Source organism: Pelophylax lessonae (assembly GCF_965119305.1).
Source record: "Pelophylax lessonae genome assembly, chromosome: 1".
Lineage (NCBI taxonomy): Eukaryota > Metazoa > Chordata > Amphibia > Anura > Ranidae > Pelophylax > Pelophylax lessonae.
Genome location: NC_138768.1, coordinates 857749317 through 857821405, shown reverse-complemented (window position 1 = coordinate 857821405; position 72089 = coordinate 857749317). Strand labels below are relative to the sequence as shown.

Below are 72089 nucleotides of genomic sequence, written 5' to 3'. Positions count from 1 at the left end.
ATACATATATCAGCTAGTGCAGTATATATACATATATCAGCTATTGCTGGATATATCAGATAGTGCAGTATTTATATATTTATCAGCTATTGCAGGATATATGAGCTTGTGCAGTATATAAATATATCAGCTATTGCAGAATATATATCAGCTGGTGCAGTATATATACATATTATTATTATTATACAGGATTTATATAGCGCCGACAGTTTGCGCAGCGCTTCACAATATATCAGCTATTGCAGGATATATCAGATAGTGCAGTATATATATATATTGATCCGCTATTGCAGGATATATATCAACAAGTGCAGTATATACAGTATATCAGCCAAGTCCAGTGGATATATTCACCAGTGCAGAATATATATATATATATATATATATATATATATATATATATATATATATATATATATTTATTTATTTATGTATACAGTATATATATATATCAGCCATTGCAGTGTAGTGTAGGGCTGATTCTTATATTACACAGTGTGCTTCAGTCAGTTTAGTGCTGTACTGTGATTGTAGTGGGGCCACTGAAGTGTATTGTATACAACACGTCTGTGTCACCCCACTTATCCCCTTTTTTATTTCATTGATACATATATATATTTATTTTTCAATTTTTTTAGCATCATGGTCTGTTGCTGCAATATTAGTACCCCCCTTCTTTGTCGCTGGTGCTAGTGCATCCTTCTGCATCATCAGCAATTGTTTTTTTTTTTTTGTGCAGCAGCACTAATAGTATGAAGGGCATAATTGATGCCCCCCTTGTGCATCTCAGGCGCTATTCCTTCTGCCTCAGCAGGGGTTTTCTTTTTTTTTTTTTGGCTTTATTAATTTTTTCTTTATTAATAAAAAAATATATAATAAAACGGTTTATAGTGCACCAAGCACAAAGTATTGCACCCAAGCACCATATTCCCTTTCCACACTCTATACTAAAAAGTTATAAAAATCCCCCACCAAAAAAAAAACACAATAATAAAACAGTTTATAGTGCACCAAGCATAAAATATTTGCACCCAAGCATCATATTTCCATCCCACATTCTATAATAAACATTTATAAACTGCACCCCCCCAAAAAAAAAACAAAAAAATCCACATCATGTCTGAAAGGCCAACAAGGAAAGGCAGATGCTCACAGGCCACTAAAAGAGGGCAAGCAGCCTCTGTGTCCATAATGAAAAGTGGAGGTCACGGACATGGTGCATTCTCTGCAGGCACAGCACGCTTGTCCTTTCTTTTCCGGTGCTGGCCGTGTTATTGAGCCACAACATGAATAAGAGTTGGTGGAGTGGATAACTAAGCCGTCCTCATCCTCCTCGTCCTCTGTCACACAGGCTCATACGAGATTGGGTGCAAGTATCTGTGGCACTCATTGCTATACCATCCTCCCTCTCAGTGCAGGTTTTCGAGAAGACATGAGGTATAGTAGGGGGTTAAGATCCCAGATGAGGAGCAAGGTTAAGTATGCTTTTTATGCTTTCAAGTGCTGTTGCCAATGGACTGCATGGCAGGTCATCATATGTCTTGTCAAGCATGTGGTGCTCAAGCGGCTGGTGATCTGGCCACGCTTAATCCACTTCAGACAGAGATTGCAAACAGCAATGCGTCTACTGCACGTGTTGAAAAAAGTCCACACCAATGAACTTTGGAAGTCAGCAGTGAGTTAGCAGTGCCCTGCACCTGTGGAGTTCTGTGGTGTGATGCAATAGGGTGGCTTCCCTTAAGGCAGCCCCTGGAGTACATCCTGCCTCGTTGGAGATGTGCTACCTCCTCCTTCTCCTCACTTTCCTCCTCTATTCTCCCAGGCACCCAAGTACAGTCCATGACTTCATCATCCCCTCCCTCCTTGTCACTAGAGCAAACTTGGCAATATGCTGTAGCTGTTGCAACATGACTGCTAATTTCTTGTCCGTCATTGTCACCCCTCTCACTAGGCTCACGTTATTCCCTTCCCTAACCTGGGAACCAACATTGGAGCATTCAAATTGCTGCGCATCCTCCAGCATCATGTAACTGACACTATGATCAAATAATTCAGGTGACTCCTTCGTGCATGATGGTGAGGCTACAGAAGGAGTAGCTGTAGACAAGGAGCCTGTGGAACAGGCCAGAAAAGTCTGTGGCTATTTCCGGCGGTCATACAATGCCAGTGCCCAGCTATCTGACATTAACGAGAATTCAGCCTTCCCACCAACCGCCTCATTTGTGACATGCCCACCAAGTGGAACTCAACATTGGCAACATTGGCAATGCTGCAGTGGCTGCACACGCAGCAGAGGGCCATCAATGAGTACCTGTGTGAGTATTGCATAAGGACAGGCTCAGGGGAGCTTGGCTTCTTTTTGCCATGCCAGTGGCTGCTGATAAAGGATGCATGCACTGTCCTGTCACCATTTGAGGAGCCACTAGGATGGTGAGCCGTGACAATAAATGCATCAGTGACACTGTCCCTCTAGTCTTCCTGCTGGAGCATATGCTTTGTGGAATAATGAACAGGGCATTAGAGGCAGAACAGTGGGAGGAAGAGGAGGACTTCCTTTCTTCACAAGGCCCCCTTTATGCCGATAAACATTCCTGCGGGGCCACAAAATGCACAGGAGGTAGAGGAGGAGGAGGATTGTGGCAGCATGGATGTAGAGGATAACATGCTCACTGTCACTGGGAGCGAAAGACAGATATGTAATGGTTTGGATTGCTTCAAGTGGGACAATAATATTTGTCAGCAATATCTTCATATAGATATATGAAGATCTTATCCCACTTTACACTGGGAGACTTAGACTGTTGTAGACCATTGCCATGAAGTTTATAACTCCTAAATAATGTGTGTATTACATGTTCCTCAATGTCAGACAGGCTTTCCCTATTGTTTGTGTGAGATAATGTGTATTCCATGTACTGGAGTGTAGGAGATAGACAGACTGATACAGTGGTCCCTTCCTATTGTCTATCTATTGATCTGGAATGTGGATTGTGCCTGTCCCTTTTTTTAAATGTTAATGGCCTCACATTGTTCTCTCCAGATGGCTAGATAATTAGTTTAGGTTAATTCTGTTCCTGTATACACTTTCATCTGCATATGACACTGTAATCAGGCAGAGGGAAGGGGTTGTGTACACTGTATGGGAGTGTAAAACCCTGTTTTCATTGGATTGTGAATTTCAGGGCCTGTTTCCCACATGGTCCACCTGGGCAGTAACCTTGTGGGGGAAAACTGTATAAAAGAGCAGCTGTACCATTAAAGTTTGAGTTATACTTCACGCTCAATCTAGAGTTCCGTCTCTTATTGGGGGAATCTGCTACAAGGGATTGCTATGCTCTTCATACTCCCTTGAATAATCACTAAGCTCTTGTAAGTGCTTGTTCCTGCTTCAATCTCTGGGGAGGGAGAGGTTCACCCACTGGAATCTGGAGCCTTGTGGTAGGTCCAGGGTGAGTAGGAGGCGGCGAGACCCCAACCAAGCTGTGGTGGTTTGTGGGGTCTGAGGTGGCTATGGTGTCTGGCGGAGTGCTTGGAGCCCTCGGGAAGCACTAGGAACATCCGTCAACGGAGGTACCCAGTCGGGGGGCCAGTTGATCCATTACAGAGGGTTTTCATTCCCCAGAAACCCCAGGAGTTATACGTGGCTGGGGGGAGGTTGCTCCTGACAATGTCATCCTTAGTAACCCAGAGGACTCACAATCTCATGCCTCCTCATGGTATCAAGGAGAGGGATTATTTCTGGTTGGCAACCCTTCTTGATCCACATTATAAGGGTAAAGTTGCAAAGCTTATACTGCCTTTACAGAGGGAGCAGAGAATGAAACATCTTGAGGACACCTCGAAGAAAAATTTGTTTAACACCTTTCCAGACACTGGGAGGTTAACATTCTCTGGACGTGTTTCTGAGGCATCGTTCAGCCAAAGGAGGAGCGGTGGAGAAGGCAGCTGGCTGGCCAATGTCTGTAAACAATTCTTTAGTCCTCAGCACCCAGGGCTGTTAAGTTTAAACAACCATCGGCAGAGTCTCCATCATATGGTGCATGATTATCTAGGGGCAAGAGCAGACTTGGAGACCTTTCCAACTGAGCATCCACTGGGTTACTGGGTCTTGAGGATGGACCACTGACCAGGACTTGCTCAACATGCAATCGAGCTACTGGTCTGTCCTGCTTCCAGCGTGCTTTCCGAACAGGCATTCAGTGCTTCTGGAGGTTTTGTGAGAAATAAAAGAATGCATCTGTCCACAGACTCTGTTGACCAGCTGACATTTTTATAAAATTAATCAGTCCTCGATCAACAGCAGCTATCAGGCTCCTGATGCTGATTTAACGGATTGAATTTGCTAGAGGTCTGGCATACGTTGAAGACTGCATATGCTGCCTATCCTATTCCCGAATCTTGACTATGCTAGCTTCCAACAATGCTTTTTTTTTATCTGTATTGCTGGGAGCCGACAATACATTACAGCCACAATCATGTTTAAATTACATTTTTTCCTTTAGTAATGTCAGTATTGCTGCAGCAGGCTACATACATCGTACAAATGGGCCACTTTACAGTCACATTAAGGGGCCCCCCCAAGCACGATATTGAAAGGAATTTTTCATTTTTTATTGTTTCACTTTAAACATCATTAAAATCACTGCTTCTGTAAAAACGATTGTTTTAAAACATTTTTTTTTTGTATTTGTACATGTAAGTATACACTTTTTTGGGCAATAACTTGCATTTAAGTCTTTTTTTTTTTTAAAGAAATGTTTATTGGTGTTTTAACACTTTAACAACCAAGTTCAAAAGGGTATGCCGTTACAAAGAACTAGTACAACAGGCATATCACCCAACATGCAACTGTGGCAACTACATCTCTCAATAGTGACAAATGCAAAAACAATAACAGGGTAGTGAAATAGAGTGATAGGGTAGGTATGGGTGGGGTAGGGGGGGAGTAATGTGGGGGGGTCATGGAACAGAGGAAAATAACGTTGAGAATAGAGTAAAGGAAGAGGGATGAATTAGAGAAAAAACCTGGTGCAAACCATCAACAAGTATTGGAAGATGTCCTTACGGTGGACCAGGGAAGTGGGGGGGGGGGTGATATGGAGGATAGAGGAAAAAAAAAGGGGGGAGGGATAAGGGAGGGGGGGGAGGTGATCCGAGTGACATGCTACATAGATTTACAACATTAGCTAGTGCAGAGTAAACAATATACCAACAGCATTAAGTGGGATAATTGACTTGACAAAAGTAATGAATAACACTATGAAAAAAGGGAGTAAGGGGGAGGATCTCCAGAGTCAATTGGGGCAGGATAGCTTACACTCAGGCTACAGGGAAGAAGATTGATGTGTTGCAGTTCATAGTAGACAGACCATTTGTTCCAGAACCTTTGTGGGTCTGTTTTGGTGAGGAGCATGTCCAAATGTTCCTTTTGCATGAGTGTGTTCAGGTCAGACTTGACTTCTCCCACTAGCGGAGCATTTGGTGACACCCAGTGTCAGGGAATGACCCTCCTGGATATCATGAAACAGGTGGCGATCCAGGGTTTGTGGTTCCGTATAGTTGAGTTCCTTTGTTTGGTGTGGGTCCCTGGAGGAGAATTGGGAAGACCATCCAAATATCCAAAGAGTAAGGGAAAGGGGTCCTTAGCTGGCTGCAGGCCAGTAACCCTGAATGCAAGATTTTCCACCTGGTCCCAGAATTTCGAGATTAGAGGACACAACCATAACCTGTGCAGTAAGGTGGGGCAGTGAGTGAAGCACCATGAACAACCTTGGTAGGGGGAATGTAGTGGCGATGAGGAAAAGGGGGCATAAGCATGGTGAAAAATATTGAGTTGTTGCTCCCTCCAGAATGCGTTGCAGCATTTAAGTCTTTAAAATTAGGACTTTTGATTTTTCAGGTTTGAGTCCCATAGAATATATACACACATGCTTATATGTATTTATACACATACACATATATAGGTGTGATAGGAGCGGAGACATATGCCTGTTAATTATTTCATTAGCGCAAGCATAGGTTTCTGCTACTTTCACACCTATATACGTGTATGTGTATATATACATACATGTGTGTGTGTATATATACCCCTACACAGAAGTTCAGATGTCATGCCTGACTCCAAACATGTCCTCAAAAAAGCCCAATAAAACGCCTGCAACAAAAAGCCGGGTGACAGGGGCGAAGCCACCATCATGTTTTATATTAATTCTAATACAAACAAACTTTTTTTTCTGGTTCTGGACATGCTACAGAGCTGAAACTTCACAGGTAAACTTTTTAGACCCCCCAGACACTAAATCCAAAGAAATCTCTTTTTTTTTTCAATAATTTTTTCAATAATTGGCTCTCTATCAAAAATGACAATTTTTAAGAACTTTTTTTGTGTGATTAATAGTCTCTGGGGCATGACCCAGAATCCTAGGCACTTTTTAGGGGCATTTATTGGGTTTTAGCTCTTCAAAATGGTGTTTTTTGATTACCGAAGTTCGGGTCCCATTGATTTCAATGGGGTTCTGAAATCCGGGCCAAACTTTCGGCAAGTTCAGGTGTTCTGGTCGAACCAAACTTTTGAAAAGTTTGATCATCCCTAATAGGAACTTCTCTGGGAGGTATGACATTCTTGGAAGCCAATATTTTTTGAGTATCTACTTTTTTTTATGTGTTGGGGAATTTGGATGGACACTGGGGAGTCTGGGGACTATCACTGAGGTCACAGCAATCTGTTTTTTTTTTTCTTTCCTAGAAAACAGTAAACGGCATATTGAGAAGCCACCTGTGTGACTCTACAGCCACCTCCAGATTAGACAAACTGATCATCTAACAGTAGGTCACTATCTTCAATACTAATATAACACACACATTTTGTCTTTGCAGTCTACTGTGTAAGGCAAGTGGGCAACACAGACATGATTTATCTTTACTTTATTTAGACACCTTCCAAGGTTCCAAACCAATCTTTACATGCAATGCATTTCTAATTGCAGCAAATATGTTTTCCGTAATCAAAAAGTTCCAAAACATCAGCTTTCATTAACAACTATAGCTTTCCTAACCTTTGTCACATTGGCATCTGCAGCACACAAGGCAGTAGTAGGTTATGTTAAACAGTTACTGAAATTTAAGAGGGCTCGTGGCTGGTTTGGCTGTAGTTTTGAAAATTATTTAAAGTACTCCTTGATTTCAGTTTACAATTTGACACATGTGTTTTAACTTACATGGGTGTGTGTTTTAACTTACAAGCTGACCTCAATGCACTGTTTCATTGGACAACTATGTGGCAAATGAGGTTTAATGTTAATAAATGTAAAGTTTTGCACTTGGGGGCTAAGAATATGCATGCATCATACATACTAGGGGGAGTAGAACTGGGGGAATCCATAGCGGAGAAGGATCTGGGAGATCCTAAGCTTAATAATAGCATGCAATGCCAAGCTTCGGTTTCCATAGCAAGCAAAGTCCTTTCTTGTATTAACAGAGGCATGGACTCCAGAGAGAGAGATATCATTTTCCCCTGTACAAATCTTTAGTAAGACCGCATCTGCAATATGCAGTTCAGTATTGGGCACCAGTTCTTAAAAAGGATATTGGGGAACTGGAGAAAGTGCAGAGAAGGGCAACCAAACTGATAAGAGGCATGGAGGAGCTCAGTTATGAGAAAAGATTAGAGGAACTGAATTTATTCTCTCTTGAGAAGAGGAGCTGGGGGGGGGGGGGGGGGTATGATCAACATGTATAAATGCATAAGGGGTCTATATAGTGAACTTTGTGTTGAGTTATTCACTTTGAGGTCAACACAGAGGACAAGGGGGCACTCTTTACATCTAGAGGAAAACAGATTTAGTCTCCAAATACGGAAAGGTTTCTTCACCGTAAGAGCTGTGAAAATGTGGAATAGATTCCCTCCAGAGGTGGTTCTGGCTAGCTCACTAGATTGCTTTAAAAAGGTCTGGATTCTTTCCTGGATGTATGTAATGGAACCGCAACCCACACTGTGTTTGTGGGCTTCCATCAGTATATGGCTTCCTTCAGTCTTGAACATAAATATCAGATTTTCTAGCCGCCCCATACAAAGATAGCCGACAACTTAGATTCTACTGGAACCTTCTCCTTTATTGAACAATGCACACAGTTTATTTACAGCATGGACATCCTCCTCCTGATCAGATTACCACACACAGGTCAGGGGTTGTCTGATTACATTATCATTTGCAGATGAAATTGTAGACAGAAATAGAATTAACCTGAACTAATTATCTAGCCATCTGGACAGAAACAATATGTGAGTTCATTAACAATTAATAATGGGACAGACAGGCTTAACAGAATACACATCACACCTCAATAAACAAACAATAGGGAGAGCCTGTCTCTGAAATTGAAGTACACTACGCATTATCATAAGTGTAAACACAGAATCCATTTGACGCAATCCAAACCATATTGTCAGTGTCCATTAAGTATCTGTCTTTCACTTGCGGTGATTGTGAGTACTGTTACATATCTCCCCCCCAAAAGGTAGACTAACCAGGTACGAGACCTCCAATCGGTCTGTGCCTGAGTTAGTTGGGTAACAAGTCCCAAGGAGTCAGTCCATCATGGTAGCTTCCTTGACAAAGTTCCACATAGTTTGTACGTTTGTCCCGGCAGGGCACATGGAGCTCCCATAGCCGATCAGTCTGTGGAAGTCTGGTTTGGGCAGGCCAGACTGGGCTTCTTGGTCACCCTGTGTCCCTAATAGACACAGGGTGACTTACACATAAGAGGGGCCTAGGGAGCTAAGAGTGGTATTTCCCAACCTCTGTAAGGTAAGCTGTGTTCCATGGGCCCCCCAACCAAAGTGACTCCCATCACATCTCTCCCCTTTCGGAAGGAGACTAACACAGGTGGGGACCCCAAACAGGTTGACTTTGAAGGTAGTCTGTAGTTCCAGTCCCCCAATGTCTGTACCCACACAGTACCCCAAGCAAATTGTCCCGAACTGACTCACTCCCCGGACAAACTCACCCAGCCAACCTCTGAGGCCAGCTGCACTCTGCTCTGTTGCCAGATCTTCTGCTGGGTTAGTGTCATCATTCTGGGGCACCATCTGCTGGGGCACCGTCTGCCGTCTGCTGCTGGAGAGGAGTCCAGAATTAAGGCAAAAGTTCATACACGATAATCAGAGTCTCAGAGCATACAGCACACCCAGGGAGATAATCCAAACAAATGGGCACCGAGCAACAGGAAGCGCCGCCACCGATGCGCTGACCAAATTGTGCACTGTTCGCAGCCGGCAGAAGGCGGGGCCATTGAGTCCAAAGCAATGGACCAGGCCGGTAAAACACTGCAAAGACTTCAGAGCCTCCCTGCGGCACAACAGGCAAGGCTGCAGGCCGCAAAACCAGGATCCCCCCGGCCCAAGGACATCCAGGCACACAACAATCTGGTAAATTTTTATTTCAAAGGTCTGAGGAGCACCTTGGTGTGGTGAAGGCACAGAAAGACTCTGTCCAAGCACCAATCTGTTGATTTCCTCCTTCTTATCACCTGACACATTGGGACTCACTGTGAACATTCCTTTAAGAATTGTATATATATATATATATATATATATATGAACTTTTCAGGATCACCTTTGTAGTTTAATTTATAGCGCTGCCTGTGCTGTATTCGCTTTGTGCATTAATTCAGCATTTTTATTTATTTTTTTGTTATTTAAAGGTAAGGTAGCAGCTTTTATATACGTTGATGATTTTATGGTTAATATTTTTGATTATTCGTTTAAATTAATATTTTCCTTGGCACTGAGGTGGTTTTATTTTTTAGTATCACCATAGTATCCATAATAGCTGACATTGCTCTGTAATACTTATTCAGAATATAGGAATTTTCGGTTATGAAAATGTGATCGTGAATTGGTATACTCTAATCGGAATTCACTATTGCATCTAGCCATAATTCTACGTTTTAAGGTTCCCCTAGTTGAGGTCTTAATTACTCTAGATGAGAGTAGTTAAGGAGGAAGCGAGCATTTCTACTACTTGTTTTTCTTCCTTTTAGTGAAATAGTTCCAAAGTGTAATTTCTTCAGTGCTGTCACATGAAAAGATATAATAAAATAGTTAAAAAATGTGAGGGGTGTACTCAATTTTGAGAGATACTGTAAGTGCAGTACCAGGAAATCTGGGTGATGTCATTGGCCAAATATGATTTTGTGCATATTTGGATGATGATGATGAGACGTGGGATTTCAGCCAGCTTTTTTCCAAGCTGAATGGAATCTGTCATTTAATGGTGGTAGTGATACTGCCACTAAGTGCCTTCTGACTTCCTCAATCAGAGTTTGAGGAGGTGGACAATCTGGCCAAATCTGGCCATTTTATTCATCGATTTGTTAAACTGCCAAAAGGCTGTGCTCGAGTTGAACTCATATTTGACCCAAAGCTCACCTCTATTTATGAGTAAGCACATTTAGCTTAAAATATGTTACGGTCCATTGTAAATGTATTTTGCTGTTTTATGCTGTCTTAAAAATAAAGCCTATGATTGACAGTGAGTACCTGGAACCTTTTTGTTTTGTTTTTGTTTTTTTCATTGGAAGTTTGCATATAAAAATCTGGTACCTTCCTGGGTACAAGTGTTGCCTATGCATTATTGTATACAGCAACTGAATACTCCCTTATAGGGGTGAGCCTCGAGTTCATCGTTCGATCGTTCGTCGAAAGACGAAAAAATTTTGCTTTTTCACTGGAAATTCGAGATCTGTAATGTACTGTGGGCACTCTGCATTGAAAGGGGGTATGCTGTGGTCACTCTGCATTAAAAGGGGGCACGCTGTGGTCAGTCTGCATTGAAAGGGGTATGCTGTGGTCAGTCTGCATTGAAAGGGGGCACGCTGTGGTCAGTCTGCATTGAAAGGGGGCACGCTGTGGTTTCTCTGCATTGAAAGGGAGCACGCTCTGGGCACTCTGCATTGAAAGGGGGTATGCTGTGGTCACTCTGCATTGAAAGGGGGCACGCTGTGGTCACTCTGCATTGAAAGGGGGCACGCTGTGGTCACTCTGCATTGAAAGGGGGCATGCTGTGGTCAGTCTGCATTGAAAGGGGGCACACTGTGGTCAGTCTGCATTAAAATTGGGCACGCTGTGGTCAGTCTGCATTAAAAGGGGGCATGCTGTGGTCAGTCTGCATTGAAAGGGGGCACACTGTGGTCAGTCTGCATTGAAAGGGGGCACGCTGTGGTCAGTCTGCATCGAAAGGAGGCACGCTGTGGTTCCTCTTCATTGAAAGGGGGCACACTGTGGTCATTCTGCATTGAAAGGGGGCACACTCTGGGCACTCTGCATTGAAAGGGGGCATGCTGTGGTCACTCTGCATTGAAAGGGGGCTCGCTGTGGTCACTCTGCATTGAAAGGGGGGAAAGGGGGCACGGTGTGGTCACTCTGCATTGATGGGGGCATGCTGTGGTCACTCTGCATTGAAAGGGGGCACGCTGTGGTCAGTTTGAATTGAAAGGGGGCACACTATACCTTGATTACTGAAGGTATGGTAAAGTCATGCAATTTTTTACAGCGTTTTTTGCCGCAAAGCAATGCCTATTACATTTATGCATACATTTTGTATGGCCCCCGAATGATGTTACAAAAATCCAAATGGCCCTTGGCAGAAAAAAGGTTCCCCACCCCTGGTCTAGTGAATAGGAGTCACACCGGTGCAGAGATTCTGTCAGCTCTGCAGGGGCAGGCTCAGAGATGGTTAATGCCATGACAGCTTGAGCCAGGAACGGTTGTATGCAACAATGGCACCAACCTTCTCTCTGCCCTCCGACAGGCCATTTCCGCAGTTCGTTCAATGCCAGTGCTTGCTTATCTGACATTCAACAGGAATTCAAACTACCCACCAATCGCCTCAATTGTGACATGCCCACCAGGTGGAACTCAATGTTGGCAATGCTTCAGCAGCTGCACATGCAGCAGGGGACCATAAATGAGTATCTGTGTGAGTATGGCACAAGGACAGGGTCAGTGGAGCTTGGCTTTTTTTCGCCATGCCAGACGCTTTTGATAAAGGATGCATGCATCGTCCTGTCACCATTTGAGTAGGCCACAAGAATGGTGAGCCAGGACGATGCATGCATCAGTGACACTATCCCTCTAGTCTACCTGCTGGAGCAAATGCTGCGTGGAATCATGGACAGGGTGGGAGAAAGAGGAGGACTTCCTTTCCTCACAAGGCCCCCTTTATGCAGATATCATTCCTGCAGGGCCACAAAACACACATGAGGAAGAAGAGGAGGAGGAAGATTTTGTCAGCATGGATGTAGAGAAAAGCATACAGCAGTCTTCAAGGGATGGTTTTGATTACCCAGAAACCCCAGGAGTTGTACTTGGTTGGGGAGAGGTGCTCCTGCTGACAATGTCATCCTTAGTGACCCAGAGGACTCAGAAGCTCATGCCTCCTCCAACTTATGTTGCATGGGCTCCCTGATTCTGCAAAGCCTGTGAAAGGACCCGAGGATTCGTGCTATCAAGGAGAGGAATAATTACTAGTTGGCAACCCTTCTTGATCAATGTTATAAGGGTAAAGTTGCAAGCTCATCCTGTCTTCGCAGAGGGAGCAGAAGATTAAATATTTTGAGGAGGCCTTGAAAAAAAATGTGTGTACCACCTTTCCAGACACTGGGAGGTAAAAATTCTCTGCACGTGTTTCTGAGACATCGTTAAGCCAAAGGAGGAGCATTGGAGAAGGCGGCCGCCTGACCGATGCCTTTAAACAGTTCTTTAGTCCTCAGCACCCAGGGCTGTTAGGTTTAAACAACCATCGGCAGAGTCTCCATCATATGGTTCATGATTATCTAGGGGCAAGAGCAGACTTGGAGACCTTTCCAACTGAGCATCCATTGGGTTACTGGGTCTTGAGGATGAACCACTGGCCAGAACTTGCTCAATATGCAATGGAGCTACTGGCCTGTCCTGCTTCCAGCGTGCTTTCCGAACGGACGTTCAGTGCTGCTGGAGGTTTTGTGATGGACAAAAGAATGCGTCTGTCCACAGACTGACACAGTCTGTCTGTTGACCAGCTGACTTTTATCATAATGAACCAGTCCTGGATCAACAAGAGCTATCAGGCCCCTGATGATGATGTAACTGATTGAATTTGCTAGGGGTCTGCCATCCCTTGAAGACTGCATATGCTGCCTATCCTATTCCTCTACCTTGATTCTGCTAGCTTCCATCAATGTTTTTTGTTTAGATCATTACCAACCCCCAAGGCCTAATTTGTCTGCACTTGTATGACAGGTGCATACAATTTAAATGTAGTATGTAATTTTTAACAGCGGGCCATGTCCCTGTGCCCTGCTAACTTTGAGGGGTTAGGGTGTTCAGGCACCAACAACACCAAAGGCCCAATATTTTTGCACCTGTATGACAAGTATATGCAATTTCAAATGTGTATGGTATTCTTACCAGCAGGTCCTGTTCCTGCACCCAGCAATAGTAACTGCGCGGGCTTGGTTACAGTGTTCAGGCACCACCAACAGCAAAGGCCCAATTTTTGGCACCTGTATAGCACATGCAATTTCAAATGTGTGGAATTCTTACTAGCAGGTCCCATTCCTGCGCCCAGCAAGAGTAACTGTGAGGGCTTGGTTACTGTGTTCAGGCACCACCAATAACAAAGGCCCAATTTTTGGCACCTGTATAGCACATGCAATTTCAAATGTGTGGAATTCTTACCAGCAGGTCCCATTCCTGCACCCAGCAAGAGTAACTGTGAGGGCTTGGTTACTGTGTTCAGGCACCACCAATAACAAAGGCCCAATTTTTGGTACCTGTATAGCACATGCAATTTCAAATTTGTATGCAATTCTTACCAGCAGGTCCCATTCCTGCGCCCAGCAAGAGTAACTGCGAGGGCTTGGTTTGGGTGTTCAGACACCACCAACAGCAAAGGCCCAATTTTTGGCATCTGTATAGCACATGCAATTTCAAATTTGTATGCAATTCTTACCAGCAGGTCACATTCCTGCGTCCAGCAAGAGTAACAGTGAGGGTTTGGTTATGGTGTTCAGGCACCACCAACAGCAAAGGCCCAATTATGGTACCTGTATAGCAAATGCAATTTCAAACTTGTATGCAATTCTTACCAGCAGGTCCCATTCCTGCACCCAGCAAGAGTAACCCACTCCACTCCTACACAGCCCAGTACGCTGAATCTTCACAGGCACATACAGTCAGAAAACAGCCCGTAGCTTTGTTTTTTTTTTTGTTTATTAGGGGGTTAACAACATGGAAAGGGATGGGAAGTTATGGGATGCCCACTTGACTTCAGAAAACCTCAGGGACAACTTCCTATTTACAGTCTCTTCTTAACTTTCCTCCTGCCCACTCTTGGCCTCTGTTGCTCAACCTCTGCTGGTACACTCCTGCGGGAACTTTACAGTCTCCTTGTTAGTTCAGTAACAGCCCATTACAGGCAGGAACTCCCAGTCCCCTTAACAATAGCACACATTGAGTGACACAGCATGTAACTTTCAGTTCTTTTTCCTTTGTGGTCACTGAGCTCAGCACTGCCTCATCAGGCCCTGCCAGCCAATCTGGCTGCAGCTGCCTCTTTCACCAGCCCCCCTAAGTCCACCCGATTGACCCTTCACCAGCCAACATGGCTGACTCTCAGGAGATCTCTCAGGGAAGGATGAAGACTTAAGCTCACTGCTGTCTTTAAGGGAGACTGGCTACATGTGGCTGTATCCCTCTCTTGTTAGCCCCCACCAATGTTGAACTGTGTCCTCTCCTTGCTCCCGTGCCTCCAGGAAAGATTCTTCACATGTGTCTTTGGCAGGATCTCTCCCAGGCCGTGGCCTAAGGCAAGTCACCCCCCCCCCCCCCAGACTAGGGGGTACACTTTAGGGCCACTGACAGCCTCCTTAACATAGCATCTTAATCTTCCATCAGACTGCCCCTGCTGGCATGTCTTTTGTCTATTTACAAGATGAACTCTGCCAGCCCACTAATGTGGATTGGCTGGGGGCCCATAAAAATGCATGGCAGCTCCTCCCAACCCCACCCCCACATTCTAGAAGGTTCTCCAAACTTCCAGACACCAGGGGGAGGCACCAGAGAGCTGCCAGGATGAGTCACGCAGCCCTGAACTCTAATAACCCTGACCCAATTACAGACACACAAATGTACAATATTAGTATGGTTTCCCTTTTCTAGACACTACATCTAGCACACACAGGGTGTTATTAACATTTAAAATGAAGTAAACTTATTCATTTAAAAGTGAACTTACCATCATATTATGGTTCATTGATCTGGACTTTGTTCTACTGTTATATGGGTACCCTATATTAAGATTTGTTTCTCATGTTCCAACTCCTGAACACGGGACCCAACATAATAGGGCAGTTAGTTTTGCAGATGGTAATAAATACATTTGAGTTGTCATCAGACTACCGCTATTGACTTTTCAGTTCAATCCTCTCTAGAACCAATACTAACAATGTCTATCCCTTCTTGAGGGGGATACCATTACTATACTATACGTTCTCATGTCCCTTAAATGTATTCCGAAAAGTCTAAATAAGTTTCATTTTCAGCTTACTATGTATATCTCATATTGTTCCTTGTATCAACCGGCTCACATTTTTTAATTTTTAATATGGATATTGTGATACTCCTTGTTACATTAATGTCTAACATATTTATGTTCATTTCTTTAATAAAAAATGATTGCAAGTAAAAAGTGAACTTATTGTAAATATGCTCTCATCAAGCTTAATTAGTATTTAAAAAAAATAGAATACACCAGGCAAAATGCATTAATTAATATAGCCATTTACACACAATATATTTGAAACAACCCTGTCAACAATACATTACAAACAGTTTGTAAAAGAATATGTTTAATGGAAGGTTCTGAAGACAGTGAGTAAAATTGTCTCTCTTGATGCTATGGGTGGCATTAGTGTTATACTTGAGAATATTTTGGAAACTTTGGTGCCCTCTATTGACAGTGGTTCCTCCCTGCCAAGTGACTTTCTTTGTTCTATAGTAGGTCAGTGGTATGAACCTTCAAGAAAGCAAAAAATTATACTAACTGTTCATTGGAAGAGTAAGTATTAAACTTTAAACTTTAACGGTGTTCATTCTCTTCCTAATACATTCGTAAAATACTAACATTTTCCATTATATACAGTAGATATAACAATAATGTTAGCTCTATTTATAGATTATATTTTTATTTGTATATATAAATAAAAAAAAAAAGTAATTATCGTTTATTTTTAAGCAAACCTGTTTTTGTATTCAGGTCAGGTGTGAACAGAATTATATAACATTTTGGGAAAAATATACAGCCAAGAAGCCCAACACTTGATGCCATTATAGCAAAAATCTCCACAGCTACCGTATCTTTCCCTTTAGTGCTCACATAGGCTGGGATCATGGCAATCCAGACACTGCAGAACACCAGCATGCTGAAGGTGATGTACTTGGCTTCATTGAAACTGTCCGGTAATGTCCTGGCTAAAAAAGCTATTATGAAACTCACAGCTGCCAGAAGCCCCATATATCCTAGGACAGAGGAGAAGCCAATAACTGAACCCTCATTACACTGAAAGATGATCTTTCCCTGATATGAGTGAGTGTCTTGATCCTGGAAGGGGGGAGAAATAGACAACCAAAAAACACAGATTATGACTTGAACAAGTGAGAACACACAAATTATAAAATTGGGCAGTTTGGTTGCCATCCATTTCTTCCAGGGACTCCCAGGTTTAGTGGCTTTAAAAGCAATACACACCATGATACTTTTGGCAAGAAGAGAAGAGACAGCAACTGAGAAGATGACACCAAAAGAGGTTACACGCAACATGCAAGTTACATCTACTGGACGGCCGAAGAACAAGAAGACACAGGGGAAGCTCAACATGATGGAGACCAGGAGAAGATAACTCAGATTGCGGTTATTCGCTTTAACAATGGGAGTGTCCTGGTAATGTATAAATATCCCCAATATTAAACCAGTCAGAAAACAACAGAAAATGGAGACAGCTGAAAAAACTGAAACAATTGTATCATCAGTGTAGGAGAGAAATTCCACTAGTTTTGGAACACACCGATCCTTCTTCTCATTTGGCCATTCTTCATTAGGACATTTCATGCAGTTTTCACTGTCTGCAGGAAGAAAAATACAAACACAAATTTTCTATTAAAAAAATAAACCTTGGCTTTTCATCAGTGCATTGTTGGAGAGTAAAATAAAATATACCAAATATCTATTATTTTGGAGATTTATTGAGAGTGAGAGGGAGAGGGAGATAGAGACATTCAGCTGAGAGTTCCCAGAGAGGTATTTCAAGTGTCAAGTAAGTTTAAGGGCTTCCTGCCCGTGTTTATTGGTGAGTGTTAGAGCAAAAGAAGGAAATTCCCGTGCAGCAGAAAACAGAAATCAAGCAACCACCCATTTAGGCTCGGTTCATACTGGTGTGACATACACTCTGACTTTGGGAGCACAAGTCACAGGACATGTATAAATCAATAATTCCCTATGAGAGCCTTCTTAACTCTTAACTGGTCCGATACAAGTCAGCCCAACTTTGAAAAAGGTTCCTGCACTAATTTAGTCTGATTTGGGCACAATTTCAGCCCATTGATTGGAATGCAAGTCACATCATCATCTTAACCACTTAAGCCCTGGAATATTTTACCCCCTTCCTGACCAGGGAGTATTTTGCGATTCGGCACTGCGTGATTTTAACGGACAATTGCACGGTCGTGCGACACTGTACCCAAATGAAATTGACATCCTTTTTTTCCCACAAACAGAGCTTTCTTTTGGTGGTATTTGATCAACTGTGCGATTTTTTGATCATGCGCTATAAACAAAAAAAGAGCGACAATTTTGCAAAAATAACAATATTTTTCAATTTTTTTTTATATGAAATTCCCCCCCAAAAAAAATGTAAAAATCAAAATTTAACATTTTTGGCCAATTTATTTTCTGCTACATATGTTTAGTGAAAAAAATCACAATAAGCGTATTTTTATTGGTTTGCACAAAAGTTATTGCGTTTACTAACTAAAGGAAAGATTTTTGTCATTTTTTATTGTTTTTTTTTTTAACGAGTAATGGCGGTGATCTGCGATTTTTTTTGCGGGACTGAGACATTGCGGTGGACAGATCGGATCCTTGACTGACATTTTTGACACTTTTGGGGGTACCAGTGACATTACTACAGTAATAAATGCTATACATATGCACTGTTACTGTAAAAATGACACTGGCAGGGAAGGGGTTAACTTTATTGGAGAAGGAGGGGTTAAGTGTGTCCCTAGGGGCGTGATTCTTACTGTGCTGGGATGTGGCTTTTCATGTAACAGCAGAGAGCTACGATCCTACATAGCAGGTCCGTATGATCTCTGCTGTTACACAAGGGAGAACGACAGGCGGCCTTGTTTACATTAGCCGCCTGCCTTTCTCCCTCTGTAACGGACGATCGCGAATGACCGGCGGACATCGGGTTTGTCGGTCACATGCGTGGGGATCACGGTGAGCGAGTGGGGGCGGGAGCGCCCCTCCGGCGGCGCGCACTCGCCCCCTATTGGTTTGCAGGCGAGTGACATACCCATACGTCACTTTGCCTGCACGGGGCTGACCGCCGCAGTATATGTACTTGCGGCGGTCGGCAAGCGGTTAACTGACCTGACTTGTGGCATGCGACTTGCGCTCTGAGGATCTTAAGGGAGGAAACCCAAACTAAAAAACAAACTGCGTACCACCCAAGGACCATACCAGACCCTTCGATCTGGTATAGATTTTGTGGGGAAACCCTATACCAAAAAAACCCACATGGGTTCCCCCCTAAAATCCATACTAGACCCTTATCCAAGCACACAGTCAGGTCAGAAAAGGGGAGGGACAAGCGAGCCCCCCCTTGACCATACCAGGCCACATGCCCTCAAGATGAAGGGGGTGGGCACTTTGGGGCAGGAGGGCTCTGTGCCCCCACCCCAAAGCACCTTGTCCCCATGTCGATGACAAGAATGTCCTCCTTGTCCCCCTCTTGTTCCCCTTTCCCCCTCTTGTCCCCCTTGGGAACAAGAATGTCCCCCTTGTAGCTCCAATGAGTTTTCTCCCACCGATCCTCTCCCTCTGGTTCTTCTCCCTCAGCTGATGTCTTCTTCCTCAAATTATTCTCCCTCTGATTCATCTCCCTCCACTGTCTTCTTACTCTGGTGACATCTTAAGGGGCAGGGTCTCCAAATGAGGTCACCTGATGGCCATGCCCCATGGCTATGTAAGTAATGGTTCACTGAAAGGATATATAAGTAATGGCACATGCTGGAGCTTACACAACAGTGAGAAAAGACATCAGCAGGGAGAAGAACCAGCAGTAGAAGACAGTGGAGGCAAATGAACTGGAGGAAGAAGAACCAGAGGAAGAAGAATTTAGTGGAGGGAGAAAGAAGAATTCACAGGAGAGAGAAGAACCAGAGGGAGAAGACTGGAGGAAGAAGACTCGGAGCTACGATGGGAGACATTCTTCAATTTTAATAAAGGGCTTTGTCAAAAACCTGTGTACTAATATTTATTTTTGACACTTTTTTGGGTGAATGAGTAGGTAGGGGTACAATGTAAATAGGGTGGGGGGATGGGATCTGGAGGCCCCCTGTTAAAGGGGGCTTCCAGATTCTGATAAGCCCCCTGCTTGCAGACCCCCACAACCACCACCCATGGTTGGGGGGAAGAGGCCCTTGTCCCCATCAACATAGGGACAAGGTACTTTGGGGCCAGGGGCACAGAACCCTCCCTGCCCCAAAGCACCCACCCCCCTATGCTGAGGACATGTGGCCTGGTATGGTCCAGGAAGGGAGCCCTCGCTCACCCCCCCCCCTTTCTGATTTGCCAGACTGCATTCTAGCATAAGGGTCTGGTATGGATTTTTGGGGGGACCCCGTGCAGGGTTTTTCGTGGGTTGGGTTTCCTCTCAAAATAAATACCAGACCAAAAGATCTAGTATGGTCTAGTTTTCTTTTTTAAATTTTGGCGTGGGGTTCCCCCCTCAATAGTTATTATTATGATATAATTCTAGACTCTTGATATGCTTCAACACTGTCTTTTCTAGTATGAAGGAAGACTCCAAAACTCTCAACATCCATCACTGTTCTTTTTCCTTTACCTCACCGTACTTTTGTCTCTCCCCATTCTCCCTCCCTCATTCTCCTTCCCTATTTTAATGAAATGTAAATTGTATCATTTACATATTCGGAATAAGAAGTTCTGACTGACTATATAATTTTCTTTTTCTACAATTGATGATTTTGTCAGATGGCCTTTTGATATTTTTACATGCTTAAAGTGTTATTAACCACTTCAGCTCTGGAAGGTTTTACCCCCTTAATGACCAGGCCATTTTTTGCAATTCGGCACTGTTTTATTTTTAACAAAAAATTGCACGGTCGTGCATCCCTGTACCCAAATACAATTTGATGTCCTTTTTTCCCCACAAATAGAGTTTTCTTTTGGTGGTATTTGATCACCTCTGGGGTTTTTAGATTTTGCGCTATAAACAAAAAAAGAGCAACAATTTTGAAAAAAAACACAATATTTTTTACTTTCTGCTATAAAACATTCCCAATAAAAAAATTAAAAAAATCTATTTTTTTTTATCATTTTAGGCCAGTTTGTATTCTGCTACATATTTTTGGTAAAAAAAAAATCCCAAAGACAGTGGTTGAAGAGTGGGCAGAGTAAGGGGTATTACAGCCATAGGCCTGGAACGCGTTGGATTTTTACTATTCAGGCCATTGCATTATGATCTTCACTGGATGATGTTACAAGCTTGTTTATTGGGAATTATGTAAGTTTTCTACTTTTTTAAATACATTTTGAAGATACAGTTTTACACTATGTGGAGCCTTTCTTTATCTCTATGGTCCAAAGCACTGTTTTAACACCAACCCTTGTAGAGCGGATTAATCGCGTTGTTACATGTGTACATTTTTGGAGTCTTCTAGTACCACTCCTGGACATATTCAAAATGTGGTTGACCCAGTAACTTTATGGGTAACTGAGTACATACATTCTGCACTGCACATTCTCGCAAACACGAGACCCAGTGGATACATCATCTGGGGACCCTCCAACCCTGGAGGCTCAATATTGATTTGGATTTGAATTGTTTTCTCTCCAACTGTGAATATCGATTATTGGAGACTGGAGGTTTACTGATCCATTTACTTCAGAGGCTCAACCATCTTTTGGGTAACCCCAGAAGGGGGTCATACTTCGCTGGAGGACCACTGGTTCTCTCATGTTCAAGGCCCATTAACCATTTAGTTCTGGTGAGTGGATCCCCAAGGGGGTTTTTGAAGCACCTTTCCACTGTGTGGAGCACCTCAAGCACCTTCCTTTTGACTTCAGCACCTTATTGAAGTTGCACTTTGAGTTTACCCAATTTTGGACATTGTTTATATCACTTTCTGCACTTTAGCACTAGTTATTTTGACTGTCCATTTTTTGCAGTTAGCACTATTGCACTTTATGCACAAAATGATTATCATTTAGTTTTGGCACTATTGCACTTTAATTATTCCACTAATTGATTGAATTTGTTGTTAATATTTGGTGTAGCACAATTGCACTCTACATTATTTAAAAAATTGATGTTTCCTACATTAACCTTATTTCTTGACATTTACACTATTGCAAGCGCTGCGTTTTTGGCATTTTATTCATTGTCTATGTTTCTGTACAATAAAAATGACTTTACATTTTATTACATGTGTTTTTTGTGGTGAGTGCCTGAAAAGTCCCAAACCCAGGGGACATTTCCTTTCTCTATTTTCTTTATTAGTCATGAGACAAAATACCTCACATTTTGATGAAATAACTCATGCTTTATTTTAGTGTTTTTTTTTTTTTTTTTTGTGAATTGCAAAAAAATGTGTTTTTTCATCTCAGATTCTAAGAGTAAAATAGCTCTTTGTGAATTGAGCCCTGAATTTGTTTAAATAAGAGGAGGACTAAAGGGGGCGTGGCCTGACCATGATGGTGTGAGGACGCATCTCGTGTGAGCTCCTGCTTCCCTGAGCCTGCCACTTGGCCTGTAGCTACCACCGATAACATACTTACCCGCTGGCGATGCCACCGAAGAGACGACCGTCCTCCCAACCTCCCGGAGGGCTCTCCACACGCACCACGGACCTCCGTGATCTCTTTTCTGTGACCCCTCGGAGCCGCCGCGAGGCGACCAAGATGGCGGCGCCCCGATCCTCTCCGGCCTCCACGCTGCTCCCGGGACCATCTTCCTCCTCAGGAATACAGCTATCTCAGGTACAGGAGCGCAGCCCCAACCCCTTCTTGCCCTATACAGCGGCATCTCCTCACTCCACTGACTCTGGGGACACGGAGGAGGACTGGGACTGGAAGGCCCACATTAAGGCCTTGCCGACCAGGACGGAGATTGTACACCTGATTACCACCACAGTGGAGCAATCGGTCACTCAGGCCTTGGAGGGGCTGAGGGCGGACACTGAGGCTCTGGGACACAGGGTGGCTTCCCTAGAAACCGGCCAGGATGATATACTGCATTCACTATCCTCCTTTCAGGAGTCTACCTGCACGCATGACACTGTCCTTAACACACTTATGGATCAGCTTGAGGATTATGAGAACAGAGATAGGCGCCAGAACATTCGCATTAGGGGACTCCCTGAAGCCACCAGAGCGCCTGACCTGGTCCCCTCTGTCCAGGGTATTTTTCGCCAGATTTTGGGAAACAGAGCCCCTGATGTCATAGACATTGACAGAGCGCACAGGACCTTGCTTCCCACACCAAAGGAGGGAGAGCCACCCCGGGATGTCATATGTAAACTTCATAAGTATGCTGTGAAAGAGGACATTATGAAGGCTGCACGGTCTATGGCTGTGATTGACTTTGATGGCGCACAACTTTCTCTGTTCCCCGACCTGTCTAGGCGGACACTCATGCAACGGCGCTCCCTGCGCCCCCTACTGGATGCCTTACGCTTTCATCAGGTGGTGTATCGCTGGGGCTTCCCCTTCCGTCTTACTGCCTCCAGGAATGGCAAGTCGGCCGTACTAAGGATGACCTGCAACGCTTCTGTGCTGCCCTGGATGTTCCCTTGACAGGCTTCCCTGACTGGAGACTGCAGAGTGCTCTCCCCTTGCCGCAACGCCCTGAGCGATGGCAACAAGTCACCCCGCATGGAGGGAAACGTCGCAGAGGCTTCGAGATGGGGCTCCGCCCGGGCCTCCCAGCAAGAATGAACGCTGCTCACTTTCATTAGAAGCTTGCCGGACGGCGGGCTCTACTACCTTCTGCTGCTTTGGGGGGCCTGGCTGGGTCCCTCTATAAATATGGTGGTATTTGCACTATGTTGTTAACTATGTTAGCCTTATATGTTGATGGTTTCAGGGTGGGACTCTCCCCCTACGGACTGGGGCTGACCCGGGGTCCTCCGGGGCTATGGGTCTCCCCCAGCCCGGCTGCAGGTCATGTTTGCTTCATTGTTATTGTTATATGGCTCGGAGATGCATTGCTCCTCTCCCTAGCGGTTCAGTCACTACCCCACAGTAGGTGGCCCCGTGGGTCTGGGTAACCCCGAGCCCTCGAGGGTTTTTTCTCCCCATTTTTTTTGGTTATGGTTAGTTGGAGTGGCCCCCTCGTTTTTGAGGCTGAGGGGGCATGTCCCTGTGGGATAGCTCTCCATGCTGGGGACGATTTTTGTCTCCTGCTCTTTCTTTTCTATTCCTCGTTTCTACTGTCCCATTCTTTCTGTCTGTCTCCCCCCTCTGCTTTCCCCTTTTCCCCTTTCCACATTCCCTTCTCTCTCTCCTTTTTCCAGGGTGGTCTGGAGGGGGGGCGTGGAGCCCACGATGGAGGTGTGGAGCAATGCGTCTTGGAGTTCTTCTTGCTTCCCTTGCTGATTGGGGCAAATCTTTTGAATGAGTATTATTTGCCTGTTCTCACTGATTGCCCATTGATGTCTCATGGCTGATACACTGCGTGTAACCTCGTACAATGTACGGGGGCTTTGCTCTCCCAATAAGAGAGGTAGGATGTGGCAGGAACTGCGTCACTTGCGCCCTGATATACTTTATTTACAGGAGACACACTTCACTGTCTCCTCCACTCCCCGCTTACCTACCCAGATGTTTTCCCAGTGGTATCATAGTGTATCCCCAATTGCCAAAGCCAGGGTGGTTGCCATAGCAATCCATAAAAAGTGTCCCTTCGTACTCATAGACTCCCTTATGGATCCTGAGGGACGTTTCCTTTTTCTGAAGGGTACGATTCACGGCCACACGTACACCCTCGCCAATGTGTATGCACCTAACTCTAGAACAGTTTCCTTTTTGTCCTCAGCCCTTACCAAGCTCAAGGGGTTTCGGGTGGGCATTGTTGTTTTAGGAGGGGATTTTAACGTGGTCCTTGATTCCTCCCTGGACTCCTCCTCAGGGTGCTCCCCTCTCTCTTTCCAAGCTCAGAAGCACCTTCGGAGGCAGTTCAGGGCTCTGCATTTGGTAGACTGCTGGCGGACCCTCAATCCTGGGGTTAGGGACTACAGTTACTATTCCAAGGTTCACGACATGTACTCCAGATTGGACTTACTCATGGTGGACCAGTACCACCTGGACTCTGTCCGTGCCGCTTCGATTGGGTCCATTACTCTCTCTGATCACTCCCCGGTCTCCCTGACGTTTGCGCCCCCCCGGTGCTCACCGTGTGACCCGGACGTGGCGCCTGAATGAAAACCTCCTGGATGACCCCTCCATTTTGGGTCAGGTTACTGAAGAGGTGAGCTCCTATATTGAGCTTAACTCTATGCCTGATGTCTCCCCGTCCGCTGTCTGGGAGGTCCATAAGGCTGTGATCAGGGGGGGTTCTCATTTCGCACGGTGCCCGATTGAAGCGGCAACGACAGCAGGAGATTTCTGATTTGTTGGATCGGATCCACGAATTGGAAACTAAACATAAGCGGGACAAGGCCCCGGAGGATGCTCGCTCCCTAGAGGAGCTCAGGAACAACTTGTCATCCTGTCTGGACAGACGGGCCAGGGACAAGCTGCGCTTTTGGGCACACCGTTTTTATGAACATGGCAACAAATGTGGCCGCCTGCTGGCCCGTATGCTACATAAACGGTCGGAAGCCCGCCATGTCCACGCCTTGGAGACTCCAGAGGGAAATGTTGTTAGTTCCCCTCGCATATCCACTTGCTTCCAGCGATTTTATGAGTCCCTGTACCATCTCCCACGGGCTGGGGGGGTCAGTTGTCCAACATCCATGACTACATGGCTGACTCCGGACTCCCTAGGCTCCCTGACGGGGTCCTGGAGGAGCTGGAGACTCCCATTACCGAGACGGAGGTGAGCAGGGTGGTATCTGGTTTGCCTGCAGGCAAGAGCCCGGGCCCGGATGGCTTCACTAACCACTATTATAAGTCCCTGCTCCCTGTTCTTGGCACCCATATGTGCACTTATTTTAACACAGTGTTGGATGAACGGCCCCTCCCACCTGAGGCGCTGTTGGCCCACATTGTGGTACTTCCGAAACCGGGTAAGGACCCCCACCACTGTGCCAGCTACAGGCCCATCTCTCTCCTCAACGCCGACACCAAGATTTTGGCCAAGATTATGGCGCTTCGCCTCCAAGACCATATTGCGTCCTTGATCCACCCTGACCAGGCGGGATTCATGCCCCTCCGAGAAGTCCGGGACAACACTGTCAGGGCTCTCCATGTGCTCCACTGGGCACAGAATGGACCGGACAGACTTCCCTGCCTGGCTCTGTCCCTGGATGCGGAAAAAGCCTTCGACAGGGTGGCCTGGCCATACCTGTCGGAGGTTCTTCGATCTCTGATGCTCGGGTCCTGTATGTTGGGGTGGATCTTGGCTCTGTATCACGGCCCGAGTGCCAGGGTCAGGGTGAACGGGCTGCTGTCGGATCCCTTTCCTATTTACAATGGCACCCGGCAGGGGTGCCCCCTGTCACCCCTCCTTTTCGCCCTGTCCTGGAACCCTTTTTGAGGAGAGTGAGGGCACTATCTGACATTGCTGGCGTTACGGTGGGTTCTACGGAACATAAGGTGTCGGCATATGCCGATGACCTGCTGTTCTATCTTACACGACCACAGCTCTCCCTCCCAGTACTGGTACGTGAACTGGACCTGTTCGGACGGCTTTCCAATTTCAAGATCAATTATGATAAATCCGAATTGCTTCCTATTCATGTGCCCCCCGACCTGGCTTTGACTCTACAGCGATCTTTTGGCTTTAGATGGCGGGAGGACTACCTCCCATACCTCGGCGTGAACATCTCCCCTGACTTGAAAATTCTATATGACAGGAACTTCGGCGACTTGTTGGCGCGTATCCATCTTGACCTGGAATCGTGGGCATCCCACTCGGTAACGTGGTTTGGCCGTATTAACGTGCTTAAAATAACCATCCTCCCCCGCCTGATTTATTTGTTTAACATGGTTCCCATGCATTTACCTGTATCCTTTTTTAAACGTCTGCGACGGGCTTTTCTAAAATTCATCTGGAGGGAAAAGAGCCCACGCTTGGCCTATGCTGTCCTCAGGAGGACGAAAGCCGATGGTGGCGTCGGCCTTCCGGATGTCACACTATACTACAAGGCTATGGCATTAGTTCGTATGCTGAACTGGGCACATGATGGTCTATCTAAACCTTGGGTCCCCTTGGAGAAAACGCTGGTGGGACGGAATCTTGCGGGTGCCCCGTGGATTCCGCCGGGTGATCGTGGACTGTCAGCCTGGATGTCACCCCTGACCTAGCCACACTTCGTATCTGGGATGGCCTTAACGCGCCTGGCGCCATGTCTTCCGGCGTGTTCCCCTTGGCTCCCCTGGGTGGATTTCCATGGTTCCCCCGGGAGAGGATGTACGCTTTTTTCGCTCTTGGAATGCTGATGGCAAACTGTACTGTGGGAAATTTGCTCCTGCAGGCACTTTGCTACCCCTAGCGACTCTTCGCGACCGCTTCAGCGATTTTCCGATATCCGACTGGCGATATAGGTAACTGACTGATTTTTTCGCCACACTCCCGACTGCTCCACGACCGATTACTGGCCTCTCGACCTTTGAGAAATGGTTTGTTGACCCTCCGGAATCCCGCCATCTACTGTCCCACATGTACAAATTGTTGTTGAGTGGGGTTTCCTCCTTGCTCCCCTATTTCATGAAGGAATGGGAGAGAGAGCTGGGGGTAGAATTCGCTCCCCCACAGCTCTCTCGCATTCTGCGTTTGACCCATGTCTCCTCCATTAGCACCAGGATACAGGAGTCGGCCTATAAATTTGTAGCCCGATGGTACAGGACCCCTGCCAAATTGGCCCGGATTTTTCCAGGCTCGGACCCCCATTGTTGGAGGGGCTGCGGCCAGGTGGGCACTTTCCTCCACATTTGGTGGGGGTGCCCCCTACTGCAGCCCTTCTGGGACGCTGTACATCTTTAGGTTTCCAAGCTGTCGCTTACCCCTCCTTCCCGCACTCCCCTTCAATACCTGTTTCATGATACACGCTCCTCAATCAAACGCTACAAACGTAGTATAGTTCCTTTCCTGCTGAACGCCGCCAAGTGCCTCATACCGAGGCATTGGCGGAGTTCCACCTGCCCCACGCTATCTGAGTGGAAGCGGGAGGTCAACCTGGTGATGGAAGCGGAACGGCGAGTTCTCACATCACAGGGCAGGGAGGAACGCTTTAAGGACACCTGGATGGGGTGGATGTATTACTCTGATGAGATCTCAGATGTGCACACACCTATTATTAGCGGCTGAGCTCTAGGACTCCGGCCTGGCCTTCTCCTGCCGGGGGCCCGTGCCCCCAATCCGGATCTCCCTTTCCCTACCTGTTTTACCCTTCCTGTTTGTCTCTTCCCTTCTACTGTCTCTTCCCTTCTTTTTCTTTCTCCTGACTTTCTTTCTCTCTCAACGTCTCTTCCCTGAGGCCAGTGGCTGATTCTACGGAAGTATATACTGTACCTTGGATACTAATGTGCACTGATGTTAGCACAGTTATGTGTGGTGTCTGTCGGGCTCTCAGGGCTCCTTTGCGGAGTTCCCCCTTTTTTTGGGCGGCACTGACAGACGCGACGCATCCTGGGGGTCATTGGATGTAATTACTGTTTGGCCGATATTGGCACACGCCTTCACAATGCCTGATTGACTGACCCCTATGGACACTCCTGTTTCACTAATGATGTCCGGACTGAACATAATGCCGATTGTGCCTTCTCTGTGTTTCTTTTTCTGAATGCACTTCTGCACTACTTTGTTATTTTAGGTTTTTTGTATGTGAATTTGAAATTGATAAATAAAGATTATTTAAAAAAAAAAAAGAGGAGGACTAAAGGGCTGTCAGTATCTACTAGGGATGAGCCAAACTTCCCTGGAATCAGTTCAATAGTAATGCCGAACCCAAACCCAATTGAATTTAATGGGAGAATCTGTCAGATCAAAAATGCTAATTTTCTGGGCTAATAGGCACTCATGACCGTTTGAATCTAATATGGATTTTAAGGGGGTACACCACAAAAAAAGGAATTCCATACCAGACCCTACTCACCCACAAAAAATATAATCTAGAAATAAAGAAACTCAAATGTTTGACAAGTCCTTAAAAAAAATAAAAATGCAAAAACGTCCCACCTTGTAAATCTATCAGCAATCACAATGCCCACTGCCCGCTGATTCACAGAAATTAAAAACCCAATGGACCCGGCACACATAACTAATCCCAATGGCAGTACTTGCCGAATGACAGCTACCTGAGCTGTCATCAGCTATGTAAGGGAAGAGGTGGGGATAGGGGTGACATCATTGACCAAATATGGTCAATGCAAGTGATGTCACTGCTATCCCCACCCCTTTGCTCATGTGGATGGGGATTCTGAATCACTGGCTCATCCCAAGTATCTACTGGAGTTGGCAGGGTTGAGGATTTAGTGGATATTAAAGTGTTGTTTTAAGGTTGTTTTTTTCTGTAATGTAAAAAAAAATTGAAGGAAAGGGTTTGATTAAGAAAGAGATATAAATGTTTAGGGTTGGAGGGGGAGGGAGGTAAGGAGATCACAGAAGAGGTATAAAAGTCCGCATTTTATATAACCTGGTGTTTTTCATCATATTTTATGCTGTATTTAACATGTACTAATGTTTATTAATAATAATAATAATTCATTGTTTATTACTGATTTACTAACTTACCCTTCTGATTCTCGTTAGAGGTATAAAATGGAAATTTTCCACATATCTTTGATATATGTACAAGCTGACTTTTGCCCCGATGAAAAGCTATCTATGGAATGTTGATATGTACCTCAAGACCCTTCCTTTCCCCTTTGTACTGTTGTATTATTTTCATATAATAAAACTGTTTTGGAAAAAAAATTGAATGTTTGCTAATTTAACATAGTTATTGTTCTGTCTTTTCAACTTATGCAAAGTGTTCTATTGAATGAGGTGGAGAGGCAGGGCAATGCCATCATGATCTCTGTCTCATCCAATTAGAGAACACTTTGTAGCCATTGAGAAAATGCAGAGCCAACACTGAATGGTGCCTGTGCTAAGTGGGAACCTCCTGTGTTTATTAAGTTGCAGGGCAGCCAATCAGCATGGAATTCAGAAGCTAATAAAAATCACTACAGTAGAGGTGCCTACTACAGCTGGAAATCTTCTTTAAAAGAACAGGAGGGGAGAGATTTAGTAGTTTTGTATAGTAGTAGTAGCAAAAGACAGCTGGGCAGGGGTGACACCATTTTTTTTAGTCCACAAACTCCTGTTTATTGTCAGCCCACAACAGGTCTAAGGAGCTAAGTGCATTTCTGCCAGGATCAACAGGTATATTTCTGTACTTGCAGGTTATTTGAAGATATAAAACACGAGGAAATGTGAATACATTGCAGAAATGTAATGCATATTTTTTTTCCAGATATATACTTTAACTTTAGCTGCAACTTCTACATAATCCAAAAGTAGCTTACTAACAAATACAAACTCTACCAGAAATCGTAAGACTAGGCGTAGCTTCCTCCTATCCCAAAAGCTCTTTTATGAGCAGGCCAACAAAAGCGGTCGACTCCTTGCCACAGCTCTTCGCCAAAAGAAGGCGAAGTCCACGGTCCACTCCCTCCGCTCACCCACTGGCTCCCTGGTGGCTAACAACCGAGACATTGCGGCAGAATTTGAGGCCTTCTACAGAAAACTTTACAACCTAGACCCTACACGTTCCCACCCCCCCTCCAACCCATCCAGATCTCAGGCCATCACGGACTATCTTGCGTCCAACCTACCCTGTCAAGCTTCTCCAGACTTTCGCACTGCGCTGGATCTTCCCATCTCCAAGCAGGAATGGGACTTGGCGCTTAAACAAATGCAACCCAATAAGTGCCCGGGCCCTGACGGCCTTTCAGTTGCGTACTACAAATCCTTCCCTGATACCCTTGTCGCCCCGTTCTTATCCGCATTTAACTCTGTCTCTGCAGACAACCCCCTGTCCCCGCGGATGCTTGAAGCCCACATTGTGGTGATCCCGAAGGAGGGGAAGGACCCGACCTCCCCTGCAAGCTACAGGCCGATCTCCCTCATCAATGTGGATGTCAAGCTGTTCGCAAAGATCCTGGCCAACAGACTACTCCCGCTTCTGCCTAAGGGGATTCACAAAGACCAGGTTGGTTTTGTCCCGGGCCGCGAGGCGCGGGATAACACCATCAAAGCGCTTAACCTGCACCACGTTCTCTCCACCACTAACCAGAAGGGATTCCTGCTCTCCCTGGACGCTGAGAAGGCATTCGACAGGGTCTCGTGGGATTTTCTGGCGGCAACGCTCTCTGCCTGGGGATTGGGTCCCCGGTTCCTTGGCTATGTTTTGGCCATGTACGCTAAACCGGAGGCGCGGATCCGCGTTAATGACACCCTGTCGAATGCCTTCCAGATCTCCAACGGTACCAGACAGGGATGCCCGCTGTCCCCCTTAATTTTTATTATGACTCTGGAGCCCCTCCTCCACAGGATTAGACAATGTGACATGATTCACGGGATTCATTTCGCTGACAGGACGTACAAACTTGCCGCGTATGCGGATGATCTTCTGTTGTTCCTCTCCGATCCCATCACGACCCTACCTGCTCTCCTCAAAGTGTTCGAGGAGTATGCTTCTCTTTCCAACTTTCGGATCAATTTTTCCAAATCCTTCGCGTTAAATGTCACCCTACCCCACTCAGAAGTGGAGCGCTGTCGTGCGAATTTCCGCTTTACGTGGAAATCGGACTCGATCACTTACCTGGGCATTGAAATTCCTTCTAACCTCCAACACTTGTTTGATCGTAACTTCCCCCAGCTTTTCCCTCGGATATCGAAAGACCTCCGATCCTGGTCCAAGCTTCAGCTGTCCTGGTTCGGCAGGGCAGCTGTCCTAAAAATGAATGCTCTACCCCGCCTCCTCTATGTCCTCCAAACGGTCCCCATACTGCTCCCCCCTTCCTTCTTTAAAAACTACCGTCGTATCTGTACCTCCTTCTTGTGGGGGGACAAACAGCCCCGCATTGCTTATAAGACCCTCACGAGACCGAAGTCTAAAGGTGGTATTGGCCTTCCTGACCTGTATAATTACTACGCCGCTAGTGACCTTACTAGGATAGCGGACTGGAACATCCATGGGCCTCATAAGGATTGGGTTTCCATTGAGAAGGGCTTTACTTCTCTGGATCTCCACTCCTCGCCGTGGCTCCTGGATGCCCACGTCCCCCCTGCTCTAAAGCTCCACCCCCTCATTGGTCCCTCCCTCAAAGTTTTTCGTACAGTTAGCATGTCCCGCTCGATCTCCGTGGTTCCAGGCCCTATGACCCCTGTCCGCTTGAACCCTGATTTCCCTCCTGGCATGCACCACAATTACCTGACCCCGAACTGGGCCCAAGATCAGTTGAGAGTCCACCACCTTTGGGACAATGACGCCCAGCTCGATATACCCTCCATCGCTGAAAAGTCTGGCATGCCCCCTTTACCTCCTTGGCCACACTTACTCCTCAAGCAATACCTCCTGTCACTCTCTCGCAGGTGCCCCTCCTTGTCCTCCTTGACCCCGTTCGACTACCTGTGCCAACGGGAAGGCCCGATCCGCAGACTCCTTTCCACTATTCACTCTTTTCTGCTTGACGAACCCGATCCGGGGAAGCTTAAATGCTGCGAGGATTGGGAAGCAGATCTCGCAGTCACTCTCTCTCCAGAAGACTGGGACCTTATCCATACGAATAATCACAAATGTTCCCTTAATGTTACCACGCAGGAAAGCGGCTACAAGCTTGTTAGCCGCTGGTATTACACCCCTACGAGACTACATAAGCTCTTCCCTTCCACATCACAGATCTGCTGGAGATGTAACGCGGAACCTGGTACGCTCCTCCACATTTTCTGGACCTGCCCTCACCTTACCGCCTTCTGGGAGGAAGTCCATAGAATTGTTACGCAAGTTACCACAGCTGACATCGCCTTCACTCCTGCTCAATACCTTTTGCACCACTCTTCCACTTCCAGCAGGACTTATTCTAAATCTCTGGTGATTCTTATGGTGAACGCCGCCAGGCAATGCATCACTGTGGAAGACCACGCACGTACCTACCGTCAAGCAGTGGTTCCAGCGCCTCTCAAGGGTCGCGGAAATGGAAGAGTCGTTTGCCATTGCTAGGGATACCCCCTCCAAACACCACAAAAAGTGGGCATGCTGGACTCATTATACTTCCATGCCCGAATTCTCCCGTCTCTGTCAGTGACGACCCTACGGTACTGTCCTTATTGACCCCCTTGGATACACCGCTCTTTCCGTTCTCTTTCACATTCCTCTTTGTCTCCCACTATGATAACAAAAATTTATATATATATTTTTTTTTTCTTCTCCTCCTCTCTCTTCCCTCCTCTCCCCCCTCCTTTCCTGTCAATTTCCCCTCGCCTCTCCCCCCCCCTGTCTCCCTTCCCCTCCCCGCCCTCCACGGGCTGCTTCGTTGTCTCTGGGCGGGCCCGGACAACTGGCTCCCCCCCTTCATTGCATGACTTAATTGCTTCGCAGCCGCTTCTCCCCGACGACTCCCCTGTCTCCCGTCCCTGGGTTTGGATCACCCAGGATATGGGCCTCGACACGGACCAGCTAGACCTGACCGCTTGACCTCCTGCTGCCTTACTTCCTCTACAGTGTCTAATTCTTTGGCTTCTACTCTTGCCTCCCCTCTCTTTCCACTTCTGACCCCTGATTGTCTTCATACGCCTCACAGGGTAGAGTTGTCCCGGATCCCCACGGTTATCAATACTGTTTATTATATGCAATTTTATTCTGTTGCATTTGCCGACTTCGGCTGTTTACATGCTTGTACCCTTTTTTGAAAATTTTGTATATTTCTGTCGTTTTTCTTCTGCCATCTTAAGCTGGTTGTACATTTGTACTTTATCTTTTGTGAACCAATAAAATATTTTGGAAAAAAAAAAAAAATACTCTACCAGAAATGTTGGATATCTCTCCTTCAGGACATGGGATACACTCATAGCAACATTCATGAATTGAAGATCCAAACATTTTTCTGCTGCCAGGTAAACAGGGATCTGAACATCGAGATACCGGAACCTAAAAATCAGATATTATTATTGTTTTGTAGAGGTCCATCAGAACCACTGAATCTATACAAACTAAGAGTTAAAAATATGGATCAGGTTTAGGTTTGCTACTATCATGGGTTCAAGGCAAATCTTGCAAGCTCAAAATCCCAGGTCCCGGTAAAATATTTTGCAGGTTCACCCATGAGAATTTCTTTAACCAAAATTCAGGCATAGAAGAGCCAATAAGAGGGATTCTGGATACATCAGCCCCCTCACTATAAATGGGGCACAGAACAGCTATGGTGTCACTGTGTTAGAAGCTGCTCTAGTAAAAATATAGGGAAAGCTGACAAACTGCAAAGGGAGAGATTAGGGTCAGTTAGGAAATTGTACTTACATTCTGATTGCTAGCTCTTGGGCCATCCGCTCATTTTTGTTTTTTTCTCCCTATGATAAGTTTTTTTTTGTCTTTATTTGTATGTTGTAGTTGTTTCAAAGTCACTTTTAGCTGCTGTGCTATCTATAGCAAACCTTTATTTCATGTTCTGGTGAAAGGTTTCTCTTAAAAATAAAATTAGCTATTATTTCATGAGGTTGGTATTTTGGGGATCGTTTGGGGGTATATTTGAACTTTTGTTTAACCCCTTCTGGACCGGAAGATTTTCCCCCTTAATAACCAGACCATTTTTGCCATTCAGCGCTGCATTATTTTAACAGACAATTGCGCAGTCGTGTGACACTGTACCCAAAAAAAATTGATGTCCTTTTTTTCCCACAAATAGAGCTTTCTTTTGGTGTTATTTGATCACCTCATTTTGTGCGCTATAAACAAAAAAATAGCAACAATTAAAAAAAAAAAAAAACAATATGTTTCACTTTCTGCTATATAACATCCCCCCCCCAAAAAAAAAAAAAAAAAAAATCAACTTTATCCATCATTTTAGATCAATTTGTATTCTGCTACATATTTTTGGTAAAAAAAATCCCAATAAGCATATTTTGATTGGTTTGCACAAAAGTTATTGTGTCTACAAACTAGGGGAAAGATTTATCTCATTTTTATTTATTTTATTTTTATTTTTTTACTAGTAATGGCGGCGATCTGCGATTTTTAGTGGGACTGTGACAGATAGGACCCCTAACTGACATTTGTGACACTTTTGGGGGGACCAGTGACATTGCTACAGTAATCAGTGCTAAAAATATGTACGGTTACTGTACTAATGACACTGGCAGGGAAGGGGTTAACCCAGGGGCGATTAAGGGATTAAGTGTTATCCTAGGGGTTGTTTTCTAACTGTGAGTGGAATGGGCTTGTAAAATCGATCAAAATAGGAGGAACACAGGAGCTCTGCATTGATTCTAGAGAGAACAACGATCTGCTGTGTGTACAACAGCAGACCGCCGGTCTCTCTTTACAGGGAGCGATCGCGGCTGCCAACCCCCGTGGATTGGCTTCCCTGCTGGCGAGTGGGCGCGGGCACCCCTAGGATCGCTTCTGCGGACTGCCGTACACGTACGGCGATCCACAGAAACCTGCCGACCTGCCACCGTATACCTGCTTTATATGGTGGCTGATCGGCAAGTGGTTAAGGGAGTACTATTTTGAGTTTTCTTTAAATTTGGGGTATATTGGTTTATTTTGTATGTTGTTAGGGCCTTGTTCAGTTTTTGTATTAATGCAAAGTATGACACGGTTCTCAGAGTACAAGAAGTATAAACATAAAGTCTTAGAGTATTGGACAATCACATATCGAGACATTGTCAATTACAATAGTCATATGGTATGGGAAGACATGCTACCTGGTATACTAAATTGTGAGCCAAAATTAAGACAGTAGTGCGGGGTTACTGACTAATGGTATACATCAAATAGTAATGTCTGATAGGCAGTGAGAGAGTTCACACTCATAGGATGTCTGAGGAACAACGTCTTAAAGTGGCTGTACAGTTAAAACTTATTTTACCTTAATGCATTTTTTGTATTAAGATAGAAAAACTTTTACATGCAGCTTACCCCGCTGCCTCTGCTAAATACTCACCTGAGCCTGATCTCAGTCCACCACTGTCTTCAGCAGCTCCACTCTCCTCTCCTGGGTTTCACAGGCTTGACTAAAAGCAGCAGGAGCCATTGGGGTGGGGCAAAACGGGGCTGGGTGGGGCTGAGCTGGGTTGTGTGTCTGAATAGATGCAATCAGCCCATCTCGGGAGCGAGCTCACACAAGTGACACTGGGTAGCCGAAGGAGCCAGGAGCGCTGGCAGGAGACCCAAGAAGAGGAGTATTATCGCTGTTCTGTGTAAAAAAAATTGCACAGAGCAGGTGAATATAACATGTTTTTTATTTTAATGAAAAAAGTTAGACTGTGTACAGTCATTTTAACAGGAGAATGGTAGAGGTGAAATAGAAGAGCTATGGGGAAAGAGTGGATTCTGGTGTTCAAAGAGGATCCAGGCTATTAGGCAGGCAAGAAAGAGGGCTAGGGGCTTTTTCTGTTTTTCATTTTATGTTGCTGGGCTTTTTTGAAGTTTGGTGCTCTTAAATTGCAGGACTCACTTGTTACTGACCATCTGTTCTTAGATCTACCTTTTGTTTAAAGAATACTGCTGAATCATTTGAAAGAAAAAAAATACAAGAAAATAAGAACAATGTACACCTAAACCAACTTATGTCATATCACTCAAATTCACAGAACCCCCTCCCTTATTTGCATAGATTAAAAAAAGTTAGGCATACCCCAGTTAGGTCTATTATCCCTGAATAAATCTGTCTGACTTTAACTCTACTGTATCATCTGCAGTATCTTTATTCTTGTAGTAACATTTCAGGCTCTGCTCTTTGTATCTAGTAATTTTGGGCCTAGCCATGCTATTTATAAATCTCCCGCTGCTGGCCAATTTTACACTGCTGTGTCACCTGCTGTCTCTAAATTCTTGTAGTACATTTTAGCCAAATATTCCTCATCAAAAATGTCTGGCCAATTTTGCACTGCTTTATTATCTGCGTTCTTTTAAATCTTAATGAGTGTTTGGTAGAAATTTTCCAGCTGCAGGGCAGTTTTGCATCAGTTTGAAGAGAGATTTGAAATCCAATAACAATCATTCCCACACTTCATTTAATAAAAGATAAGCAATCTGGAACATCTAAACAATCTAGCATAAATGTTTCCAACAGCAAGAACAGGGACAGCCTCAGTGAACTACTGGCCAATTTCTATCTGGTAGTGATAACAGGACCTATTACAGCTTCATGAAAAGATGTGTCGCTACTGAAACGACCTCAGATTTTTCATTTCCTTTTTTACTTGAATAACTCAGATTGGACTGCTGCTGCTGTATGTAAGCCAAGCTAATTGTTCATTAAAAAAAATAAAAAATTTATGAGATTAAACTTAAGAAAATAAACATCATGTACAGATTTAAGGTGTCCCCAAGCATGTTATTTACAGTAAATGATTTATGTATTTTCAATATCATCCCCCACCCCCCTCTACTCAAAGTCTCCAACATACACTGAGGGCCGGTTCACACTTTTGCGAGTGCGGCAATCGCATGTAATTCGGAGTGCACTGCTCCTTCATTACATGCGATCGGATGTGTGGATGCGAATTCAGCCATACACTTTGTATGGCTGAATTCGCACTGCACCCGCACAAAAGACGCACAGGACCCTTTTTTCCAGCCACATCAGGATCGGATCGCACAGTGGTTCACACTTGTGCGATCCGATCCTGTGCGAACTGTCAGATCGCACTGCGATATGCGATCAAACTGGGGGTGTCGTTAACATTTCATTGACACCCCCTGCGTATTGCATATTAAAGTGTGAACTGCCAGATGTGGGTTTGCGATGCGGGAACAGGCTGCGAATTCGCAGCCTTCCCGCATCGCACAAGTGTGACCCGGGACTGACAAAAGACTTTTTAGGGGGAGGGGGGCTTGCACTTAAGTAAGCTCCAAAAATTGGGCCTTCTATGCCACCTAACAAAAGCCATAAAGTGCATTATCAGTAATTGTCTGCTAAAGTGGTAAAGTGCTGCATAAGTATTTTTCAAGATCACCCTAGCATGCACAATTAATGCACTATGCTGGAACAGGAAACATAAAAGTAGCATCATTCAGTTATTTTTTTAGATCCCCATTCAGTAGTGCATTGTATGCATTAACCATTGGGGACATTATTCATCAAACATTCATAAAAATCAGAGCGAAGAAAGACTCAAACTCCAAGTTTGCAGGCAAAGAAACCGCTTACAAACACCTCCTAGCAGAGTGGCGAGCGGAGTGTTGCAGCTTGCGTTCCACGTGGTGAGTAGCGTGCTGACGTGCCTTCCACAACCTTGACGCGTTTCGTCACTTCCTGTGATGTTTTCAAAAGGTTTTCAAGCGCTGTAGGTCCTAGTGCTATACAGCACATAGGACCCAACAATTCTGGTAAGTTATTTATTTCTACCACAAGCCACAGGAAAAGAGGAATCCACGTCAGTGACGTCACGAAAGTCACAAACTTTTATTTATTGAGCACTAAGCACTTTGCAACTGATCATCACTTGAAAAGACTTTATTTATTGAATTTTACATTTATTTTATTCACATATATTGATCACCACTGGAAAAGACTTATTTATATATTTATCAATTCCTTGGAACTTTTTATTAATTTGCATGTGTTTAATTGATTTGTATTTTCACTTATACTGTAAAGATAAGTTTTCAACATTGTTCACATACCTTAAGTTAATTGTTTTCCTACTACCTTTGCCTGTTCTTGAAAGTCTTCTTGCTTCATACAGTTTCTTCTTATTCTTAACAATTGTCCTTTTGGGATGTATAACTTGGTTCAACGTTCACGCCAAGTGTGGCAAATATATTTATGGCACAGTGGGAGGAAGATTCAATATATAAGGAGACTCCAAAATATCTCCTGTTTTACAAAAGTATATTGATGATGGAATTATTTTGTGGAAAGGAGACCATGTGACACTTTCTAATTTTTTAAATAAATCAAATGAGAATGATTTGGAATATTAGTGTACAACCTAGAAAAGTGGAAATAATAATAAAAAAACACTGGCATAGTTTAAAAATAGATAAACATATCCAAAGTGCACTACCAGAGCAACCTAAATTTGTATATAAAAAGGCTTCGACTTTAAGAAACAGAATAGTTAAGATGGTATAAGATCCACCCTGTAAGATGTTCTCATTTTTTACTGGAAAAAGATTCTTCCCGTGCAAAAGATACTACGCATGTGTGAGAACGAAGCATCCTGATAAGAAAGTATTCAAATTTGAGTCTTCAAGTAATGGATCCTCTTTTAAAATTAAAGACTTCATAAGATGTAACACAGAAGGGGCTGTGTATGCACTTGAATGTAGCTCCGGCTTACAATATATTGGCCGTACCAAAAGATTACTCCGGATAAGAATTAAGGAGCATGTTCAAAATATACTAAAAGGCTACAATAAGCATAGTGTTTCAAATCACTTTGATGAGGTCCACCAAAGAGACCCTTCTCAACTGAAATTTTGGGGCATAGAACCATACAAAAGACATTGGAGAGGCAGCCATAAAATATGTACTTTGAGTCAATTAGAATCCCAATAGATTTTTAGAATGAATACTTTCACATCTGCAGGCCTGAATGTAGAAATCAATTAAACACATGCAAATTAATAAAAAGTTCCAAGGAATTGATAAATATATAAATAAGTCTTTTCCAGTGGTGATCAATATATGTGAATAAAATAAATGTAAAATTCAATAAATAAAGTCTTTTCAAGTGATGATCAGTTGCAAAGTGCTTAGTGCTCAATAAATAAAAGTTTGTGACTTTCGTGACGTCACTGACGTGGATTCCTCTTTTCCTGTGGCTTGTGGTAGAAATAAATAACTTACCAGAATTGTTGGGTCCTATGTGCTGTATAGCACTAGGACCTACAGCGCTTGAAAACCTTTTGAAAACATCACAGGAAGTGACGAAACGCGTCAAGGTTGTGGAAGGCACGTCAGCACGCTACTCACCACGTGGAACGCAAGCTGCAACACTCCGCTCGCCACTCTGCTAGGAGGTGTTTGTAAGCGGTTTCTTTGCCTGCAAACTTGGAGTTTGAGTCTTTCTTCGCTCTGATTTTTATGAATGTTTGATGAATAAACTTTTAAAACGATAATACACACTTCCGGTTCCAGCACCTCATGTAGGGAGACGTGCGGAACAGCGGCTCCGACTGCACCGGCTTAAAAAACCCTTCACACAGCCCATCCGAGCACGCCGATCTCACGGAGCCCGGGCATCCACTCGCCGGATCGCTGCAGCTATGGACAAATTCGTCCTCCACGGCCCTCCGCCGAGCTCACAAGCCCTTTGCGGCGATCATGCTGAACAGGCCTCCTCTGAGGCAAACATGGCAGACGTCATGCAGCAACAGCCCGCTCCCCCTCAGGGAGTGACCGCTTCAGTCTTCCCCGATGCACAGATAGCTACACTGGCACAAGCAGTAGCCGCTCTGCTCTCGCCCACGATAACAGCGGCGGTGGACAAGGCTATAGCACAGGGCCTTACTCACCTCAGGAAGGAGCTGGGGGAACAAGCAGGCAGGCTTGCAGAGCTGGAACACCGGGTCTCCGACATAGAAGATGAGGTACAGAACTCCTTTACCCATGCCCAGCAGGCCCGGCAAACATAAAGTTATATTCTTGAGAAGCTGGACGATTTGGAAAATCGGTCCAGACGCAATAATCTGAGGATTATCGGATTGCCAGAATCTGTTAGCACGGACTCTCTTCATGATGTTTGCATGATCAGAATCCCTGCTGCCCTGGGAATTACTGCACCCTGCACGGTGGAAAGAGCCCATAGACTGGGAGCACCCTCAAACGAACGTTGATCTCCTCGCCCAGTTATTGTGCGATATTTGAACTACATGGACAGAGTTAACATCTTGAAATCTTTCAGAAATTCCAAATCGCTTCAATTGGATGGCCACAAGCTTCTCATCTTTGTGGATTATTCGCAGGAAGTGTCTAAGAGAAGGAAGGCTTTCCAGCCGCTCTGTCAGGCATTATACCAAAAGGCTATCAAGTTTACTCTCGCTTACCCTGCCACCCTCCGCTTCTCTGATGCGGCGGGGGTCCAAAAATCATTCACCCATCCCGAGGAGGCAAGCCACTACCTGCAATCCTACCTTCACATCTCGCTGGACCCCACCCGGAGCTCCAGTCAAAGTTCCCCAGGATCCAGGGAGCAACGTAGCCTGAGAAAAGACCCTGCTAAAAAACAACGCCTGAACGGACCTTTTGGTCGCCCGTGATCTGAATTACTAAGGCCCTCTTACGCCTAGTTCTTAGTGCTTGTTCCAGTCAGGCATACTCAGTTACTTTTCACCATGCTTTGTCCTTAGCTCTGTGAGAATCTGCGGATGTATGTACCGCCCTGATGCTGCCCCTAGATGGCGTTAGTTGCTTAATGAATGTACTGATTTTGATGTTTTATGCATTCCTACGGTGGTTGATGTTTAAACCTCATGGATATTACTGCATGCATACGGGTTTACTGATGTTTTGTATTTCTTTTTTCTTCTCTCTCTAGCTACAGCCTTGCCATGTGTCATTGGCCCGTTCGGATTCATCCCTCTTGTTAGATGTCTCCTACGCTCCTGAGATCGCTATTTACACTTTGTTTTCTTGTGTTGGGCGCCAACGGCAGACTATCGGTAACGCTGTCTCTGGGCGACAGAGAGACTTACATGAGGAAAGAAGTGAAGTCCAGACTTCCTCTTACAGGTACCCTTTTATGTGTTCCCCCGGACACCTGTTGGGTCCACACCCTCTACTACCCCCCTTGCAGAATGTCTTTTTACCTGATCGACCCACATGCTGATGTGCCTTTGCACCAATGGCTGAGACCCACCATTACTATTTTGACTACTTATGCAATCCTACATCTGCTCATTAGCCCCCCCCGACGCTTTCCATGTCGCTAAAAATTGTCAGCTGGAATGTTAAGGGCCTTAAATCCCCTAATAAGAGAATGGCTGTCCTCAGGCATCTGAAACGCCTGAAGGCAGACATTGCGGTGTTGCAGGAAACTCATCTGGTGGCCTATATCGGTAGAATTGTCCAATATGACCCCTCCCGCTTTGAAATCCCCATGGCGTTTCCCAGCATATCTGGCAAAGGATGCCGTTTCAAAAGCTCATTAGAGATACCTGGCCGGACTTTCTGTCTGATAACTCCTCACCAGACTGTTCTCCCACACTTCTGTGGGAGACGGGCAACGCGGTGCTCAGGGGACGCATTATTTCATATGCCACAGCTCACAAACGTAAGGTTAATGCAGCCTATACAGTGGCCAGTGCATCTCTCCACGAGGCACAACGGCTTCTAAATAGCTCCAACACGGCGGCCAACAGAGACCGATAGTCTAAAGCCAAATCCGAATTCGAGACGTGGGCTGAGGCACAGGAAACCATGTATACCCATTTTCAGGATTGGTGATTCCACAAATATGGTAATAAGCCGGGCAAGCTTTTAGCGACGCTGTGCAAACTGCCCTTCCCCCCTACAGTAGTGACCGCACTGAAAAATGCACAGGGGATGTTAGTACATACACCGCAAGATGTAATGAGCACCTTCGGACACTTTTACACTTCTCTTTATGGACCTGACCCTATAGCTGTCACGAAAGCGGAGGCCCTACTCGCCTCGGTTACCCTTCCCACGGTCACTGCCGACCAACTATCCTCTCTGAATGCCCCTTTCTCCCTCAAGGAACTTACTACGGCTATTAAATCTCTTTCGCCGGGTAAAGCGCCAGGACCGGACGGGTATACCTCAGAGTTCTACAGACTGGCTCTAGATACGTTGGCCCCGTCCCTCCTCGACCTTTACAACTCGATCTACCAGGGAGACAGGTACATGCCCACTGGCTACCAGGCCTACATTAAATTGATTTATAAACGGGGGAAAGATCCTACTAACCCCGGTTCATACCGACCTATTTCGCTGCTAAATCTGGTCGCCAAACTTTTGTCAAAGATGGTGGCGAACAGACTGGCTACTATTTTACCGTCATTGATTCATCCTGCCCAATCTGGATTCACCCAGGGGAGGTCGGCCACTTCCAACCTAAGGAAGGTGATCGCTGCCTTGGAATACGCTGGGGCCAATCCAGCCGCGGATGCTGCCATTGTCACATTGGATGCTGAGAAAGCTTTTGATAATGTCAGCTTCCGCTGGCTGGATATGGTCCTCACTAGGTTTGGCTTTTCCGGTGCCTTCCTTCACCTAATCCGTGAAATGTACCCCCCATGGCGCAAGTGATGGTGGCTGGCCTCACCTCGGCAGCTTTCCAACTCCACAAGGGCACCAGGCAGGGCTGCCCTCTCTCCCCCTTCTATTTAACATGGCTATCGAGCCCCTCTCCAGAACGTTGACCTTTCACCCTGACCTTAGAGGCATTCCTGTGGGTACTCAGCAACTGCGAACTGCGCTTTTTGCCGATGATGTACTAATCTTCACGGCTGATCCCGCTCATGACTTGCCGTTGATCCAATCCCTATTTGCTAACTTCCATTCATGCACGGGGTTGCGTATAAATTTCTCCAAAAGTGAAGTCTTACCTCTGCGCTCCCCTCATCGACCGCATTGGGCGTCTTGCTCCATGTTCTCTATAGTTCGCTTCCATATCACATATCTAGGCATCCGGGTAGGGAGACACCCTTCTTCCCTCTACTCTTTAAATTTTACCCCTGTAGTAGATAAAATTATAGCTGAACTCCAAAACTGGCAGTCGCTGCCCCTGTCATTCAGGGGCAGGTGCCATCTATTTAAAATGTCTAGTTTTCCTAAACTACTATATCCCATGCAAACGTTACCCATCCTGCTGAAACATAAAGATATTCAACGCCTTAACCGTGCTCTATCGAACTTCATTTGGCAGGGTAGATGCTCCCGCATCGCAATGCGCAAGCTCTACCTTCCGAAATGGAAGGGTGGGGTAGGTCTACCAGTTATAAGGATGTACAACCTCTCATGCCTCCTTCGGGGGGGCTTTAGACTGGATCTTGGGTAATTCCAGATATACGAACTATGATTTAGAAATGCAAATGGTGCGGCCGTATGACCCGACGGCCCTGCTGCCCCGGGGCCATTATCTATATGTGCAACAATGTGTCAGCTTCATTCGCTCCTTAGATACCCTGACCATGGCCCGCTTCAAGCCGTCCATTATAGACTCCTGGGTGAGGCGGGGAGCCCACAAAATCTCACACATCTGTCCCACACTGACTCTGGAACTTTATAACCATGTAGCCTCACAGGTGGCTACTCGCTGGAATACAGTCCTATCTTCCCAGTCAACTCATACCTGAATTCTGAAAGGATACAACGACACGTGCCTCTTTGTGCATAATGAATTTTGGAGGGAGCAACAACTTAAAATCTTACATGGGGCATACATCCCCTGCCTCCGATGGTCCCCAGACCCTAACAAATCCCTCTGTCCTCTCTGCAACCATCATTTGCCTTCCCTTCTTCACAAATTCTGGCTGTGCCCCATGGTTTCTCTCTTCTGGCACAGGGTCTTGACCTTCATCAACCGTACTCTGGACCTGCTCCTGCCAAGGATGTATATCTGCTTCTCTTTGGAGACACTCAGGGCACGCTGCCTCTCCTGCCCAAACCTCAGAGGAAACTGCTGCAACACCACAAACCCTGGCTCTTGAGTTGTCTGATGATTGCTAGGAGGATCATTTTAAAGCACTGGACATCAGAGAAACCTCCCACTATCACGGACGTTAAGGGGAACTGCAAGTACTTCTACGAAGGGACTTGGTAGATCTGCACCAACTGCGGCTCCCCTCCCATACCCGATTCCATCGGAAATGGTCTGCCTACCTCCTAGCTACGGGCTCACCCACCTCACCCCCCTCACTGACACTGCCTCCCCTTAGCATTCCATGAGGTATGGAGCGTCGGGCTCCTGCATATGGACAACAAAGCGGTGCTTCTATAAGTGCCTTTGTGTTCATCTTTATGGTTTTTCATATTGGGTCTCCACGTTCTGTTCTCTACGCCTATGACCACCCTACCCTCACACATCCGCTACTGTGATATTTTGTCGCTCTGCAATAGTCCTTCCTCTTTTTCCTTCCCCCCCCTCCCTTCTTCCTCCTTTATCGTAATCTTTCTTCCCTCCTCCTCATTATCTCCCCCCCTATCCCCCCTCCCCTCTCCTTTTCCTCTACTCCCCCCCTCTCCTCCCCCCGTCCCTCTTTCTTCCCCCCCCCCCCACATTACTCTCCATCCGGCTATTTTGTCCTGTGCTCGACTATTCTCCCAGTTGGGATTGTTGTAAGGTATAAAATGTGTAATGGAGTGTCGATGACAGCATTTCGCAGTCATTCAAGGATTCACAGTTTTCTCATTGTTCTGATCTGTTTTTTTTGCTGTTTATCCCTGTTTCAAATGTTTCGATGTATTGCTTGTCGACCTTCAATAAAATATTATAAAAAAAAAAAAAAACGATAATACACTATCTGGAGCCTTTCTTTTAACCCCATATCCTGAGGATCGAGATCGGGTAAGGAGGAACCTAACCTGTATCCAACCAGGATCATCCACAAAGGGGATCCCCAATCCGGCCTGAACGGCCTCCAAGCGCTGTAGGTCCTAGTGCTATACAGCACATAGGACCCAACAATTCTGGTAAGTCATTTATTTCTACCACAAGCCACAGGAAAAGAGGAATCCACGTCACAAAAGTCACAAACTTTTATTTATTGAGCACGAAGCACATTGCACCTGATCACCACTTGAAAAGACTTTATTTATTGAATTTTACATTTATGTTATTCACATATATTGATCGCCACTGGAAAATACTTATTTATCTATTTATCAATTCCTTGGAACTTTTTATTAATTTTCATGTGTTTAATTGATTTGTATTTTCACTTATACTGTAAAGATAAGTTTTCAACATTGTTCAGATACATTAAGTTAATTGTTTTTCTGCGGCAAGCGCTGTATATAGCCTAGGCTATTTTTCTATCATCCATTTTAAATCTACAGCTGCTGCCACACAATATATATTTTTATATTTATATCTCACTAATTACACATTTTTATATCTTTATCTTATATTTAAACAAAACCTTTTCCGAGGCGCGGGGAGATACACTAGTATAGTGTTATATATCATAGGTAAAAAGGCGCTGGTAATCTTAATATATCACGTGTTATAAAAATTAATAAGTGATTTAAAGTGTAATATATGTGATTAAAAATTGCTACAAATATATATATGATCTACTATTGGTGCAATTAGAAAGAAAAGTGCATACCAGTGCAATTTCAATTCAGAAGTGTTTGTGCTTCTCAAAGTAAATTAATCCACAAAGGTGTGGATCAGTGAACCAATAAATAGATATATAAAGAATTCCATACAAAAATCACATAAGAATATATAAAAATATAAATATATAAATGTGCTCCAAGTAGTGTTTAAAAGTCCAGGCAATAGCATGCAATCAAAATTGTGCTTGGTGAATTCTTATTAATCCCTTCACAGTGCTCCAGGTCAGGGCCGGATTAAGAGCATCATGGGCTTGGTGTTGAGGATTTTGAAGGGCCTTAAGGGCCGTGCCTTGGCATGCACCCAGAGGAGGAAGGGTGCAGCCATGCATGCCTAATTCAACATGGGATGCTGTCTCTGAAGCCCATAAACACATCCATGCATCGGCAACTGTCCCTCCTTGTCCGGCCTTCGTGCTGTGTGGGGAGGTTCTGAGGGAGCTGCCTGGGGAAGCGAGCATAAAAGCCAGACTTCTGTGTTTACAAGTGACAGAAGAGAGGTAACAGTGAATATGGCCAACCCGGGGCCTATATAAAGGTAGGGGCCTGGAGCTGCAGCTCCAATAGCCCCTACGTTAATCTGGCCCTGCTCCAGGTGCTGGGATGTGACAACCGTCAATTAAGAAGTGCTTGTGCTTCTCAAAGTAAATTAATCCACAAAGGTGTGGATCAGTGTACCAATAAATAAATATATAAAGAATTCCATACAAAAATCACATAAGGATATATAAAAAATCACATAAGAATATATAAAAAAGTATAAATATATAAATGTGCTCCAAGTAGTGTTTAAAAGTCCAAGCAATAGCATGCAATCAAAATTGTGCTTGGTGAATTCTTATTAATCCATTCACAGTGCTCCAGGTGCTGGGATGTGACAACCGTGGCCTCTTACCAACTAGCAGCAGGTCACAAGGACCCCCAACGCCTGTGATCCCTTTATTGGGTGGATCAAACCTCTCCTCAATTGCTTGGATCTCTGGCTCCTATATTACTCGAGTTGGACCATATAGTCCCCCCATACACATAAAGATATAGAAGAACAAATAGCCTCCAATAGTGAAATACTGTTTTATTCTCCAAAAAACATACACTATAAGGTGACAATTAGCCTTTTACTATTTGTTGTGCCCTCCTGGCACTGGGCAATTCGGCAGTACAAAATCGTTTTTTTGGGTCTTAGGAAGATATTCTCCGGGGATCTGCAGCACCCTGTATCTCCTTTCCCCCTTCTTTGTATTGCGGCGGTGGATGTGTATCCCAGCCTCTGTTCCGAATGCCTCTGTGTGTTACTTCCGGGTTAGCATTGACCACAATGCATTTCGCTTAACGAGCGTCCTCAGGCAGTCTATGCTGGCCCTGTCAGTCACATCTTAAGTATCGCTATCTCTATTATGATTGGCCGGTGTTTAGTTTTGCTTTTGTAGCGCCATTCATTTATTTTTATTGACATTAAGTGCCGATCTGTATATTTAACAGGATGGTATCGATTTATTACGTGACCCTTTTATTTTATGTGTATTTGACATTTGCTGCAAATCGCCCGGGTATATTCCTATTCCCCGTATTATACAAACAGCAATTCACATCCAATAATTCTTAAAAACACATAATATATTTCCCACAATTATAAAACTATTTATATCTAGTATTAAATCTTTATTAATAAAACATTATAAATTAAAATTGAAATTGACGCCATCTAGTGGTCATCTAATTTTTCCTACATTCTTTTTAGTGTAATTCGGGACTATAACTCCATCTAGTGGCCATATATAGGAACAATTATTTTTTATTTTATCATTCTTATGGACATAGATATTAATTTATAGGGACATATGCTTATTAAAAAGGTACAGTGTACATTATAAATTTTTTTAAAATAATATTATCTATATAAAAATCCATAATTTGTATTAAAAAATATATATATAAAATGGATATATAAAATATAAATATGAGATATATTATCTAAAGGCAAGGGATATATTCAATTAAATTCCTAAAAATTATTTAAAAAGCAATTAAGGTCTATGTCTGCATTTAACCCCATGGGTTTTAATGTTTTTAGTCTATGGATCCATGCGGTTTCGTTCTGCGATATCATTTTTCGCATATCTGAGCCTCTCCAATGACTGAATATTTTGTCAATTCCACAGAACCAAAGGAGGGAGGGATCTTGGTTGTGGAAAATTCTGAAGTGATTGGACAGGATGTGCTTTTTGAAGCCTTTCTTTATGTTATCGACATGTTCTCCTATCCTAATTGCTAAAGTGCGGGTCGTGCGTCCGATGTATTTTAATCCGCAAGGGCAAGTACACATGTATGTAACAAATCTAGTATCACAGGTGATGAATTTTTTAATCTCAAATTCCCGATTATCCGTGGAGAAGAACTTGTGTTCAATCCTTTTCTTAAATCTGCTTGTCCTGCATGCTTTACATCTTCTGCACCTATAGAAGCCATTTTTTGCGAAAAACATTTGTGTTTTTTTTGGTGGGTGTGGAACATTTTTTGATAGGATATTCCGTAGTCCCGGGGCTCTTTTATAAATAAATTTTGGATTCTTTGGGAGGAGTGTTTTTAAAGTGTCATCCCTTAATAGGATGTGCCAATTTTTCTTTATGCATTTTTCAACCTCTTTGTATTGGGTGTTGAATCCCGTAATAAAAGCTAGTTCAAAGTTTGGGTTTTCTTTCTTCTTTTTCTTCTTATTCTTTAGGAGGTCTTCTCTCTTCAATTCGGATATTTTCTTTTGTGTGATTCTCAGGTCTTTCTCTTTGTATCCCTTTTCTCTGAATCTTTCTATTAATTTATCTGTCTGTGTATTGTAGTCTTTTAAATCTGTACAATTCCTTTTAATTCGGGTGAATTGCCCTTTTGGTATCGCTTGTATCCAAGCCGGTTGATGGCAACTCCTCTTAGAGATGTAGCCATTAGTATCCACCTTTTTAAAGAAGGTTCTGGTGTTTAAAGTGCCGTTGTGCTTAAAGATCTCCAAGTCGAGAAATTGCACTGTATTTTTGTCCATATTACCTGTAAATTTGATCTGATATTTGTTTTTATTCATTTTCTTGAAGAAATGTTCCAGGGATTCTTGCGATCCTTCCCACACAACCAAGATATCATCAAGATATCGGCGGTAATACTTCAGTTGTTGTGGAAGTTTTGAGTAGATATCCTCCTCTTCCCATTTGGCTAAAAATATATTTGCTACGCTGGGAGCATAACGTGCTCCCATAGCTACACCCTTTATTTGGTTATAGTACTCATTCTTATACCAAAAATGGTGATTTGACATAGCCATATTCAGGCCTTCCAATAGGAAATCTCTTTGTGGTTCCTTTAAATTGGTGTATTTTTCTAAGGCCCATTTGATAGCCCTTGATGCATCCTTCTGTCTGATGTTCGTATATAATGATTCCACATCGATCAATGCCAATATTGTGTTTTCGGTGATATTTATGTCCACTAGTGAGGTTAATGTTTCCTTGGTATCCTTTAAAAAGGATTTTCCAATAGCAGCTATAGGCTGAAAAAATGTATCCAAATATTCACCCATCCTAGCATATAAAGATTCTATGCCACTGATTATGGGTCTTCCCGGTGGCTGCTGTAGATTTTTATGAATCTTGGGGATTTGATATATCACCGGCATACGAGGGGCTTTAATATTCAGGTATTTTCCTTATTTTTTGTTCAGGAGGCCCTTTTTCATCCCTTTATTAATCCACTGTATCATTTTGGCTTTCAATTTATTTGTAGGATTTCCAGGTAATTTAACATATGTATCTTCATCATTTACAATACAATCCAGTTCCTTGATATAATCTTCTTTTTTGAGAATCTTTTTTGAGAATAACACTAGTATAGTGTTATCTTTTTTCTATCTCCAAAGGTAGTGGGACAAAGATTTGTTAATAAAGGCTATGATAAAAAAAATATATATATTGAAGAGAAAATACAAGAAGTGGAAAACATACATAGGACTAAACTAATGAAGGAGAAAGAAAAAAATGGGATTTATATGGATTTGGTCCCTATTATTCTGGATTATAATGTACAACATAGAAAAGTGGAAATGGCATATTTTAACAATAGATAAACATATCCAAAGTGTACTACCACAGCAACCTAAATTTGTATATAAGAAGGCTCTGACTCTAAGAAACAGAATAGTTAAGACAGTATAAGATCCACCACGTAAGATGTTCTCTTTTTTTACTGGAAAAGGATTCTTCCTGTGCAAAGGATGCTACGCATGTGTGAGAACCAAGAGTCCTAATGAGAACGTATTCAAATTTAAATCTTCACGTAATGGATCCTCCTTTGGGTTTAAAGACTTCATAAGTTGTAACACAGAAGGGGCTGTGTATGCACTTGAATGTAGCTGCGGCTTACAATATATAGGCCGTGACAAAATATTACTCCGGATAAGAATTAAGGAGCATGTACAAAATATACTAAGAGGCTACGATAAGCATAGTGTTTCAAAGCACTTTGTTGAGGTCCACCAAAGAGACCCTTCTCAACTGAAATGTTGGGGTATAGAACCCTACAAAAGACATTGGAGAGGCAGCCATAAAATATGTACTTTGAGTCAATTAGAATCCCAATGGATTTTTAGAATTAATACTTTCACACCTACAGGCCTGAATGTAGAGTTCGACCTGAACTGTTTGATCGTTGATTTTTAACATATTCATATTTTAATCATTTATATATTTGATAAATTATTATATTTTATTTTTCTCTTATACAGTGGATCTATAAAAATCTATTTGGGGTTCTTGTCTCCTCCTATATAAAGTCCCTCTCTCTGAATTATTTATTTATGGATTCCAACATATAGCCTATTTAATATTTTTTTAAATATCTCAATAAATATATATTATCTACTTTTTTCTTAAAAAATATTTTTTTAAATATTTTTTTGGAATTTCCATAAGGAAGCATTAGAAATAATTGTGTATTGGGGTACACATCTCCTCTTTTTTATAGCCCCTCTCTCTGAATCATGTATTGTGTATTGGGGTTCACGTCTCGACCTTAATTTTATCTACTCCTCTTTTCATTAAATATATATTTATTTTTATTAATATTTTTATTAATATTTTTAATTGATTTTCCAGAGGGATTAATCTATAGTATGTACATATATATCTCTTACTGAATGATGGATAAACATATATACTTATAATATTAAAACTTGGACTACAGTAATATGGCCGCCGGAATGCTTGGCTCGTCCCATATTGAAGTATATATGAAGCTGATTAAAGACATGACATAGTGCTGTCGGGTTAAATTTTCAAAGATGTCCACTTGGCCATTTCCGTCTTACACACTATTTAATATATGTCTCTACATGCTCTTGTATCTCCTGAGGAAGTCACATGACTCGTGACGTAACGCATAGGACGTTTACAAGATACCGCAAGTGACATATCGGGACATGAAATTGCTGGATATCATACTTAAATGTGAGTAGATGTATAATTTTACAAATAAAGTTTATGATATACTACACCATGATGGCCCCTTTTTTTTACATATGATCTGGAGCCATTAGGACTGTTTAAAGTCTAAAGTTTAAAGGTAAATAGCTTCCCATTTCTCTACTAAACCCTGTGGAAAGAAAAACAGAGCACACACAGGAAGATTACAAGTCTTCCAATTCCCAATACCTACAGGCTTTGCTGATTTTAGTTGGAGATGAGCAGTTAGTGCATATATAGGTGTCATCACGGAAGAGCACCACTGTGCACTTGAATTCTGGTGGAGGATCTTAACCACTTCAATACAGGGCAATTTCACCCCCTTCCTGCCCAGGCCAATTTTCACCTTTTAGCGCTGTTGCATTTTGAATGACAATTGCGCGGTCATGCAACACTGTACCTAAACCAAATTTATGTCATTTTCCTCCCACAAATAGAGCTTTCTTTTTGTGGTATTTGATCACCGCAAGGTTTTTTATTTTTTGCTAAACAAATAAAAAAAGACCGAAAAGTTTGAAAAAAAAAACGTTTTTTTGTTTTATGTTATACAGTTTTGTAAATAAATAAGTTTTTTTCTGCACTGATGAGCACTGATGAGACTGCACTGACAGTCACTGATGAGGAGGCACTGATGGGGTGGCACTAATGGGGTGGCACTGATGGGTGGCACTGATAGGCGGCACTGATAGGCGGCACTGATAGGTAGCACTGATATGCAGCATTGGTGGGCACTGATAGGCGGCACTGCTGGGCACTGATAGGCGACATTGATGCGTACTGATAGGTGGCACTGATGGGCACTGATAGGCGGCACTGATGGGCACTAATTGGGCACTGATAGGCGGCACTGATGGGCACTTATGGGCACTGACGGGCGGCACTGGTGGGCACTAATGGGCACTGATAGGTAGCACTGGTGGGCAATAATGGGCACTGGTGGGTGGCACTGATAGATGGCAATGATGGGCACTGGTGGGCAGCACTGTTGGGAGGGCACTGGCGGGCAGCACTGATGGGGAGGGCACTTGGGGGCTCCCTGAGCCCTGATTGCCATCCCTGGTGGCCATAGTGGGCATCCCTGGGGTCATGGGTGGGCATCCCTGGGGTCATGGGTGGGCATCCCTGGTGGTTCTAGTGGCACCCCCCCCCCAAGGGTCTGCACTGGTAATCAATGATCTGATTACCAGTGCCGACCCCCCCCTGTCAGGAGAGCCGCAGATAGGCGCTCCTTTACTCGTGCCTGTCAGGCACGTATTGAGGAAAGCCGATCAACGGCTCTTCCTGTTTACTATGTGACCAGCCGTGATTGGACACAGCTGGTCACATGATAAAGAGCCTACGTCAGTAGGCTCTTTACCGAGATTGGAGATGTGGTGATTCAGACTGACACGCCGCATCACCGATCGCCACTCTGTGCGCCCCTGGGGGGCGCGCAGAGCGCATTATCTTGCCGCCGTCATATGACGTCCAGTCAGGATAATGCAACCACTTTCCCAATGTAAAACGCCTATAGGGTGGGCGGGAAGTGGTTAATATATGATATAAAGGACTTTACTACAAAAGGAAACACTTTTTGAAGAGTTCACTATGGACACTTAGCACAATTTTCTGCACATTATGTATATTTGTTGAATATTCATTTATTTATTGAGAATATAAATGAATACTGATTGTACATTTTTTTTTTAAACTTCATTTTTATTGAGTTTTGTCAGACAAACAAAGAAGCATAGCTATATCACAATAAAACAAAGTACACTGCATCTGCGAAAATCACCACAGACCATGCAAATATATGACAAAAGTGAAATGAAAGCTGAATCACATATCTATGAACATTAGAAAACAGGAAACAAAACAAACAAAAAAGAAAGATCCAACATTAGTCAATATAGACAGTGGCATGACACAACATCTTAGTTCCAATCAACTCAATACAAGAAACTCAGCTGTAGTAGTAAATGGTAGTCAGTACTGAACGCGCCCCACTCAGTTAAACCAGAGCGGAGCTACAAATGTCAGCCTGGTCAACCCATCCACCCCAAAGCTTTATAAATTTCTCCGGGTAGCCTCTGGCTTCATATGTCAGTTTGTATAAGGGTAGAACTTGATTAATTCGATTTTTCCAGAGATCAATTGAGATCCTATCAGTATGTACCCACTGCATCACCACGGTCTTCGTGGCATAAAACAACAGGAGTCTAAGGAATTGTTTTTGGTGAGACCAAAGATCAACTTCTCTGAGAATCCACAATATACACCATTTGAGGTTACAGACATTAGGTAGGCCCAGAGACGTGGAGATGAAGTGGGTAACCAGAGACCAAAAAGGCCTGATTTTTGTACAGCCCCACAACATGTGAAGCAAGTCCCCATGCGCCCCACAACATTTATGACACTCCGGGGTGGGTTTCTGTTTCATCAAAAACAACCTATAAGGTGTATAGTAGGCTCTATGAAAAATACGTAGCTGTATCAGATATTGGAGTCTTAAAATACACCTCCAACAACTCCTCTCAGTCATCGTCTGAGAGATCCGGGATGTTTTTTGTCCACCCGGCCCTAATAACATCCAATCTAGATGGCACACTGCTAATCAGAACACTATAGTAGGAGCTAGTTAATTTGGTATGCACATCCTGCAACAACTCCTTTTCCAGAGGAGAGTTGCCAAGAAAGACAGTGCCAGGCCCAAATTGGGCAATGGCCACGTGCCGTAATTGGAGATAACGGTAATGCCAGGAGTCGGGTATCCGGAAGTCCATCCGAAATTGCTGAAACATCTTAAAAGTCCCTCCCTCAAACAGTTGGTGAGTATGTAGTGGTGTGCCCCTTTATCCAGATGCAGGTGCAAGTCCCTTTAACTCAATTCCCCACAATCCTCTGAGCTCCCAGCATCCCCTGAGTTCCTGGACATGCCCAGGGAGTATAAATGCCAGCTCCGCCCAGCTTCCTGTGCTCAGAGAGATCCTGCCTGATGGGACAGCAGTGACTGGGCAAGTGAGCTGTCCCCTGGTTCTGAGTCCTCATTTGATCAGTCTGGTGTGTGGGCCACCAGCAGTGAGCAAAAGAGCACGCAGCATCTATCCAAGCCTCAGTCACTGGAGAGGACTCTGTTACAGTGATTGTAGAGAAGCTGTCCAAGCAGCGGGGTGGTCCTATCTACGGCCCCCAGAGCCTCCTGACCGAAGTCTGCATCAGCAGTGCCAGTGTGAAGTCTGTGCCAGCAGGAAATCCCCTCAGCTCACAGTCTGCTGAATGAATGATTATCATCTTGGAACTAGTGAGAAATCTTCAGCTCTCTATCCTATCAGTAAACTGAACTCAGAGCACTCTGCTGCCATCTAGTGGCCATTAGTAGAACTGCAATATACTTGTTTTCACATGTTTTATGACTGTTTCCCCCTTCCTCATATTTCTGTTTTGCCACATGATCTCCTGTGTAATCTACATTGGTTTTCATTAAGTAAAGTATAAATTGCACATTACCACTGGTCTGATCATTTGGCTGATACCGTTAAAATAACAATTATACTTGAGGCCTTTCCCTGCCCATTGAACAGCATCCTGAGATGCAGAAAAATGAGGTAGACTAGGATTACACCATAGAGGCTGATTTGGAGAAAAGAGTTCCGGTGATACCGATAACAAAGTTTCACACCTAATATAAATCTTAAGGGAGGATTCTAAAAGTGCTATACCCTCAAAGGCGGCAACGCTGCGTCGGTAAATAAGATTAGCAAGCGTCTCATATGAGGAAACTACTGCAGCCTCGCCGTAGCCGCATTGCCCCTCTGAGGGAAGAGCCATCCATGAATATGTACCAGCTGTGCTGCATAATAATATAGGCACAGGTTCGGGAGAGCAAGGCCCCCATCGCCACCGGCTGCTGAAGCGTAGCAATGGAAAGTCTAGGTGCCTTTGGGTACCACAGGAACTTGGAAATGAGGGAGTCAAGTTTCACAGAAAATTTTTTCGGTATAAACACCGGGGAGTTGGCCATAATGTATAAGAACTTGGGCAGCATAACCATTTTAAACAAATTTACCCTACCGGTCAGAGCTAGAGGCAGATGCTTCCAATGCTCCAACTTGGATTTAAAAAGAACCAAGCAGGGGAGAAGAATATTGGTCAGGTACAGAGACAGGGGCTGCTGAACCTGGACACCTAAATACCGGAAGGAGAACGTGAACCGTAAGGGGCAACCCTCAGGCAGAGAAAGAGGGGTGTCCATGTCCTCCGGAAACAAACTGGATTTAGACCAGTTGACCCGAAAACCGGAGAATAAAACAAAGTCTTTTTTTTAATTTATTTTTTTATTTAAAATTTTGCATCAAACAAAGAAAACGGAATGCTTGATACAGAAAACCAAAAGACATTTTTCATTTAACATACAGTGGAGAAACTAGGGGGGGGGCACAGGGGGGAGGGGGGTCCCCGGATCGGAACTCAACGACCCGTGACCTAGGGGAGATGGCCTCAAGGTGGTGACTGTGGGCGGATTGCCATAGCTAAAGGAGATAGTGTCCGTGGACAGTTCCGAGTCTTTGAGAGTGGTTGTGAGAAAACGAGACCATTTGCGGTAGAAGGACTTCCGGGAGGTTTGTGACGAAAAGTCAGTGTTGAGACGATCAAGAGACAGAAGGGTGGCAAGCTCCGAGTGAACCCGAGATATTGAGGGTGGTGTAGCAGAGATCCATTGGGTCAGGATAGTCCTCCTCGCCACTAAAAGGCACGTAAGGATCCACAAGCGGTGTGGGGAGGGGGATGCCCCTGACCAGTTTTGCAGACGTTTGTCCCAATATCCGAAGAGGAGGAGTAAAGGGTCTTTAGGAACAATAGAGTGGGTGACGTCTGTGATGAAAGCCAAAAGGCGGTCCCAAAACAAGGAAATCCGGGGGCAGGACCAGAACTTATGAAAGAGAGACGGTCGCTCGACAGAACATAGAGGACATTTAGTAGCTGCGGGATTGTCTTTGTCGGATAGAAGCGGTATGTGGGAGCGGTGGAATATTTTCAACTGTGTCTCTCTCCAGGCCTCATTAGGCGTGATCCCAAGAGTAGTGCGAAGACCGCTGACGATATTAGGCAAGACATTTTCCCCAGGGAGGTCCTTAAGCCAATTGGAGGCAGTAGAGGTGAACAACACTGGAGGACAAGTCTCTAGAAGGGGCTTATAAATTCCCGAGATACTGAAGTTTCCAGACTCAACCAGACGGTTGATAAGGGACGGCTTGAATCTGTCCCCAGGCCTCCCCGGTGTAGAGCGGATAAAGTGTTGGCATTGGGCCAGGTAGAAGTGGTCCATATCTTGAAGGGCATATTTGGCCGTGATGGCCTGAAGAGAGTAAGGAAGTCCAGTCTGAAGATCACATAGGTCAGCAAATCGCAGCAGACCCGTGCAAGTCCTGGAGGGAAGTTGGGGTTCCCCCGTATCGGGAGGAATTTAGAAAAGAACAGAGGCAACTTTAGGAGTTTACGCACTTCCCTCCAAGCAATGATCGTGTCCCTAAGTAGCAGATTATGCCTGAGCTCTGGTCGCATTTGTGCCCATTTAGTATGGAGAAGAGCAGTTAACGAAAAAGGGCTGGACATCTGAGACTCCAAGACAAAATTAGAATAGTGGGAAGTCTGAGAGATCCAATCCAAGGCAACTCTACATAAGCAAGACAGATTATACAATCTTAGATTAGGGAAGTTGATGCCAGCGTCGCGCCTGACAGAGTTTTTGAAGTGATATACGGAGCCTCTTCCCCTTCCAGAGAAAGCGAGAGAAAGCACGATCAAGGGCCTGTGCATCCTTTTGCTTAATCAGTAAGGGGAGGGTCTGTAATAAGTACAATAGGCGAGCAAAGCTGACCATCTTGATCAAATGGCATCGACCCAGAAGCGACAGCGGCAATTCCATCCAGTTTTCCAATTCTCTCTGTATTTTGGAGAACATGGGGGGGGGGGGTAATTTAACATATATATCGTAGAAGGAGTTCTGCCTATTTTGATGCCCAAGTAGGTTATATAGCTGGAAGCTATCATAAACGGGGAGGTAGTTTCCCAGGCTCGTTTCCCAGTTCCCCCCAATGGAAGAATTTCGCTCTTGGAGAAATTAATGCGTAAACCTGAGCATTTTTTGAAACTATTGAAAATGGAGATAATCACAGGTATATCCGCAGTGGGGTTTGAGGTAAATAACAAAATATCGTCGGCGAATAGGGATATACGTAGTTCTTGGGATCTAATCTGTATACCGTGAAGGGGAGCTTTGGTCAACAAGTAACGTGAAAGGGGCTCAATTGCCAGGTTGAACAAAAGCGGGGAAAGGGGGCACCCCTGACGGGTACCCTTGTATAGGCAGAATTCGTCCGTGAGGGTGTTACCTACACGCAGCCTAGCTACAGGGGCTGCATACATAGATCCGAGAAGGTTGACAAAAGGGCCCTGGAAACCCATGACAGATAAAACTTTAGTCAGCCAGGCAAAATTAACATTGTCAAAGGCCTTCTCGGCATCTAAGGTAACTATGGCAGTGTCCTGATCAGGATGGAGGCGGGCTTGGTCTAGGGTTAGCACAACTTTTCTAATATTGGCTGCGGCCGATCTTCCTTTTGTGAAGCCCGATTGAGCCGGGTGGATTAGGGAGGGCATGATAAGGGCGAGGCGGGAGGCAGTGATTTTCGAGAGGATTTTTACGTCCAGGTTCAATAGAGAAATAGGACAGTACGACCCCGGTTCAAGGGGATCTTTCCCCTTTTTCTCCAGAAAAAGATCTCCCACTGAGGCGTCCACAGGATCAGGGGCATACAGGGAGGAGTAAAAGGCCCACATAATATGTTGTACGCCCTGAGGAGTTGAATCAACCGAACCCGTATTATCCCGCAGGGAGCCAATATGTGTAGATGAAACTGGGCCCTTGCACAACCTCGCCAACAGCTTGCCCGCTTTATTGCCGAACTTGTGCAAGGTCGCAGAGAGATAAGCCCTATCAATTTGTTCTCGTTTTTCAGCCCAAGAGTCAAAACTTGTTTTGGCCTCCAACCAAGCTTTCCTAGCCGCAGGAGTATCTGCCAACAGTAAATTCCGCTGAGCTACCCGTAGTGTTTCGCTTGCCGCTTTATAGCCGCTATTAGCGTGTTGCTTGAAGCCCGCCGCGTAAGAAATAATACGGCCCCTCATGAAGGCTTTACCTGTTTCCCAAAATAGGTGCGGGGAAGTCTTGTGGGCCGAGTTGGACGAGAAGTATTCCTCCCAGGCGCGTTCTAAGTAGGATACAAAATCCGCGTTATTTTTCAGGTATGAGGAAAAACGCCAAATGAGGGGGGTGGATGGAGCTCCTGAGAGTTCAAGGGAAACAGCGACCGGAGCATGGTCCGAGATCGCTATGTCATGGATGGTGGCATCCTTAAGTATTGGCAGGAGAGAATCCGTGCTAAAGAGATAATCTATTCTTGTAAAAATTTTGTGGGGATGGGAGTAGAAGGTGTATTCCCGATCTGCGGGATGGGAGTGCCGCCATACATCAGTGAGTGCCAGAGATTCAATTACCGACGCCAATGGAGTGGGATTAGAAATAGCATTAGACCAGGAGGTCAATTTGGATGAGGATCTGTCTAAAACAGGATCCAGCACAGCATTAAAATCACCGCCAAGAATGCGAGGGACATGGGGAAGGGTCAGGATGCGCGCGGAAATAGCAGCATAAAAGGAGTGATCAATCACGTTAGGGGCATACACATTAGATATAACGAGTTCCTTGTTATAAAGGCGTATGTGTGCGGAGACATAACGGCCTTCAGAGTCTGCATCAGTGGATAACACCTCCACTGGGAGACGCCTATGGAGAAGAATCAGCACTCCGGCCTTGCGGCCCGAGGCGGCCGAGCCAATGACTTTCCCTACCCATAACTTTTCCATGCGTTTCATATCGTCTGCTGAAAGATGCGATTCCTGAATAAGAGCGATGTCTGCCCTGAGACGTTTGAGGTGGCGCAAGACTTTCATCCTCTTATTTGGGGATCGAAGACCCTTTACATTCCACGTAACGACTACCATAGAAAGGGGGGGTGATGGCGTGTGGCAGAAAAAACAGAGATGGGGCTTACCAGTCCCGGAGGGGCGATGTGACAGCGCCCAGCAGAATTGAGTTCAACAGCCGACTGATAGGTACCGGACAATGGAAGGAAACTGAGGGGTACAAACGACCACCGTGAGGGATGGATGGGGAGGGATGAGGGTGGGAAAACTGGATGGAACCAACGAGAAACAACACAATGATGAGAACGATCACTAAAATAGAGGAACTTCACTTTTTTCCGCATGCGTATACTGTGGAGCGCCGCTCCCCAGGCGCAGACTCCGCCAAGAAAAGAGGAGGTTCAGGTGATACCCACGTGAAGCATCCATCAAGTAGGGATGACGGGTGTCAGGCCTGGATAAGGAGATATAGCGGCCACAGTACACACACATACGAAAGAAGAGAAGTACAAATATGGAACATTTGTGGAGGAAATAAAATGTAAAACGAACAGCATACATGTAAGCAACTAAACAGTATATAAAATCAGATAACAATACCAGATCGCCCACGAGAGACTCCCCGGACCAAAAGTCCAGAGGATAGCAGCCCCGGGACAAACCATAGCTCAAAAAAATAAACCAAGGCTTTCAATGTGGAGAAGGATCAACGAGGTGGGACATTGCGACCAGAGCTCACCACATCCGAGTACCTCTGCCGTTTGGGAGACTCTTTCCTGGGGCTCCGTGGAACCATGGATCTGGAGAATGGGAGGGCCTTAGCTGTTGTCGATGATGGACCCTGCTCGCCGGGATGTAGGGAGCGGATAAAGGCCTCTACTTCCTCCGGATCCTGGAAAGAAAGCTGATTGCCATCAGGCGCTCAAAGGCGTAAAGTCGCCGGATAGGCCAGGGTAAACTTGATGTGCTCCTGGAACAGTTGGGAACAGACGGTTTGAAACACTTTTCTCTTTTTTGCAACCTCTACTGAGTCATCTGCAAAGATTAGAATTTTCATGCCCTCAATCTGGAAGTTAGGGGTTTGGCGGAATTTCTGAAGAATAGCGGATTTATCCGCATATTTCAAGTATTTGGCTATGATGGGGCGAGGGGTCTTACGGTCTTCCGAATATAGACCCATCCTGTGAGCCCTCTCTACCACGCACACGCCCTGTAAACCCAGGGCAGCAGGGATTTTTCTGGCGCAGAGTTCAGGAATGGCGGAGGGAGCTACATTTTCAGGGACCCCAATGAATCTCAGGTTGCTCCTTCTAGCCCTGTTCTCCAAATCTTCCAGTTTGTCCAAAATTAGACGATTCAACTTGTCCTGGGACTGTTCTGTATGCTGGGATTGGTACAATTCTTCTTCCACACTGGAAAGGCGGCCTTCCACCTCCACCAATCTGTGGGAATGAGTCTCCAATTCCTTCTTTATGCCGGCCATCCCAGCAGCGACCGCTTTCTCCACAGAGGCTGAAATTGTGGGGTTTAGTAATGTGACTACTGCCAGCGCTATCCGTTCTGTGGATGGGTCATCCAGGGAGGGGACACTAGCAGGGACCTTCTGAGCGATCGCTGCCTGGTGCTGGGAAGTGTCCATGGCCGCCGCATCTGCAGGACCGGGTGTGCAGGCCGAGACCGCGGCCTTGATTTGGGAGGCACCCGGCGGGACGCGCGGAGCGGCCTTTTCCAGGAACCGCTCCATGTAGAGAGGGGGGAAACGGCTTGTCCGGGCACCGCAGTGATACTGTGCCGGCGGGGACTGAATGCGGCCGTCCAGGAAGGCAGGGCAGGAGTTTTTATGCCGTTTTAGGAGTCCGGCCGCTGGAGCAGCTAGAAGGCACCGCTAGTGCATACGGCGCCGGAACCGGAAGTGCAAAATGAAGTCTTGAATAAGTTTAAGTACCGTCATAAGTGAGTTGTGAGGATCAGTCAAATAGAGCAATATGTCATCTGCATAAAGAGAGACTCGCTCCTCCAGGGTCCCCACACACATACCACTGATATCCAAGGAGGTTCGCAGCAGTTGGGCAAGAGGTTCTATGGCGAGCGCAAAAAGTAGGGGGGGGCAGAGGGAAATCTTGCCGCGTTCCCCTATGTATTTGTAAGGGATTAGACACCACCCCATTCTCCTGAATACAGGCCAGGGGCCGATCATACAGAATCTTAGTACAAAAATTTTTTCGGTATAAACACCGGGGAGTTGGCCATAATGTATAAGAACTTGGGCAGCATAACCATTTTAAACAAATTTACCCTACCGGTCAGAGCTAGAGGCAGATGCTTCCAATGCTCCAACTTGGATTTAAAAAGAACCAAGCAGGGGAGAAGAATATTGGTCAGGTACAGAGACAGGGGCTGCTGAACCTGGACACCTAAATACCGGAAGGAGAACGTGAACCGTAAGGGGCAACCCTCAGGCAGAGAAAGAGGGGTGTCCATGTCCTCCGGAAACAAACTGGATTTAGACCAGTTGACCCGAAAACCGGAGAATAAAACAAAGTCTTTTTTTTAATTTATTTTTTTATTTAAAATTTTGCATCAAACAAAGAAAACGGAATGCTTGATACAGAAAACCAAAAGACATTTTTCATTTAACATACAGTGGAGAAAATAGGGGGGGGGGGGGCACAGGGGGGAGGGGGGTCCCCGGATCGGAACTCAACGACCCGTGACCTAGGGGAGATGGCCTCAAGGTGGTGACTGTGGGCGGATTGCCATAGCTAAAGGAGATAGTGTCCGTGGACAGTTCCGAGTCTTTGAGAGTGGTTGTGAGAAAACGAGACCATTTGCGGTAGAAGGACTTCCGGGAGGTTTGTGACGAAAAGTCAGTGTTGAGACGATCAAGAGACAGAAGGGTGGCAAGCTCCGAGTGAACCCGAGATATTGAGGGTGGTGTAGCAGAGATCCATTGGGTCAGGATAGTCCTCCTCGCCACTAAAAGGCACGTAAGGATCCACAAGCGGTGTGGGGAGGGGGATGCCCCTGACCAGTTTTGCAGACGTTTGTCCCAATATCCGAAGAGGAGGAGTAAAGGGTCTTTAGGAACAATAGAGTGGGTGACGTCTGTGATGAAAGCCAAAAGGCGGTCCCAAAACAAGGAAATCCGGGGGCAGGACCAGAACTTATGAAAGAGAGACGGTCGCTCGACAGAACATAGAGGACATTTAGTAGCTGCGGGATTGTCTTTGTCGGATAGAAGCGGTATGTGGGAGCGGTGGAATATTTTCAACTGTGTCTCTCTCCAGGCCTCATTAGGCGTGATCCCAAGAGTAGTGCGAAGACCGCTGACGATATTAGGCAAGACATTTTCCCCAGGGAGGTCCTTAAGCCAATTGGAGGCAGTAGAGGTGAACAACACTGGAGGACAAGTCTCTAGAAGGGGCTTATAAATTCCCGAGATACTGAAGTTTCCAGACTCAACCAGACGGTCGATAAGGGACGGCTTGAATCTGTCCCCAGGCCTCCCCGGTGTAGAGCGGATAAAGTGTTGGCATTGGGCCAGGTAGAAGTGGTCCATATCTTGAAGGGCATATTTGGCCGTGATGGCCTGAAGAGAGTAAGGAAGTCCAGTCTGAAGATCACATAGGTCAGCAAATCGCAGCAGACCCGTGCAAGTCCTGGAGGGAAGTTGGGGTTCCCCCGTATCGGGAGGAATTTAGAAAAGAACAGAGGCAACTTTAGGAGTTTACGCACTTCCCTCCAAGCAATGATCGTGTCCCTATGTAGCAGATTATGCCTGAGCTCTGGTCGCATTTGTGCCCATTTAGTATGGAGAAGAGCAGTTAACGAAAAAGGGCTGGACATCTGAGACTCCAAGACAAAATTAGAATAGTGGGAAGTCTGAGAGATCCAATCCAAGGCTTATAAATTCCCGAGATACTGAAGTTTCCAGACTCAACCAGACGGTCGATAAGGGACGGCTTGAATCTGTCCCCAGGCCTCCCCGGTGTAGAGCGGATAAAGTGTTGGCATTGGGCCAGGTAGAAGTGGTCCATATCTTGAAGGGCATATTTGGCCGTGATGGCCTGAAGAGAGTAAGGAAGTCCAGTCTGAAGATCACATAGGTCAGCAAATCGCAGCAGACCCGTGCAAGTCCTGGAGGGAAGTTGGGGTTCCCCCGTATCGGGAGGAATTTAGAAAAGAACAGAGGCAACTTTAGGAGTTTACGCACTTCCCTCCAAGCAATGATCGTGTCCCTAAGTAGCAGATTATGCCTGAGCTCTGGTCGCATTTGTGCCCATTTAGTATGGAGAAGAGCAGTTAACGAAAAAGGGCTGGACATCTGAGACTCCAAGACAAAATTAGAATAGTGGGAAGTCTGAGAGATCCAATTCAAGGCAACTCTACATAAGCAAGACAGATTATACAATCTTAGATTAGGGAAGTTGATGCCAGCGTCGCGCCTGACAGAGTTTTTGAAGTGATATACGGAGCCTCTTCCCCTTCCAGAGAAAGCGAGAGAAAGCACGATCAAGGGCCTGTGCATCCTTGTGCTTAATCAGTAAGGGGAGGGTCTGTAATAAGTACAATAGGCGAGCAAAGCTGACCATCTTGATCAAATGGCATCGACCCAGAAGCGACAGCGGCAATTCCATCCAGTTTTCCAATTCTCTCTGTATTTTGGAGAACATGGGGGGGGGGGTAATTTAACATATATATCGTAGAAGGAGTTCTGCCTATTTTGATGCCCAAGTAGGTTATATAGCTGGAAGCTATCATAAACGGGGAGGTAGTTTCCCAGGCTCGTTTCCCAGTTCCCCCCAATGGAAGAATTTCGCTCTTGGAGAAATTAATGCGTAAACCTGAGCATTTTTTGAAACTATCGAAAATGGAGATAATCACAGGTATATCCGCAGTGGGGTTTGAGGTAAATAACAAAATATCGTCGGCGAATAGGGATATACGTAGTTCTTGGGATCTAATCTGTATACCGTGAAGGGGAGCTTTGGTCAACAAGTAACGTGAAAGGGGCTCAATTGCCAGGTTGAACAAAAGCGGGGAAAGGGGGCACCCCTGACGGGTACCCTTGTATAGGCAGAATTCGTCCGTGAGGGTGTTACCTACACGCAGCCTAGCTACAGGGGCTGCATACATAGATCCGAGAAGGTTGACAAAAGGGCCCTGGAAACCCATGACAGATAAAACTTTAGTCAGCCAGGCAAAATTAACATTGTCAAAGGCCTTCTCGGCATCTAAGGTAACTATGGCAGTGTCCTGATCAGGATGGAGGCGGGCTTGGTCTAGGGTTAGCACAACTTTTCTAATATTGGCTGCGGCCGATCTTCCTTTTGTGAAGCCCGATTGAGCCGGGTGGATTAGGGAGGGCATGATAAGGGCGAGGCGGGAGGCAGTGATTTTCGAGAGGATTTTTACGTCCAGGTTCAATAGAGAAATAGGACAGTACGACCCCGGTTCAAGGGGATCTTTCCCCTTTTTCTCCAGAAAAAGATCTCCCACTGAGGCGTCCACAGGATCAGGGGCATACAGGGAGGAGTAAAAGGCCCACATAATATGTTGTACGCCCTGAGGAGTTGAATCAACCGAACCCGTATTATCCCGCAGGGAGCCAATATGTGTAGATGAAACTGGGCCCTTGCACAACCTCGCCAACAGCTTGCCCGCTTTATTGCCGAACTTGTGCAAGGTCGCAGAGAGATAAGCCCTATCAATTTGTTCTCGTTTTTCAGCCCAAGAGTCAAAACTTGTTTTGGCCTCCAACCAAGCTTTCCTAGCCGCAGGAGTATCTGCCAACAGTAAATTCCGCTGAGCTACCCGTAGTGTTTCGCTTGCCGCTTTATAGCCGCTATTAGCGTGTTGCTTGAAGCCCGCCGCGTAAGAAATAATACGGCCCCTCATGAAGGCTTTACCTGTTTCCCAAAATAGGTGCGGGGAAGTCTTGTGGGCCGAGTTGGACGAGAAGTATTCCTCCCAGGCGCGTTCTAAGTAGGATACAAAATCCGCGTTATTTTTCAGGTATGAGGAAAAACGCCAAATGAGGGGGGTGGATGGAGCTCCTGAGAGTTCAAGGGAAACAGCGACCGGAGCATGGTCCGAGATCGCTATGTCATGGATGGTGGCATCCTTAAGTATTGGCAGGAGAGAATCCGTGCTAAAGAGATAATCTATTCTTGTAAAAATTTTGTGGGGATGGGAGTAGAAGGTGTATTCCCGATCTGCGGGATGGGAGTGCCGCCATACATCAGTGAGTGCCAGAGATTCAATTACCGACGCCAATGGAGTGGGATTAGAAATAGCATTAGACCAGGAGGTCAATTTGGATGAGGATCTGTCTAAAACAGGATCCAGCACAGCATTAAAATCACCGCCAAGAATGCGAGGGACATGGGGAAGGGTCAGGATGCGCGCGGAAATAGCAGCATAAAAGGAGTGATCAATCACGTTAGGGGCATACACATTAGATATAACGAGTTCCTTGTTATAAAGGCGTATGTGTGCGGAGACATAACGGCCTTCAGAGTCTGCATCAGTGGATAACACCTCCACTGGGAGACGCCTATGGAGAAGAATCAGCACTCCGGCCTTGCGGCCCGAGGCGGCCGAGCCAATGACTTTCCCTACCCATAACTTTTCCATGCGTTTCATATCGTCTGCTGAAAGATGCGATTCCTGAATAAGAGCGATGTCTGCCCTGAGACGTTTGAGGTGGCGCAAGACTTTCATCCTCTTATTTGGGGATCGAAGACCCTTTACATTCCACGTAACGACTACCATAGAAAGGGGGGGTGATGGCGTGTGGCAGAAAAAACAGAGATGGGGCTTACCAGTCCCGGAGGGGCGATGTGACAGCGCCCAGCAGAATTGAGTTCAACAGCCGACTGATAGGTACCGGACAATGGAAGGAAACTGAGGGGTACAAACGACCACCGTGAGGGATGGATGGGGAGGGATGAGGGTGGGAAAACTGGATGGAACCAACGAGAAACAACACAATGATGAGAACGATCACTAAAATAGAGGAACTTCACTTTTTTCCGCATGCGTATACTGTGGAGCGCCGCTCCCCAGGCGCAGACTCCGCCAAGAAAAGAGGAGGTTCAGGTGATACCCACGTGAAGCATCCATCAAGTAGGGATGACGGGTGTCAGGCCTGGATAAGGAGATATATCGGCCACAGTACACACACATACGAAAGAAGAGAAGTACAAATATGGAACATTTGTGGAGGAAATAAAATGTAAAACGAACAGCATACATGTAAGCAACTAAACAGTATATAAAATCAGATAACAATACCAGATCGCCCACGAGAGACTCCCCGGACCAAAAGTCCAGAGGATAGCAGCCCCGGGACAAACCATAGCTCAAAAAAATAAACCAAGGCTTTCAATGTGGAGAAGGATCAACGAGGTGGGACATTGCGACCAGAGCTCACCACATCCGAGTACCTCTGCCGTTTGGGAGACTCTTTCCTGGGGCTCCGTGGAACCATGGATCTGGAGAATGGGAGGGCCTTAGCTGTTGTCGATGATGGACCCTGCTCGCCGGGATGTAGGGAGCGGATAAAGGCCTCTACTTCCTCCGGATCCTGGAAAGAAAGCTGATTGCCATCAGGCGCTCAAAGGCGTAAAGTCGCCGGATAGGCCAGGGTAAACTTGATGTGCTCCTGGAACAGTTGGGAACAGACGGTTTGAAACACTTTTCTCTTTTTTGCAACCTCTACTGAGTCATCTGCAAAGATTAGAATTTTCATGCCCTCAATCTGGAAGTTAGGGGTTTGGCGGAATTTCTGAAGAATAGCGGATTTATCCGCATATTTCAAGTATTTGGCTATGATGGGGCGAGGGGTCTTACGGTCTTCCGAATATAGACCCATCCTGTGAGCCCTCTCTACCACGCACACGCCCTGTAAACCCAGGGCAGCAGGGATTTTTCTGGCGCAGAGTTCAGGAATGGCGGAGGGAGCTACATTTTCAGGGACCCCAATGAATCTCAGGTTGCTCCTTCTAGCCCTGTTCTCCAAATCTTCCAGTTTGTCCAAAATTAGACGATTAAACTTGTCCTGGGACTGTTCTGTATGCTGGGATTGGTACAATTCTTCTTCCACACTGGAAAGGCGGCCTTCCACCTCCACCAATCTGTGGGAATGAGTCTCCAATTCCTTCTTTATGCCGGCCATCCCAGCAGCGACCGCTTTCTCCACAGAGGCTGAAATTGTGGGGTTTAGTAATGTGACTACTGCCAGCGCTATCCGTTCTGTGGATGGGTCATCCAGGGAGGGGACACTAGCAGGGACCTTCTGAGCGATCGCTGCCTGGTGCTGGGAAGTGTCCATGGCCGCCGCATCTGCAGGACCGGGTGTGCAGGCCGAGACCGCGGCCTCGATTTGGGAGGCACCCGGCGGGACGCGCGGAGCGGCCTTTTCCAGGAACCGCTCCATGTAGAGAGGGGGGAAGCGGCTTGTCCGGGCACCGCAGTGATACTGTGCCGGCGGGGACTGAATGCGGCCGTCCAGGAAGGCAGGGCAGGAGTTTTTATGCCGTTTTAGGAGTCCGGCCGCTGGAGCAGCTAGAAGGCACCGCTAGTGCATACGGCGCCGGAACCGGAAGTGCAAAATGAAGTCTTGAATAAGTTTAAGTACCGTCATAAGTGAGTTGTGAGGATCAGTCAAATAGAGCAATATGTCATCTGCATAAAGAGAGACTCGCTCCTCCAGGGTCCCCACACACATACCACTGATATCCAAGGAGGTTCGCAGCAGTTGGGCAAGAGGTTCTATGGCGAGCGCAAAAAGTAGGGGGGGCAGAGGGAAATCTTGCCGCGTTCCCCTATGTATTTGTAAGGGATTAGACACCACCCCATTCTCCTGAATACAGGCCAGGGGCCGATCATACAGAATCTTAGGCCAGGTAAGAAAGACCTTCCCAAAGCCAAACTTTTCCAGTACATAGAACAGATACAGTCACTCCACAGAGTCGAAAGCCTTCTGCGTGTCGAGTGAGAGGACCACCCTAGGCAGAGGAGAAGGATTTGGAGTCTGAAGGTTAGTAAACAAATGACGAATATTTGTGTATGCAGAGCGACCCGGAATAAAACTCGTCTGATCTATCCCCACTATGGAGCTAATTCCCTTATTAAGCCGTAACGCGAGGATTTTAGTTAGGATTTTAAGTTCGACATTAATAATGGGCCAGTAGGAGTCGCAATAGTGTGGGTCCTTATTAGGTTTAGGTTATTAGACTATAAGGGCTTCGCGCAGCGAAGCAGGCAGAGAACCCCCATCGTAGATTGTTTTAAAGAGCAATAAAAGACGTGGCAGTAGGAGCTCCCCATGATGTAAATACCATTCCACGGGGAAGCCGTCCGGGCCCGGAGTCTTATGTTTGGGAAAAGTCTTGAGGGCCAATTCCACTTCTTCCAGAGTGAATGCACATCAAGACTGGAGCTCTGGGCCGAGCTGAGGCTGTGAAACGGAATAGAGTCCACATAGTCATAAAGCTCAGGAGGTGTATAATGGGCACTAAAAGTATAGAGGTCAGAGTAAAACTGGTGAAAAGCGCTAAGAATATCGTCCGTGGAAGAGCATGACTGCCCTTGAAAAAAAAAATCAAAAGTAACAGGCATAGCAACTGGTTCCGGAACGGGACTGGCCAAAAAGGCCAGCAAATGACTGTTCCTGTCCCCAGTTTCAAAAATTCGCTGAGACTGATAAAGAAGGCGCTTTTGAGTCTTATCTACCAATGCAAGTTCGTATGCCTGCTGCGCAGCTTTCCATAGACTACAATTCTCGGGATTGGGATACAAAATAAAGGCCCGTTCAGAGCCACTCAAAGCATCTGCCAATTCCTCAATATTGGCCGCAACAGCCTTCTTAAATTTAGCAACTCCCTGCATATATGCCCCATGCAGAACAGCCTTAGAAGCGTTCCAACAGGTGAGATCAGCCACCCCTTCCGCATTCTCCACCCAGTAATGGAACATAGCAGTAGCACATTCAGCCGATACCATCGGTTCCACGAGCCAATAAGGGTTCATACATAGTGATGTCGTGAACCTAAAATTTGCCGTTCGCGAGCGGGGAACGCGAACATCGGCAAATGTTCGTGAACCGGGCGAACCGCCATAGAGTTCAATAAGCAGGCGAATTTTAAAAACTACAGGGACTCTTTCTGGCCACAATAGTGATGGAAAAGTTGTTTCAAGGGGTCTAAAACCTGGACTGTGGCATGCCGGAGGGGGATCCATGGCAAAACTCCCATGGAAAATTACGTAGTTGACGCAGAGTCGGGTTTTAATCCATAAAGGGCTTAAATCACCTAACATTCCTAAATTGTTTGGAATAATGTGCTTTAAAACATCCAGTGTGTGAATACGATCAGGTATGATGTTGTATCGATCAAGTAGTGTAAGGGTTACGCCCGCTTCAGTGACAGACCAAACTCTGACAGACCAAACTCCCCGTTTAACAGTCAGTCAGTCAGTCCGTCCATTTGTACAACCGCAAACTCCCCATTTTCACAAGGTTGGATACCAAGCTAGCCATGTCCCGTTCCTTGTCCTCACTGACAACATTGAAGGTCTCTTCCTCCACCCAGCCAGCCACGTACAACACCAAGGGTCCCCGAAAGGTGACAATAAGCCACCTGGGACGCCTGCTGTGGTTGGTCTTCCACCTCCTCAAAGCCACCTTCCTCATCTGACTTCTCTTCTTCAGACTCCTCTCTCTGCGTTGCCACAGGTCCAGCAATTCCAGCAATCGACAATGACAAGGCTGCTTCTGGTGGTGATGGGGACCACAACTCTTCCTCTTAATGCTCATCTACGGCCTGATCCAATACTCTTCGCAGGGCACGCTCCAGAAAAAATGCATATGGGATGAGGTCGATGATGTTGCCTTGGGTTTGACTGACCAGGTTTGTCACATCCACAAAAGGATGCATGAGCCTACAGCCATTGTACATGAGCATTCAGTAACGCGGCCAAAAAATACCCAGCTCCGCAGAGGATGTCCTCTTTTTTTTAAATTAAAAAAAACAAATGTTTTTTTTATGAAAAATTATCCCGCGGATCGCTTTTGGTCTGTTCACAATGAAGCAACGACCTTATCATCTGGGGTGTGCCAACACACTCCTAGAGGTGATCGCTTCATTGTGATACGCAAGCCCCTTCACCACAACAAGGTAACGATCACGAAGGGGAATTGACACATGTATGTGCCTTTTTTTTTGTTTTTTTGCAGCCACAGTGTAGCACCAGAGGCCAGAAAAATTAGGCACGTACACATGCATGAAAAAGCAGGTATTGTTGCAGCCGCTGCTGCAGCAGCGGCTGGAAAAATTGAGGTTTTCAAGGCAGAAAGTGCACTAAAACATTGCGGCTTGAACCGTAGTTGGTGGTGGAGACGTCACGTAAGTCATCCAACTTGCAGAGATTAAATACAGCAGCGTGTGGACCATTTTTAGCCCAAGGCATCTCATCAGGGCTTTTTTAGTCAAATGCATCCCCCACTGTCAGTCCCTTCGGGATCCATGCCTCATTCATCTTAATAAAGGTGAGGTATTCGAGACTTTTTTGACCTAGGTGATTTCTCTTCTCAGTGACAATACCTCCTGCTGCGCTGAAGGTCCTTTCTGACAGGACACTTGAAGCGGGGCAGGCCAGAAGTTCAATGGCAAATTGGGATAGCTCAGGCCACAGGTCAAGCCTGCACACCCAGTAGTCAAGGGGTTCATCGCTCCTCAGAGTGTCGATATCTGCAGTTAAGGCAAGGTAGTCTGCTACCTGTCGATCGAGTCGTTCTCTGAGGGTGGACCCCGAAGGGCTGTGGCAATGCGTAGGACTAAAAAAGCTCCGCATGTCCTCCATCAACAAGACGTCTGTAAAGCGTCCTGTCCTTGTCGGCATGGTTGTGGTAGGAGGAGGATTACTTTCACCTCTTCCCCTGTTGGATTCCCGTTGTGCTGTGACATCACCCTTATATGCTGTGTAAAGCATGCTTTTCAACTTATTTTGTAGCTGCTGCATCCTTTGCAACTGCTGGTAATTCGGTAACATATCAGAGACTTTCTGCTTATACCGGGGGTCTAGTAGCGTGGCCACCCAGTACAGGTCGTTCTCCTTCAGCCTTTTTATACGAGGGTCCCTCAACAGGCATGACAGCATGAAAGACCCCATTTGCACAAGGTTGGATGCCGAGCTACTCATGTCCAATTCCTCGTCCTCACTGATGTCATTGAAGGTGTGTTCTTCCCCCCAGCCACGTACAACACCACGGGTACCAGATAGGTGACAACGAGCACCCTGGGATGCCTGCTGTGGTTGGTGTTCCTCCTCCTCAAAGCCACATTCCTCCTCTGACTCCTCTTCCTCAAACTCCTCTTCCAGTGTTGCCGCAGGTCCAGCAAGCGATGGTAAGGCTCTTTCTGGTGGTGGTGATGGTGACCACAACTCTTCCTCTTCACGCTCATCTACGGCCTGATCCAGCACTCTTTGCAGGGCACGCTCCAGGAAGAAAACTTATGGTATGATGTCGCTGATGGTGCCTTCGGTGCGACTGACTAGGTTTGTCACCTCCTCAAAATGACGCATGAGCCTACAGGCATTGCGCATGAGCATCCAGTAACGTGGCAAAAAAATACCCAGCTCTGCAGAGGCTGTC

The 72089-nt window shown here is 45.4% G+C and overlaps 1 protein-coding gene across 1 annotated transcript; it reads right to left on the bottom strand.

Moving 5' to 3' along the window:
* Positions 1-16256: 16256 nt before the first annotated feature.
* Positions 16257-33634, bottom strand: LOC309549976 (vomeronasal type-2 receptor 26-like; the record flags this gene model as incomplete). Its single annotated transcript, XM_082250452.1, has 2 exons — positions 33517-33634; positions 16257-17161 (listed from the first exon to the last, which is right to left on the bottom strand). Exons 1-2 carry the CDS (start codon positions 33590-33592, stop codon positions 16257-16259), a joined length of 981 nt encoding a protein of 326 aa, XP_082106578.1. The 5' UTR covers positions 33593-33634.
* Positions 33635-72089: the final 38455 nt, after the last annotated feature.